General features: G+C 43.8%; 1 protein-coding gene across 1 annotated transcript; it reads left to right on the top strand.

Moving 5' to 3' along the window:
* Nucleotides 1–21,163: 21,163 nt before the first annotated feature.
* Nucleotides 21,164–45,099, top strand: LOC311229622 (calglandulin-like; the record flags this gene model as incomplete). Its single annotated transcript, XM_084315698.1, has 5 exons — nucleotides 21,164–21,364; nucleotides 35,372–35,546; nucleotides 38,280–38,424; nucleotides 38,541–38,641; nucleotides 44,989–45,099. 5 exons carry the CDS (start codon nucleotides 21,164–21,166, stop codon nucleotides 45,030–45,032), a joined length of 666 nt encoding a protein of 221 aa, XP_084171824.1. The 3' UTR covers nucleotides 45,033–45,099.
* Between the last annotated feature and the right edge of the window lie 26,990 nt (nucleotides 45,100–72,089).

The raw sequence follows: 72,089 nt of genomic DNA, 5'->3' as shown, positions 1-72,089 counted from the left end.
CACCACCCATACCCAACACCACCCCCCCTACCTCCACATGACATATTGCAGACAACTTACAATCAATTGATCAACTATTCAATACTATTAATACATTTTACAACAAAAGAACAAAAGGAAAGACACATAATATAACCCCTTTGTTATCTACTCCCAACTGCTATTACTCTGTTCAACAGAGTCTGTTGCATGCATCTTACTGGGACGAGGTATGTAGGGCTCCCCCTGGTGGCGTGTCCGCGTACATCCCTAACCCTGTTAAAATAACCACTGAGGTACTGAGGGACAGTATTCCGGAGTATCTTGTGTACCATGCAGAGTTTTATATGAGAGACCCTCTCCTCAACCCTGAGCCACTTGAGGCTGTTAAAATGTGTCTGTGAAAGGTAAGTCCTGGCTTGGAGTTTTAAAATCATTCTAACTAATTTGTTCTGAGCTGTCTGTAGCCTACCTTTCAGTGCTACTGTGATGCCAGTGTACCAGGAGGAGCATGCAGCATAGTCATAATCAGGGCCCCTGCCATGACAACATCCCCTCCAAATTCCTCAGAGACGCAGCAGCCGCCATCACCCCAGTCATCATCACTCACATAATAAACCTCTCTATAAAACAGGGACACGTCCCCAAGGACTTCAAAATTGCGAGAGTGACCCCTCTGCACAAAAAGGGCAGCAAATTAGACCCAGGCAACTACCGCCCTGTTTCTATTCTTACCTCCATCTCGAAAGTCATGGAGAAAATAGTCTTCGAACAGGTCGAAAAGTACCTGGCGGAAAAAAATCTAATCTACGAATTCCAATCTGGCTTCAGAACGTCCCACTCCACTGACACATGCCTCCTCTATTTGAACGACCACATCAAACAAGAGGTGGACGCGGGCAAATACTGCGGCATGGTCATGCTGGACCTACAAAAGGCCTTCGACACTGTCAATCACTCCATTCTGATTGACAAGCTAAAAGCAATTGGTTTTGATAGCTTATCAGTGAGCTGGATGCAATCCTACCTGGAGGGGAGAGAACAGATGGTAGAGGTAAACGGTACTCTATCCCCCCCCCTCCCAGTGAGCTGTGGTGTTCCACAAGGAAGCATACTAGGACCGTTACTGTTCCTAATTTATGCAAATTACATGTTGTCAGCTTGTGACTGCAACTTGTTCCTGTTCGCGGACGACTCAGCCCTGCTGGTCTCTGACAAGAACAAGTTGCAGGTTGAAAAAACCCTCAGCTCTGAACTCGGCAGAATCTACACCTGGCTTGCTGATAACAAACTATCATTACACCTGGGTAAAACAGAGTCCATTCTCTTCGGCTCAAATAACAAACTCCGCAAGACCGACGGCTTTCCTTGTGACAATATTGTCACAAGGAAAGATGAAATTACATACCTGGGTTCCATCCTAGAGGCAAATCTTTCCTGTGACAAAATGGCATCCAATGTAATCAAAAAAGTCAACCAACGAACTAGATTCTTGTAGCGGATCTCCTCTCTGGTAAACAAGAATAACCTGAAGACTCTGGCAGGAGCACTCATTCAAGGGTACTACGACTATGCTTGCACCTTGTGACGTACGTGGGTTGGTCATTACCATTATTACTGTATTTATGACACCATCTGAACATCAGGTTAGTATATGTAAATATGTTATGTTTTGGATGTGTGTGTGTGTGTGTGCATGATAGCTAATGCTGTCTCTTTTTCTCTATCAGGTGCCGCCCGTCCCTACACTGAAGAGTGCTGATTGCCTAATGGGTGACAGCTGATGGCAATCACCTCGAGAGGGACGGGTGGACAGATATACCAGACAGCACACACTCGTCCGAGCGCCTCATTCTGTCAATTGCCAGTGACCAGAGTGGAGTGGGGTTGCCATTGTTTGTGTGTTTGGATTGTGTGGATTGATCTTGTGTTGGCCTTTGTTTCCACTGTTGTGTGTGTAACTGAAGGGTACAATTCCCTGACTGTATTGATAAGTATGGTATTATTAAACCACTACCTCTTGTACTTTAACTTCTGGCCATCCAGTACATGATATAGATATGATGAACACTTTCCCACCTGATGAAACGAAGTCCACACAAATGTATAAATCGAATATTTTATATAGCAAAGGGTATATACAACGTTCACTTAATGACATTTATGATTTGAAATGCACTTGTATGGCAAATGAGTATTCGTAGGTAAATCAACATTGAATGTCCAATCTCTGGTTACGCAGGGAGCAAATATACAACCTGGTTCTTTAGGGAACTATAGCGATGGTACTTAAATGATTATAGCTGGATACACTAAGGGGGGGGGGGGTCCCGCTGGTTGTAAGACAGTAGGAGGGGGTTAGAAGAGCCGCTGGCGGTATCCCATCTGGCCGACGATTTCTTGGGAGAATTCAGAGTCCTGAACACGATGCCCACAGAACCTCGGTCCGCAGATGAATACAGCTGGACCCTCTGGTGGACGGTAGCGGCCGGTCCACAGATGAAGAGACGTGAGGCGACCTCACTCGGGGTAGAGCGCCGTCTCACCTGGACTCCTCTCCGGGGGGTAGTTCCAACACTCAGCAGTGTTGGCCGTTACCCATGGAATAATCAAAGCACCCAAAGCATGTAGATAATCCAAGCCGTGGAAGGCTCGCCGTCGTTCGGGTAAAGTAATCCAATGTACAGGTCCACTCGTCCTGGCCCGGAGCTCCTCGGATGCAAGCACCACACGTGGTCTGCCCAGCCTGGTTAAGACTCCAGATAACGTCAGGAACGATGGGGGTACTGATCACTTTATAACTCTAACCGAACGATGCACCATACATAATAGACTATTATTAGCTTAATAGAAATACGTCCAACTCGACGGTATAGTGCCAAACTATGACAATTCAACTATTAATCCACACGATATCTCAATGCCTATTCTGAGGCCAAGTAGGCCTTACTGCACCACACGTGCGTCGTGGGTGAGGCTTCGCGTCTGTTACTTAGTTGGAGGGTAAAGAACTAATGGACTAAAAGAAAGTTCTACTTTACTTGCGCCATATATATATGCGCTGTGAACAAATAGTACCATTCGTATTTCGCCAGACGTATTCCTACGCGGAACCGGGCTTGCCACGACATGTTGGTCGGCACGATTGAACTTGAACCTAGGGGCATGGCTGCTGGCGCCAGGTTCTCGTCCAATGGTAGAATGAAACTATTATGGGCTGTTAGTAGACTAAAGGGATATTCAGTGCATATTGTACAAGGAATATACAGGGGATATCAAACGATATACAAATACTATTAAATATATATCCATAAATAAATATATATATTCGGTTTAATCTGATCCATCACAACAGCCGCCCCCTAATTAGTCCCACCTAATTAGCTAAGCAGAGACAGATTAACCACACTGTCTACCACTCAAGGTCCGCTGTAAGGGTCAGTCAACTCACAAAGTCATGGGGTCATGGTCGTCATCGATAGTGTCTGGGAGTCGGGGCAGTTCTATTAGCCTCGCCACGGGTCGTGTGTAAGTTCGCCCTTGGACGAGCACTTCAGCTGCTCGGACCTTGCCATCGGCACCGGTGATCACTTTGCTTACGCGGCCAGCCGGCCACATAGCTCTGGGTAGTGACTGGTCGATAATCATGACGACTGTTCCTTCTGTCAAATTGTCTCTCTCTTTTACCCACTTCTGGCGGGTCTGTAGAGACGGTAGGTAGTGGAGTAGGAAGCTGCTCCAAAACTTGTCAGCTAGTACTTGACTGTACCTCCACATTCTTCGGCCGTTCGCTTCTTCAGGCCTGTACATTGTCTGGGGTAGCGCGGGGTCCAGCCGCCCCATTAAGAGTGTGTTGGGGGTGACTGGGTCGACATCTGCTACATCACTGGAGACGTAGCCGAGGGGCTTGGAGTTCAATACTCCCTCGATCTCCGTGAGGACTGTCATTAGGACTTCCTCCGCCACAGTCTGGGCCCCAAGCACGGCGTACAGGGCTGTCTTTATAGAACGTACTTCTCTTTCCCAGGTTCCACCGAAGTGGGGTGCGTTCGGGGGATTAAACTGGAAGTCAATCTGGGATGGAGCGAGGTGGGTCTTAAGTTCTGGGCCCATAGCTTGGAAGCTCTCTCTCAGCTCTCTTTCTCCGCCTTTGAAGTTTGTCCCGTGATCAGACAACAATGTAGACGGTTTTCCTTTCCGTGATGTGAATCTTCGGAAGGCCATAAGGAATGAGTCTGTGCTCATGGTCGGAAGGAGTTCGATATGGATCGCTCTGGTGGTCATGCATTTGAATACAATACCCCACCGCTTCTCGGTTCCTCTTCCTCTCTTTATATACAACGGGCCAAAACAGTCCATACCTGTGGAGTGGAATGGCTTGTCGCCGAGTCGGAGGCGACAGGGGGGTAGGTCAGCCATCCGTGGTATGCTGGGCTGCGCGCGCCACTTTCGGCAGTCTAGACAGGTTCGCTGGAAGCGTCGCACCGCTTCTCTTCCTTGAAGTATCCAATAGCGACGTCTGATCTCCGCGAAGACTCTCTCTGCTCCTGCGTGGTGTACATCCTCGTCGTATTTCTTTATGATCAGCTCTGTGACCTTGTGTCGGCTGTTCAAGACTATCGGGTACTTAATGTCATCCGGTAGATCGGGGGCTCTCCGCAGGCGACCACCCACTCTGATGAGATTATGGGCGTCACTCTCGGGTGCCAGGTGGAGCAGTCTGCTGTCTGATGGGACGGGCTTTCCTCCCTGTAGACAGTCTAGCTCATCGGGGAACGAGTCTCTCTGGGCTCGTTGTAGTAGAAGAAGTTCTGCTTCTTCGTAGTCAGCTGCTGAAATGTCAGTGGTGGACTGAATCTCTGGGTGGTGCCACAGGAATGTCTTTAGCTGCGCACTCTCTAGGGTAATGCAGTCATCTATGTTGGGGTCTGTGGAGGCGACTGTGCTCAGTCCACAGAACATAGGTTTCTTGTTCTCAGCCTCCTCTTTACTTGCTTCCCGTGGGGTGGGCGTAGGCCACTCTTCTTCCGGGAGCTTGAGGAATTCTGGTCCGTCACTGTAGATGTTGCGACGGGTGAGGTCATCCAGGGACATTCCCCGGGTGATGACGTCAGCTGGGTTGTGTTTGGTGTCCACATACCGCCAGCTCGCTGCTTCTGTTAACTCTTGAATCTCGGTGACTCTGACTCCCACGAAGACTTTGTATCTGCATGAATCAGACTTGATCCATGTGAGTACTGTCGTGGAATCTGACCACAAGATTGTTCTGTGCACCGGAATGGTGAGTTCACGTTGGATTAACGTGGCTAGATGCGCTCCTGCTAGGGCTGCGCAGAGCTCTAGGCGCGGGATAGATTGTTGCTTTCGTGGGGCTATTCTTGAGCGAGCCAGGATGAAAGCGGTGTGCATCTCTCCTCCCTTCTCTTGGGCACGCAAGTAGGCCACCGATCCATAGGCTACTTCGGAGGCGTCACTGAAGACGTGTAGATCCGTCTTGCCTGTCTCTGGCCTCACTGTGGATGGGAAGTAGCTGCGGCGTATATTGACGCCTGGGAGTGAGCGGAGCTCCGGCTCCCACTCTCTCCATGTGGAGGCAAGGTGTGCGGGTATTGGGTCGTCCCAGCCCTGGTCCTTGTCCCATAGTGCTCGTACAATCATCTTTGCCCTGGTGGTGTAAGGTAGAATACATCCCAACGGGTCATATTGTCTGGCGAGTGTTCTGTACACACTCCGTCTGGTGGGCGGTGTGGCAATGTATGACGCCGTGGATGGCTGATACATCGGCGAGCGTTGGGGGAGAGACCTCCTAGGCGAGTCTCCTCTTGCGCCTCTCTGTGGGCTGGTACCGGCAGGGTACCATGGCCCGCTGGTCCAGGTGCTATTCCTCGGGGCTGGTCGTGCGTCATGCTCACCCGTGAATAGAGTCGGGGGTCTGTAGCGCAGCGCCGCGGGGGTATAGCCTGGGCTGTACTGGACCTCCTGGTCCGGTGGAGTACTGTGCTGTCGTCGGGCTTGGTTCTCCTCCTCTCCCTCTTCTTCTTCCATCAGATCCTCTAGATCCTGTAATCGTTTATTTAGCTTCTCCGCAGTGTATGCCGCTCCTTCCTTGTAGCTGGGTCTCGCTTGGACCGGTCTGGGAAGGGGGTCTGCGGGGGGTATAGGCTTGGTCTGTTGGTCAAGTTCAGGGTTGCTTGCTCGGTTAGGAGACGCTGCCCTTGACTGTTGTCTCGACGAGTTCCTTGAACCCCTGGCGGAGGGAGAGGGTGTTGCCTTGAGGATCAGCTGCTCCATTAGTTGCGCTTGTAGCTTGTCGCGCTCGGCTTGTAGTCTGTCGCGCTCGGTTTCGCGCTGGATGAGAGCGAGGTCGCGCTGGTTGAGAGCGAGGTCGCGCTCTGCCTCTCTTTGGGCACCGTCAGCGGCGCGCTGGGTGTCGGCTCGGTCTCTTGCCATATTCTCTTCCGTCTGAAGGCGTCTCATCTCCAGGCGTATGCGCTCTTCTTCGCTCCGTTGCTGTGTCTGGAGTCGATCGCGTTCACCCTGAAGTCGATCGCGTTCACCCTGAAGTCGATCGCGTTCGGTAGAGGCTGTCAGGCTGACGAGGAACGCCTGTTGTAGCATCCTCTCCGCTTCGCTGGGGGAAGACGGTTGTGGAGGTGAGCCGCTCCTGGGTGAGCCGCTCCTGGGTGTACTCGTTGGGGAGTCCTGGAGCTCTATTTCCTCGGCGCTCTCCTCCTCTTCTTCCGTGCAGAGTTCTCTCTCTGTAGGGTTGTCTTCCTCCCGGGGCTGGTCGGGGACTACTTCTTCGGTATTGGCGGGGGGTAAAGGCATGTCAGCTCCCTCCTGGTCCCCACCATGAGCTTGGTCAGTTACATTAGAACCCACTAGGGCCTCTGTGGTCGGGGAAACCTGGTCGTTAAGGTCAGACATAATTTTACTTTCTACTTTTACCGCGTTTACCGTTTGTCGAAGGCTAGGTAGTTGACTGACAGCGTAATCCTCTAAGTACTGAGGTGGCTGTCGTCTGCGCTGCGGGCGTTCTACGTTAGGAGGACCGTTTCGTGGAGTGTTCATCATAGGCCATTTTAATATTAATAACACTATATTAATATTACACTAGTTACCCTCCGGCTCGAAGGACCAATTGTAACTGAGGGGTACAATTCCCTGACTGTATTGATAAGTATGGTATTATTAAACCACTACCTCTTGTACTTTAACTTCTGGCCATCCAGTACATGATATAGATATGATGAACACTTTCCCACCTGATGAAACGAAGTCCACACAAATGTATAAATCGAATATTTTATATAGCAAAGGGCAGGGGAGGAAATTAGGCCACTTTACTCGCCAATTGCGAGTATTTTTTACGTTTGGCGAGTAATTCATGAAGAGCACTCGCCAGTCTGGCGAGTACTAGTAATTACAAAACAAAACAAAAAAAATCATTCTGCAATCTGCTGATTCGCTCACTGACACAAACCGAACTCTGACTCCCCCCTTGATTCCTCCCATTTGCGCCACATAATAATCAGACCATAACCAATGAACATCATCGTTGTACAGATGCGCTCTAAGCTCCTCCAATGAACACTCGTTTTCTAGAAGATGCCGCCCATCTAGGGGAAGTGGACAGACCACTGACTGCGCGCAGACCTACAAACTCCTGCCACCGGCAGCCGGCTTGACAACGTAGACAAACTTACAAAAACACATGAGTGGATGAAAATAATTGCATGTAGAGTCGTCGCTTTCGGATATCGGTGCGGTCTGACATGGGGGCGAACAACAGCACGCGACGCGTCTCCTTCGAGTCGGATGAGAATGACAAGTCAACAACATTAGCCGGCTAGCTACCTAGCATGTAACAAGCTACCATAACGCGCATTCAACATAGTGGACTATACTGAGCGGCTTTGCTTAAATGCAGCCGAGTGACATTTTATTATTACCGGGTTTCCCAGCATATCACCACTCGCCCATATGCCCTTCACAACGGTGATGTTGTCATATTTGGCATTCAGAATACACCCGCTGAACCCCTAGCGTTGTCGATTCGGTTCCAATGTATTGTCATCTTACAGCACAAGTACAGTACAACCAGAATACATTTGGCATACAACCAGAGTGCAAATGTAACAAGTCAAGTTCAAGTTGTTTTATTTAGCTATTACATTACAGTGAAATGCTTGGTTCTTTCACTGCCCAACCCAGTATTGATTGAAAACTTTATTAACAGATTGCAGAATGGGTACAGTACAGCTCAATACACACAATTGTTAAGGGGATGCAGACCAGAGAAGGACTTTAGTCTTGTTTACATCAGGGTCCCCCATTTCAGTCCTGTTTGCTTAATGCCTTGTCCACTTCCTCCACACTCCAATATGTTATGATGAATTGAAAATGGGGGACCCTGATGTAAACAAGACGAAAGTCTTTCTCTGGTCTGCATCCCCTTAACAATTGTATGTATTGAACTGTACTGTACCCATTCTGCAATCTGTTAATACACTTTTCAATCAATCAATCCCTTCAACCCTGCTCCTGTCAAACCTGCTCTTTCCATTCCCTCCATCATGTCCCCCCTTTCTGATGAATATTTCCTGCACTTAAGAGTCAGACACACATTCCTAGTAGTTGAGCTGTGATGAATGAAAACTTTATTTAACAGATTGCAGAATGGGTACAGTACGGCTCAATACATGCAATTGTTAAGGGGATGCAGACCAGAGAAAGACTTTCGTCTTGTTTACATCAGGGTCCCCCATTTTCAATTCATCATTCAGTATAACCTAGACCAGCCCAACCCAGCATCTTTCACTGCCCAGTTCAGCCCAACCCAGTCCAGAATAGTTCCCTCTTTCATGTTAATATGTGATTTAATGATGTAATATTTTGAAGAGTAGAGACAGTGTGATTAATTTACTATGATTGAAAATCAATTTAGACGAAGACGTACAAAGAAGTAATTATCACAATTAGCGATTTTTTTTGTCTGGTAAAAAATCTATTTGGCTGGTAAAAAAAATCAGATACCCGCCAGTTGGCTGGTAAGCCAAAAAGTTAGTTTCCTCCCCTGGCAAAGGGTATATACAACGTTCACTTAATGACATTTATGATTTGAAATGCACTTGTATGGCAAATTAGTATTCGTAGGTAAATCAACATTGAATGTCCAATCTCTGGTTACGCAGGGAGCAAATATACAACCTGGTTATTTAGGGAACTATAGCGATGGTACTTAAATGATTATAGCTGGATACACTAAGGGGGGGGGGGTCCCGCTGGTTGTAAGACAGTAGGAGGGGGTTAGAAGAGCCGCTGGCGGTATCCCATCTGGCCGACGATTTCTTGGGAGAATTCAGAGTCCTGAACACGATGCCCACAGAACCTCGGTCCGCAGATGAATACAGCTGGACCCTCTGGTGGATGGTAGCGGCCGGTCCACAGATGAAGAGACGTGAGGCGACCTCACTCGGGGTAGAGCGCCGTCTCACCTGGACTCCTCTCCGGGGGGTAGTTCCAACACTCAGCAGTGTTGGCCGTTACCCATGGAATAATCAAAGCACCCAAAGCATGTAGATAATCCAAGCCGTGGAAGGCTCGCCGTCGTTCGGGTAAAGTAATCCAATGTACAGGTCCACTCGTCCTGGCCCGGAGCTCCTCGGATGCAAGCACCACACGTGGTCTGCCCAGCCTGGTTAAGACTCCAGATAACGTCAGGAACGATGGGGGTACTGATCACTTTATAACTCTAACCGAACGATGCACCATACATAATAGACTATTATTAGCTTAATAGAAATACGTCCAACTCGACGGTATAGTGCCAAACTATGACAATTCAACTATTAATCCACACGATATCTCAATGCCTATTCTGAGGCCAAGTAGGCCTTACTGCACCACACGTGCGTCGTGGGTGAGGCTTCGCGTCTGTTACTTAGTTGGAGGGTAAAGAACTAATGGACTAAAAGAAAGTTCTACTTTACTTGCGCCATATATATATGCGCTGTGAACAAATAGTACCATTCGTATTTCGCCAGACGTATTCCTACGCGGAACCGGGCTTGCCACGACATGTTGGTCGGCACGATTGAACTTGAACCTAGGGGCATGGCTGCTGGCGCCAGGTTCTCGTCCAATGGTAGAATGAAACTATTATGGGCTGTTAGTAGACTAAAGGGATATTCAGTGCATATTGTACAAGGAATATACAGGGGATATCAAACGATATACAAATACTATTAAATATATATCCATAAATAAATATATATATTCGGTTTAATCTGATCCTTCACAACAATGTGGATTGATCTCGTGTTGGCCTTATTGTCACTATTGTGTGTTCTCATGTTCACACTACTTACCTGGTAGGCATTGTGTCTGTGTTGGTGTTGCTGCCAGGTAAGTGTATATATATATATATATATATTGTGGCCTCTGTGCCACTTGCCACCTATGTGGAATTAGTTAATATTAGAGGTGGGCATAGATTAATCTTTTTAATCTAGATTAATCTATCTGCAATCCTGGATTTAATCTAGATTCATCTAGATTAAAATGGCTCAAAAAAAAAAAAAAAACTGCCGAAGGCATTCAAAATATGTGTGTTCTACCCAAATAATGACCAGAAGTAAGTACTTACTTTTTCTTTCCTCCTTATGTTTCTCAGGCCAGGTGGCCCATTACACCATGAGCCCATCTCCCGTTTCCAAAATGCATTACAGACTGTTTGAAAAAGCTGTTTTGCTATGATAATTGGTAATGAAATATCAAAATAATGTTCAATAAGATGTACTTGTGTTTAATAAGTTGTTTTATTCAGAAGTTAACACAAATAAATAATATTACCAGTACAGTACAGTATCTAGCACACTCTCAGGAGCAAAACAGAAAGAATCATTTCAAACTTGAACTATGTGACATGGCTTGAATCAACTGCTCCAGTGGAGTTGCTCAGTGGCCAATGGTGTCAACTGTGGTTGTACTGGGCAGCTCCCAGGTGTGAATGGAACTGTGTGAATGTGAAGCAGGGCGTTCCTGAAAAAGAGCATCTGTGCTCAGCGAACCTACCCTGGGTAAATAAAGGTAAACCATTTTTTTTTTTTTTTTTTTTTTTTAGATTAATGCGTTAATTATATTATCTCGCAATACTAGTATAGCGTTAACGCAGCACGTTAACGCCGTTAACGGCCCAGCTCTAGTTAATATATATATCTATGTATTGGGCCTTCTGCCTTTTTGCCTCCCTTGTGTGGAGCTATAGTGTACAGTACATATTTCCACTCTTGTGTGGGTTTGTATGTGTAGTTGGCCTCTGGGCCTATTTTCTTCCCTGTTAAGGGATTACTACACATACTGTTGGCTTTTAGGCAATTTTTGCGTACTCTAGTATACTACCTGTGTTGGCTCTTGTGCTCAACTTAATTATAATTATCTTGTGTGTTCTCCCCTTACCCTTCTCCCTGTTTGTTAATTGTTTGTGGGTTGTTTTTTCCCTTTGTTAATAATAATAATAATAATAATTCATTTAATTTATATATCGCTTCTCAATAACCCGAAGTCACTGACAGTAGTCGGGAGCAGGAGTACAAACAAAGAAACAAAAGCAAAGAAACAAAAACAAAAACAACAAAGAAACAAAAACAAAAGGATCATGAGACCATGGGGGGAACAGGGGAGACAGCCTGATAGCACAAAAAAAGACTGGAGACAAACATCAATCAGGTTGGAGGGGAGGGGGGGGTTAGGGGTGGGGGGGGTTGAAGGCAAGGGAGAACAGGTGGGTTTTGAGGCGAGCTTTGAAGGTGGAGAGTGTAGGGGAGTCTCTGATGGACTGGGGGAGGGAGTTCCAGAGTCGGGGTGCAGTGCGAGAGAAGGCCCGATCTCCGAAGTTTTTAAGCTTGGATGTCGGGACAGTGAGGGAGGCAGTGGAGGAGGACCGGAGGGAACGGGTGGGGCGGTAGGGGAGAAGGAGATCAGTCAGGTAGGGGGGGGGCAGGCTGTGGAGGGCTTTGAAGGTGAGGAGTAGTGTTTTAAAGTTAATGCTGTGTTTGATCGGGAGCCAGTGGAGGGAGTGGAGGACAGGAGTGATGTGTTCGCGGGACCGGGTGTTAGTGAGGTGGCGGGCGGCTGAATTTTGGACCATTTGCAGTTTATGGAGGGAGCGGGAGGTGATACCAGTGAGGAGGGAGTTGCAGTAGTCCAGGCGGGAGGAGATGAAGGCGTGAATGAGGGATTCAGCAGCGGGGGGGGAGAGGCAGTGACGGATTTTTTCGATGTTGCGGAGGTGAAAGTAGGATATTTTTACGATGGAGCGGACGTGGGGGTCAAATGAGAGGGTGGGGTCAAGGAGGACACCAAGGTTGCGGACTAGGGGGGAGGGGGTGATGGTGGAGTCGTTGATGGTGAGTGTGATGGGTCCGGATCTGGTGAGGGTGGTTTTGGTGCCAATGATGAGAAGTTCAGTCTTGTCACTGTTCAGTTTGAGGAAGTTGTGAGTCATCCAAGTTTGGAGTTCGGTGATGCAGGATTCGATGTGACTGAGGGGTGGGCTGTGGGGGGATTGTGTACTGATGTAGATTTGGGTGTCGTCAGCGTAACAGTGGAAGTTGAGGTGGTATTTACGGATGATGTGACCAAGGGGAGTTAAATACTCATATTACAGGTGGAGGTTTGAATTCCTGCCACAGATAATAAATATAATTTACCTTTTGAAAGCGCGTTTGTGTTGTTTTACTATCTGCCGGGACCTTGCTTTAAAAGCATCTACTGAGGGGGTTGTTTTTGTTCATGTGCAGCCTGCTTCAGTTTCTATTCTATGTGGTCATTAGACCTTGGTACATGACATGGGGGCTCTATGCCGGTCTTTCATGTCCTTGTGACATGGGAGCTTGCTAGTTTGCACAATTGTATAGTTCCTTCTTGGTACATGACATGGGTATGTGACATGTGGACTTGTCAATTGGAGCGTGTCAGGTAGGTTGCGTCTTTTCATTTGGTAAGTTGTATTATATATCCATATTTCCGTGCTGCACACTTGACTGTTGTAAACCGTTGTTGTGAGTTATGCTCTTAACCATTCTATTTTTTTTCCACATAGGTAAAGGGTGCTTTAACCTGCTTTGGTTAGGGGGAGGGGGGCATGCGTCGTCTATTCCGGTGGAGTGCGCAATGAAATCGGTAAGCGACTGAAGATATGTGTAGTCCTCATTCCGCTAGGGAAGTAGTTTAGACGGGGTAGTTAGTGTTACCCAGTGTGATCCTAGTTAGGTGTTTAGAACCAACATTTATTATTTTTATGAATGTTAGATGTGGACATTAAATCGAATTGGTCAGGTTGTCATACTGCATAATGTGGCTGTTGAGTGTTGCACAGGGACATTGTTGAGTACTATAGGTGAGTGGCTATTTTACAGGGCTTATTGAAGTCTGATTGGTGGGGTAGTATTGTGTGTTGCTACGGGAGTGTACTTTCTTTCATAACTGTATTCTGTGGTAGAGAGTAGAGCTATGGAGGTTTGTGATCAGGATATTGGTGTGTCGGATCTTGATGGTGTTGACTCTGCACTAGGTTCAGAACATACCAGTGTTACTTCTGCTGGTGACTTGAGCGCACTGAGCGCTGAGCTGTGTTTAGCCTGTCTAGAGGAGAGGGCGGTTTTGCGCAGGGAGGATAGAGAAGAGAGAAAGGAGGAGAGAGACTGGCAGGACAGAAAGGAGGAGAGAGACAGAGACAGAGAAGAGAGAAAGGAGGAGAGAGAATGGGAAGAGAGAAAGGAGGTGAGAGACAAGGAGGAGAGAGACAGAGAGAGGGACAAAGAGGAGAAGGCGGCTGATAGGGAATTTCAATTGGCGATGAGGAAACTAGAGTTGGAGTGTGGTGACGCTAGACGTAGCGCCACTTCCTCTCCAGTACTTTCCGACTCCCAGGCACCCTTTGATATTAGCCAGCATATGTCCTTGGTTCCCCTTTTTCAAGAGTCTGAAGTGGAGTTGTTTTTGACTGTGTTTGAACGCATCGCGCAGGCTCTGTGTTGGCCAGTGGGCATGTGGGCAATTATGTTGCAAGGCAGGCTCACAGGGAAGGCACAAAAAGCACATGCCGCGTTGTCGTTGGATGACAGCTTAAACTATGTGCGTGTGAAAAGCGCTGTCTTGCGTGTGTACGAACTGGTACCAGAACCATACAGGCAGCATTTTCGAAACCGCCGTAAATCTCCTTCCCAAACCCATGTTGATTTCTCCCAGGAGGAGAGACTTAATTTTGATCGGTGGTGTTCTGCGTGTGAGGTAAAAGACTTTGCATCATTGAGTGAATTGGTACTTGTGGAGCAGTTCAAAGCCACCCTGCCAGTCGAGGCTGTGCTCTATTTACATGGGCAGGGGGTGTCAACACTCCGACAGGCTGCGATTTCGGCAGATGAGTTTGAATGGTCACGCAAACGTGTTTCTGTACGTCCTAATGTATGTGGTGGAGGTGGCTCATTCATGAGTGAGTCAGCATTTCAGCCACGCTCACCGCCGTCTAAAAGACCGGTGGTGTGCAATTATTGTAAGAAACCTGGCCATATGGTAAAAGGATGTCATACGCTGAGGAAGCGACAGGAGAAAAAAGGGTCAGCTCAGAAACCAAAAGGTGTGGGGTTGATTGGTACAGTGTCATGTTCTGACCAGAATAGCTCTCTGGAAAAAGAAAGTGATGGCTGTTTTAAACCCTTTCTGTTTGATGGTTGTGTGTTACTGTCGGGTGACATCTGTGACCAACGGAAGGTGAGAATACTCCGTGATACAGGTGGTTCTCAGTCATTCATCCTGGCTGATGTCTTACCGCTGAATGACATCTCTTACTGTCAGTCTAGTGCGATGGTGAGAGGTATTGAAATGGGGTGTGTGCGCGCACCGTTGCATGAGGTGCATGTACAGTCAGATCTGATCACAGGTTGTTTTCCTGTCGCCGTTCGCCCATGTTTCCCTGTGGAGGGCGTTGAGTTTATCATGGGGAACGATATTGCTGGGGAGAGTGTGATCCCTGTGTTGGAGGTTGGAAACGCTCCATTGACTGACTTGTGTTGTGATGAATTGATTAATAATCACCCCAATGTTTTTTCTACCTGTGTTGTCACCAAGGCACAGGAGAGGAAGCAAACTCAAGCTTTGACGTTGAGTGACTCTGTCGGTGGCAAGGCTCTCGCTGAGGACAGGGGCCCATCTATTGGAAAGATGGAAGAGGTTGCTGTAAGTAGCGTTCAGGGGAAGCTGGTAATTCCCAAATTTGCTGACGAATCACTACCACTGACTCGTCAAGCATTGATCGCTGCTCAGCACAGTGATTCCTCCCTATCAAGTTGTTTTGCGGCAGTGGCCAGTGCTACTGCTAGTAGGAAACAGACTTTTGTGATAGAGGAGGGGGTGTTGCACACCTAGACCGGGTGTAGCAGACTTGGGGTGTGGAGAGGACTGGAATACAGAGCGTCAAATTGTGTTGCCAATGATATGTGGACATCACATGTAAATGTTGGCACATGACCATGTGTGGTCTGGCCATTTAGGTATTGCTGAAACTTGTAATAGTGGGGACGCCAAATCAGGGGGTGCATCCAGCTCCCCTGCGCTCCATTCCGGACATGGGGGAACCTTTTGAACATGTATCTGTCATCTGCCTAAAACGAGAGCAGAAAATCAATACATGTTGACAATTATGTGTGGTTCCACCCGTTTCCCGGAGGCGATACCTCTGAGGAAAATTACTGTTCCGGCCGTTACCAAGGTTCTAATTTGAGTGGCATCATTTTGGGTCCTGTTGATGTTATTTGACAGACGCCATTTTGGATCCTGACCATGTTATTTTTGTGACGCCTTTTTGAAAGGAGATGGGCGCTGTGATGGTGCCAGGGCAATGTGCTGATTTTTGTTTCCCTGTAGGCTGTCCTGCGCGATGAGATGATTTTTTGTGCTTTATTTGTTTTCCCAGGAAGTTTCCAGTTTGTTGTCTCCTGTTGACAGGACGGTATCGGTGGAGCGGCCTGTCAAAGTAGAGGTTGTTGTTTCTGTTTTCCCTGGTATGTGGTACTAATCGGATGTTGGGTAATAAGTAATAATGTTTTGCTAACCCTACAGGTTCGCTCTTATGGGGGGAGGTGTGACGTACCTGGGTACGTGGGTTGGTCATTACCATTATTACTGTATTTATGACACCATCTGAACATCAGGTTAGTATATTTAGTGTGTTGTTTTGTATGTGATGTGTGTGTGTGTGAACATGAGAGCTAATACTGTCTCTTTTCTCTCCCTGTCAGGTGCTGCCCGTCCCTACACTGAAGAGTGCTGATTGCCTAATGAATGACAGCTGATGGAAATCACCTCGAGAGGGATGGGTAGCCAAATACCTGACAGCACACACACGTCTGGGCGCCTCATTCTGTCAATTGCCAGTGACCAGAGGAGTGGGGTTGCCATTGTTTGCCACTGTGGTGGAATTGATACTGTGCTTGTCTGCTGCTTCGGGTGGACTAAAGTACTGGTGTATGTATGTAGATATTGTTGGCCTCTGTGCCACTCCTCCATTGGAGTAAGTATTCTCTTGTTGGCTTTGGGCCTAATTCCACTGAGTGTGGAATTGTACCTTTGGTACCTTTGCTGGGGGTTTTCCCAGTACCAACCTCTGGCTGGTTGGTGAGTGTCTGTGGGCGCTTATCTAGTTTACTTTGTATTATACTTACCTTGTGTGTTCTCCCTTTATCCCTCTCCCTGTTTGTTAATTGTTTGTGGGTTGTTTTTTCCCTTTGTTGCCTATTTAAATATCAGTGGAGGTTTAAATCCCTACCCGGCATAATAAATATAATTTACTATTTTTGGAACAACGTCTTGTGTCTATTATTACCTACCTGCCCGGGACTGTTTTGAAAGCATTTACTGAGAGAGGCTGCTTTTGCTCATGTGTAGCCAGCTCCAGTTATTATTCTGTGTGGTTCTTAGACCTTCGTACATGACACCACTCTTGTGTGGGTTTGTATGTGTAGTTGGCCTCTGGGCCTATTTTCTTCCCTGTTAAGGGATTACTACACATACTGTTGGCTTTTAGGCAATTTTTGCATACTCTAGTATACTACCTGTGTTGGCTCTTGTGCTCAACTTAATTATAATTATGAGTGTTCTCCCCTTACCATTCTCCCTGTTTGTTAATTGTTTCTGGGTTGTTTTTTCCCTTTGTTAAATACTCATATTACAGGTGGAGGTTTGAATTCCTGCCACAGATAATAAATATAATTTACCTTTTGAAAGCGCGTTTGTGTTGTTTTACTATCTGCCGGGACCTTGCTTTAAAAGCATCTACTAAGGGGGTTGTTTTTGTTCATGTGCAGCCTGCTTCAGTTTCTATTCTATGTGGTCATTAGACCTTGGTACATGACACACCTCATGGTAACAAAGCACCTCAAAGGCGCTAAAAACAAAATTACAAACATCACAAAACAAACTGGTCAGACTACTGCTTGACCTTACTCCTAGAACCCACCTCACCCCTGCCCACTTTGACAACCTAGGATGGCTTAGAGTAGACGACAGAGTACAGCAACTTGCAATGGGCCTGGTCTACAAGATACACTACACCACTCAGGTACCCATGTACATGTCAAAATACTTCCCAAAGGTCAGTGAATACCACGACCACAACACCAGAGGGAGCTCCACAAATCATGTCAAACCCAGATTCGGCTCAAAAAAGGGACTAAACACGTTTCACAATTATGCCACATCAATGTAGAACGCCCTACCCACAGCTGTAAAGGAATGCGAATCACTACCCACTTTCAAAATAGGCTGGTAAAGCTATGCCTCCTAAAGTGTGCAAACGGAAGTACAGGAAGTACCGGCTACAGGCTTTCCGGTTTCGACAAAACAATTATAGAAACATGTGAAGTGCACAATATTTCCTCGTTTAAGCCACTGCAACGGCTTTGCCTGAAGAATTTACTACATGACCGGGACGTTCTAGCTTGTTTGCCGACAGGATTCGGGAAAAGTTTGGTCCGTTCGGAGGCAGCTTCCAGGCGAAGTACATACACCGGAAATTCTACCCCATACACACTTTTGGCCGTAGTGCTTTATCAGCAGTCATCATGGCATCAGACTCCAGTCCGGCAACTCCACCCAGAAAGAGTAGGCGAACCGCAGTTCTCCCCTGCCTGTGCACCTCACTACCCCCCAACTGAGGATCACCTAAGTATAGCTGCAGAACTAACTCACCAGCTAGAAGATTTGAGTATCCACGAGCCAGAGTGAACACTTCCCCCACCTCTCAGCCGAGCCACTCACCCCCCCAAACATGCACTTGAATTACCCCACGGCCTTCAGGCTAGCAAGCAGGAGAACCAACACGACCAAGGCTCCCCTCTTCAGCCTAGCCATCCCAATAGGCAAACCCAGAACCTGCCGCAATCAGAGGGCCTGACAAGAAGCGGACCCTCATACCGGTCACCGACCTCCTACCGAACCCACGAAGCACATCCAATGTGGCTTCACCTAGCCGCAAGTACGAGCAAAGGAAGGAGCCTCAGCAGAGTTACTCGCCACCAACCTGGGTGACACCCATGCATCAGCACATGCCTCAGTCTGCGCACCAGTCAGCACATCAACCTCCGTATGTGCCCTACCCCGCCTACCAAGGGAACCCAGTCATAGCGAGACCATAACCCTCCACAGCATACCAGTATGCACCCCCCAATATAGAAGGTCCAACATTCCCGGACTTTAACAAGGAGGATAGAGCCCAATACGTGGAACTACGCCTTTCCCCCAGTACACTCCTCAACCCTTCTCATTCCGAGCATTACAAGTATGCCATTTTGCTGAAGCATATAAAAGTGCTGCGTGCCCATCGCCTGGTGCTGGCTTACGCAGAGTCAAGTATGCCCTACTCGGAAGCTCTGAGGGCACTGGACGAGCGATACGGATGCCCATACCAGTTTGCTCTGAAGGAGATAGAGGACATGGAACATCTACTACCCATTCGAGACAATAGAGCCCTCGACGAATTTGCCATCAGAGTGCAGTCGCTAGTCGGGATGCTGAAGTCTCTTCAAGGTGAAGGTCATGAGGAACTCCATTGTGGCTCAAACGTGAAGCGCCTCCTCAACAGGCTTCCCAAGCACCAGCAAGAGAGGTTCCGTCGTCAACAGTACAGGAAAAACCCAGACCAGACGAAGCTGTCGCTCACCGACTTCGCAGAGTGGCTGAGGGTAGAAGTCAGATGCCTGGACATTGAGCCCTCCCTTCATGCTCACAGTGATAACGACAAGAGAGACCCCAAGTATCAGCCCAAGATAAAGGTCACTATGGTGATGCATGGTACAGACAACCCCAAAGATCCTCCACCTGAAAGGCCCTCCAAAGTATATCATCCTGCCCAGACCCAAGGGAAGGGTAAAATATACTGCCCCTACTGTGAGTCAGAACACTACCTCAGCCAATGTGAACGCTTCACTAAGCTGACCAAAGAGGAGATAGTGGACTGGATAAAAGCCAAGAGAAGGTGTTGGAGATGCGGTCGTCCTCACCTAGCCTCTGCCTGTGACCTGAAGAAGCCGTGTCGACTCTGTAAGTCCAAACACCTCTCCGTCCTGCACGAGGTTAACCAGAGGAGTGGGAATGAGCCCACCATCACCTCAACAGCAGAGACTCACTACCTGGATCAGCCAAATGGATATAACCGAGTGCTTCTGAAGATCGTCAGAGTGAACCTGCACTACATGGACAGTGCCTATGCAGTGCTGGATGATGGCTCAGAGAGAACCATCCTACTCGCTTCAGCAGCACGCCACCTGGGAATACAGGGTCAAGCTGAAGACTTGACCCTTCGTACTATCCGCCAAGATATCAAGACCCTGTCAGGCTCATGTGTCTCCTTCGCTATCGCCCCAGCGTCCCAACCAAGGAAAAGGTTCCCTATTCAAGGTGCCTTCACCAGTGAACAGCTAGGTCTGTCTCAGTACAGCTACCCAGTCGCCCAGCTCCAGGAGAAGTATCGCCATCTGCGAGGCTTGGCGATCCCACCAATCGACGGAGCTCAGCCAACCCTCCTGATTGGATCTGATGGCCCTGCGGCAGTCAAGACTAACCACTGCTGGACACTCCAAGGTCCAGCAAAGTACATGCAGCAACAGCTTCAGACCACACAGTGCTTCTTCACTGCTGCTTCCTCCCCTTCTGCTGAGCTATTCAGTCAAGTTGAACTGCTGTGGCAGTTGGATACACTGCCTTTCAAGAGCGAGAGGTTAGTGAACAGATCCAAACAGGACAAGTACTCTGTGGAGCTGTTGGAGGCCGAGACCGCCCGTGTAGAGGTCAACGGAGTGCAGCGGTACGCTACTCCCCTCCTGCGAGTCCAAACCATGCCCAAGCTGCAAGTTTCAAGGGAAGTTGTGATGAAGAACCTGCGGAACACCGAGAAGAGACTAACCCAATACCCACAGCATGCATCTACCTATCAAGAGGAGATCAATAAGCTAGAGATAGCTGGGTACATCACCAAGATTAACCCTAGCCAGGCTGACACATCTGAAGAGTCATGGTTCCTGCCCCATCACATGGTCAGGCACAATGGCAAAGACCGGATCATCTTCAACTGCAGTTCCCAGTACAGCGGGCAGAACCTGAACAACTACCTCCGTCCAGGCCCAACACTAGGACCTTCACTCCTTGGAGTCCTCCTGCGTTTCAGAGAGCATCGAGTCGCCATAAGTGGGGACATAAAGGGAATGTTCCATCAGGTTCACCTGTTGGACAGAGACAAACCCCTACTGAGGTTCCTCTGGAGGAACCTGAAGACAGAGGAACCACCATCAGTGTACCAGTGGGAGGTCCTGCCCTTCGGGACAACATGCAGTCCCTGCTGTGCAACCTTTGCCCTCCAGAAACATGTCACTGAGTCTAGCCAACCAGTAGAGGATGTTCGCCACAGTGTAGAACAGTGCTTCTATGTGGATAACTGTCTGCAGAGTCTGCCCACCAAAGAAGAAGCAAGCAGCCTCGTGAACAAACTGAGAGCCCTCCTAGCCACAGGCGGCTTCGAGATCCGCCAGTGGGCCAGTAACCAGCCAGAGGTGATCGCAACCTGCCCAAGGAGGCCAAGGCAGATAGCAGTGAGAGATGGGTTTCCCAGACCCATGGGGAAGCTCAAGAAATGACGACTATGAGAAATATCTACAAGATACTAGCAAGCCAGTATGACCCCCTAGGTCGCATCCTGCCCTTCACCACAAGGGCCAAAGTTCTGGTCCAGAAACTGTGGGACACAGACCGCGACTGGGATGACCCACACTTACCTGCCGATCTCCTGCAACCCTGGACCACATGGGAAGAAGAGCTCCCACAGCTCCCAACAGTCAGCCTCTCACGGTGCTACTTCCTCATGGGGCGGCCCGACTCCTCACTCTTAGAAATTTTTGTCTATTTTTAGTTAACGGAAAAAAACTTGTCAGAAATAGTCAACATGGAACATTTTCTGATTTAAATTGCGTATTTATTTTTTAACCTAGGGGAATCTGAGTTGGTGGCACAAGTGATACACAGGAAGTATATATGTTGGTGTAGACATGGTCCAATGTATTGTTGCTCCTACAGTATGTTGGTGTAGACATGGTCCAATGTATTGTTGCTCCTACAGTATATGTTGGTGTAGACATGGTCCAATGTATTGTTGCTCCTACAGTATATGTTGGTGTAGACATGGTCCAATGTATGCATCAAAGAGAGCATTACGGATGTGGTGACGTTGTTTCTGACCAGAGAGACGACGCTGAACTCTGTCTGTCTTCTGTGTCTTTCCTTTCTCTCTGCCATGTCTGTCCTCTCTCTGCTGTGTCTGTCCTCTCTGTCATGTCTGTCCTCTCTCTCTCTGCTGTGTCTGGCAGCGGTTTATTCTATAACAGGATACTGTAAACTAAGTAAACAGAACACACAGTATTACTAGTAGTAGTACTGTACACACTGATTGCAATCTGCTTGCATAAAAACATTATATTAAAATCACATTCTGAGGTCAGTGTTAAAGTGCCACATGGAAGAGGTTAGTGGTTAGAGTTAGAGGTGGTCTAGGTCTGGTTAGGGTAACTTAGGGGTAGTTAAGCATTCATTATAATTTATTATTATTATTTAGATAGATGGATGTAAAGGGCTAGACCAACTCTTAACCCCTATCCGGACCTAGACCACCTCTAAGTCACAACCCTAACTTAGGGGTTAAAGTTAGAGGTGGTCTAGGTCTGGTTAGGGGTTAGAGTTAGAGGTGGTCTATGTCTGGTTATACTGATCCGATACCAGTGCATACATTAAAAAAAATTATAATTATATTATATAAATTATAAAACTTTTTTCTCTTTTCTTTTTTACAGCTACTGTTTTATATATACTGTTTTTTAGTAATAACTAGAAAGTAATGGTATTTATTCAACAACAGGTGATTGTATAGATTAGTATTAGTATCATTAATTGACAACTAAGCTCAATGAGTTCACCTACGGAATGGTTGTTGGTACATTGGTTCCGCACGGACATTATACGTTGTTGCGCACTTCCTATCCAGGCTGCTCCGTTTAGGTTTGCTACTGCAGAGGCACTGTTGTAATTTTTAATGCAAAATAAATATTCAACATTCTCTTTTGAGACTCCGCCTCAGACTCTTATCATTTGGCACTAAAAGCTAAACATTGTCACCGGTATGGCTGTCTGCATTATGTCATTAATTGTGTGCGAGAGGTCAATCAGTGACCACGTTAGCGTGAGAGCTAGCTTAGCCACTAGCTAACGCGAGCTAGATGGAAATACAAACATTGTAACGTTACTGGTGAATAAGTGATTTACCTTGGAATACTCCTTTGCCAACTTGCTGTACTTTGCTTGCAGGTCTGCAGCTGGATTATGAATAGTCCCAACTTTAGCCAAGGTAACGTTCAGCTAAAACTAGCTTTTCAAATAGCTCCAGCTAATGCTAATAACGGAGCTCCCGGTCACACTGCTCTAGTCTGGACGATGGCATTAAGAAAAGTTATAATTATTTTGTCTCGTCTTGTTTTAGTCAACAATATCAACATACATAAAGATAAATTTCGTCCTGGTTTTTGTAAATTACATTTTCGTGTCCTCAGTTGTGGTCAACGATATTTAATAAACAATTTAGTCTCGTTAGCGTGACATGGTCTTCAATAACGTGACGTCACGTCTCGTTATCGTCATGAAAAAAACCTTCGTTGACGAACATCTTTCATCATCAATTTAGTCAACAAAATTAACACTGGGTGCAGGTGGACGAGAGGACCTACACCAGACCAGTGGCCAAGCTTATCGAGTTACCAGCCATCCCAGAGGACGCCCTGACGACCACTCCGGGGGACAGTTGAGCCTTTCCAAGAACTAATCCACACCGTGTACAGGGTGCGAATCATGGGTAAGCTGGGTGAGCCATTGGCTCCCCTGAAAACATGATTTGTGAATTTTTGGGGGGTCTCTAAATTACTGAAAATAAATGCTACTTTTGCCATGCATTTCTAATTTTTCTGTAATTTTCTGTATCATCATTGTGTATAATAATAAACTTAGGCTATTTTGATGTATGATTAATGATTTGCGCACTAATTCACACACACCGTAATATGGCAACATGCATGCTATTCTTGCAATTACCATTCGGAGCGCGGCGGCGCTGCAGCCTGCAGGCACGCACGGCACAAATCAAACTTGACCCACTTTGTAACCTGTGACTTGACAGTGATAGTTTGACAGGTAAATAAGGTCACTCAGGAATGGATAATGTCGAAACGAAAAATGCAACAAGTAAGCCTTTTAACCAATTTTGGTTTCACGAAGAAGGTGAAGCAGCCAATCGACTTGACAGAGCAGCAGGAGGCGGGATCATCTACAGGCGACGCCGTTACACCTGCTGCTGGCGCTGCTGCGGTGGGGACTATTATGTCTCTTTGGGTAACAGATCTCCAATCTAACTAAATGGATACTTTTTTTTATCATGGAATGTGCTGTGCAAGCCCAGACCGTCCAGACGGCCGGACCACAACAACAACAACAAGTGAGTCTATTACAATATGTGTTCTGTAGACTGTAGTTACTGAAACTGATTGAATATATGACAAGATTCAAGAGGTTTATTTGTCACATACATACATACACAAGGCCTAAAAATACAAAAAAAAAATAATAATAATAATGAGCCCCCGGCTCACCCGAAGACCATGCTATGGTTCGCACACTGACCGTGTATTAGGGTGCGGCTGTGCAAAAGGCCCAAGAACTGGGTAGACATAAGACAGTGGGATGTAACTCGATGCTAGGCCACGCCCCCTTTGTAGAACATGCCCAGGCATGTCAGTTGTTGTCAGCTTAGACTATAGTGGGTTTTAGTTGATTCCCTCAGTTTGTGATCACAAGTAAGTGTTAAATATGTGTATAATGAGGACGCTTAGTTATTGTTGGTGATTTATATAGTTAAGGCTTATAGTAATGTTATAATTCTACCAGCTGTTTAGGAAGCAATCTACCAGTATGTTTATAGTGATAACCTAGCCTATTGAGTATAATCTACGTTGTTATAGTAACTAGTATGTAAAGCACTGTTTATCCCCATTGTTAGTTCCACTTGTGAGGTTTATGTTACTTGTAGCAACAGTAGACTGATTATTAAGTATTAGTAACATTGATATCTTTGTTTCCTCCCCATTTAGAACCACACACACTCACACACTCCCACCATGTTAAATGGGAAATATAATAGTAACAAGTGCCTGTGCATCTGTCTGATGATTGATAATAAAACTCCTCAAAGGACGTTCCTGCCTCCTGTGTCCACTAGACACCCCGTGTCGTTGACTACATTTCCCTTTTATTTTTTTTTTATATATTTTCCCCCCTCCTTTTTCCTCCGATTTTCTCCCATCCCAATGTTAGTCGTTATGCCAATTCCCAATCCCCTTCCTGGTCGCTGCGCACCTACCCCCCACAGTCGGTCTGGGAGAGTGGAGGCTATCACATGCTTCCTCCGACACACGTCTAGCCAATCAACCGCTTCTTTTCACCTGGCAGTGCGGACTCTCACTGAGAGGGTGTAACGTGTGGAAGGATCACACTACCCCCCTTAGATCCTATCCGCGCTGAGCAGGCGCCCCGACCGAACTGTAGGAGTCGCTGTTTACAACGACCCGGACCCACCCCTCCAGCTTTCCCACCCTCTAATACTGCCAATTGTGTTAGTGTGAACGGCCAGCCAAGCTGGTGACAACGCCGGGAGCTGGATTCGAACAGGCGAATCCAGCGTCTCTGGCGTTGGTGATGAACGCAATCTCCGCTACGCCACCTGACCGCCCTTCGTTGACTACATTTCCTAACCACCAAGAGCTTCAATACAAGTATGTTTCCCTTATTGTGTGTGTAATTCCCCCCAAGCACAGGCAGACACAAGTACTGGGTTTCTTGCTAGGTCTATTGAAACCTTGTTCCTCCAATCCACCGTGAAAACTTAAGAGAAACACAAGCCACGTAGTTCGACACAAAATAATAACATGCACAGCATGAAAAACAACACGTTAACAAAGCAAAATTCAAAAACGAAATACCTCGTTGGCTGCATGCTACAAAAGGGGGAAAATCTTCATTCTTCTGTTCTTGTTAACAGTCATATTCGTTAAAAGGATTAACTTGTACCGGAGGCGTGTAGTCTTTTACCAACAAACTTGCAGTTCCGTGTTTGGGTTCTGCGATCTGATTGGCCACTGACGTACGTTCTCTCTACGCCCAAACAGCGCGTTACGCTAGTTCTGCCTCTAACACCGCCGGGGCTGCGATGGGAACAGGAACAGCTAGGGTGGTCGTCAAGCTGGACCGCATACTCAAATGAGTACACTACCGTGAAAAGCTGCCCTTGAAACAGCAGCAATACAGCTCTTCCTTGAGCTGAAGTGATGACCTGAAAATTACTCAAGTCCAAATTGTCAACAGTTTGCTTTAAATTGTATAAGCATTCCGTGATGGTTGCATAGTTCAAGATATGGACGTTGAGAAGCTTGTTTTTAACGGTCGCCGTTTCCCTGCCGATGCAGTGACAATGAAAACATGCCTATCTGTGTCCTTCCCTGGGACAGGTAACATATCGACACCGCGTTTTTCCAAGGATTCGCTGCACGCTGTGCACGGGCCGTGAATCAGATCTAAAATCAAAACGCAAGCCATTCTGAAGAAGGTGTGTTCACACCGAAATTGTGTCAGTTCACACCGAAAATGATTTCAGGCTGCCAATAAATTTGGAAAAACCTGGAGTGCGTGCCTGGACATTGTTTCCCTATTTTTTATGTATGATATCAGAGGTTACAGCACCCAGTGTCAAGTTTAGTGAGGTGAGCGCGTTCTACAACTTTTTTCACTATTACAATGTATACAATAAGCAATGTCCAAGAATATAAATAGAAACAACAATAAATAATAAAACATTTATCTGATTTATTTATTTATTCAAAGTCATTTGCAGTGTTTGTGTAGTGCTATTATTTATTTTCGGACATCAAATGCGTCGTTCAGGCATGACTTTAAATATAAAACGTCATTTTTTATCGTACAAATATTGTCATATTTATTTAAATTCTGATTAATTAATTCCAAGGAGGCCTGTAGAGTTGATGTGAAGGAATCACTATGATTCCTCCCAAATAAAGCCCTTAAGAACACGGCGCACACCAGTCTGTCAATTTACGAATGCTATTCAGGGATCCTAAATCCTGCTAGTTAGGACTGAATCCAAGACAAGGGACGGTTGGTGAATCCCAAAATCGGCCCGAAAATGTCTTAAGTGGCGCTAAAACCAAGATTTGTCAGATCTTTTGTCCCAAGTCCATTGGTGAATGAGACCCATTGTCACTACTGTGTTGATGTTGCTGCTAAGCCGAGGAGCCAAGAAACAAGGTTTCCTTGTCACTATCTGCCCCTCAGTCCTTGTCACTATCTGCCCCTCAGTCCCTGTCACTATGTAAATGGCCTGCTCTGGGAGGAGCAGGAATCAAACCGGGAACCTCTGGATTACCAGACGACTGCTCTACCTCCCGAACCACTGTCGCCCCTCAGTCGCTGTCACTGTCTGCCCCTCAGTCCCTGTCACTATGTAAATGGCCTGCTCTGGGAATGGCTGCACACTGTCACTTTATTACTGTTGTCGGGTGGAAACCTTGTAAAAAAAAATTCAGGAATGACAGAAGAACCATAGATATATATTTTATTATGTTGTTGTATATTGTTTATATCTATGAGAAAAATAACCTTCATTTTGACACGTTAGATTTTGACTACATAAAACTTGCTCGCAACACTGAGAACCATGTACATGTTAAATTTGAGGGAAAACATAAAAATGACCAAAATAATCAGAGATACAAGGTTTTCACCTGACAACAGCGTTATGAAACCATGCACTGTAGCTTGAACTGGTACTGAGACGGACACATCCCATAGGCTTCTTTTAGCCCTTAGCCCTCCTTTAGCTAAACAGCACCGCAGACAGGGTTGGTGAGTAGCCTAATGGATTACAATAATCTGATTACAAAAACATTTACTTTAAGAAACCTGTGTTAGCTGATTAGAGATACAAAAAAAGGTGATTACTTGTTGGATTACACATAGATATATTCGAAGAGGGTGGGGAGGAGGGGGGGGGGGTGTGAATGAGTTATAGACACCAAAATAATTTTACACATCTCGACATGAACAGATTGTATGACACTGTTCCGCTTTGCAAACTGGAACAATGTTTGTTTAATTGCATGGATTTCAGAGGCAAATTAGTCCAAAGAGATCAGGTGATGGTGCTGGGTTTGAGTATTCCAATGGCTTACATTACTTATTGTAATTCTAAGCAAAATAATCAAAACCCTGACTGTATTCATGTTATTCTATCACAGACATATTCTTGGTTGGCAAATTACAGGTAATTGAAATCAGAAGGTGATTATCATTAAATTACTTTGCACCATATTGGCTGTCAAGGCAAGTCATGGAAATACAAGGTTACTGTATAGAACAGGGGTTCCCAAACTTGTCAGGCCGCGACCCCCGAAATAACAGTGTCAGAGAGCCGCGACCCCCACTATTATAGGAGGTAAAAAAAAAATAAATGTATACTTTTTCTTTTTTTTTTATAAATGGAAATGTATGGTTGAAACATGCAAACGTTCAAACGCACACACACTAATAAGCATTGGAGGCTTTTAACCGGGAACCTCTGGATTACCAGACAACTGCTCTACCTCCCAAACCACTGTCACCCCTCAGTCCCTGTCACTGTCTGCCCCTCAGTCCCTGTCACTATGTAAATGGCCTGCTCTGGGAGGAGCGGGAATCAAACCGGAAACCTCTGGATTACCAGACGACTGCTCTACCTCCCGAACCACTGTCGCCCCTCAGTCCCTGTCTGCCCCTCAGTCCCTCTCACTGTCTGTCCCTCAGTCCTCTCTTTCACCAGCCCCCACCCACTTCTCCCAGGCCATGTACTTTTCTTCCCCTCTGCCTAGTGTTTCTCTCTCTTGTGTCTACCTAGGGCCTCTAGTTCTATGTTTAGTATGTTCACTGTCTAGGTTTTCCAGTTCTATGTATCTCGTCGGTAATCACCTATCTCATGTATAGGTCAATGTTAATCAGCCCAGGTGTTGTCAGTGTTTGTCCTGCTGCTATTTGTTACCCGTTTTTTATTGTCTCTATGTGTTTGTACCCGTTTTTTTTGTACCAGTGTTTTCAGTTTGCAACTTGTTCTCCTGTTCTCCTTTTTGTTCCTTGCCTGCTGTCAACAAGAAATACACCCAGTTTTTAGGGTTCTACGCTTCACCTGCTCCCTGCCTGTTTGTCCTGCATTTGGATCCTACCTCTACATGTCAGTGATGTCACACAGCACCTCTTGACGGAGTGGTCTGTGTCACTTCCATTCACACTAGACATGGGTTACTGGGTTACATGCTGCTCGTACAACGTCCGGTCCATTTGATCCATCCCTCTCCAGTTCTTGTTGCAGTGATGATGAATCTTTTAATTTTTTACTGTATTTTCAGTTTGTTAAAATCTTTTCAAATTTGCTGTGAACATTCATGATCCCTAGAGGAAGACACCTTATTGATTTTGGTGACCCCACAACTTTTCCTCAAATGGCCATCAGGCCACACTTTCAATATTTAAATATCGTATCTTTAGTCAAGTTAGTTGTACATGATTTTTTTGTACAATATTTGTCTCTATCCTGATTCTCGTCGTCCTCCCTCCGAGAAGTGTGTCCTTGCACCTTCTTTCGTTCATGCGCACACTTTCCCAGGGTTAAGGCACTGAGATCCCACCCCCATTGCTACATGAACCTGGACACAGATTCACAGGGCAGTGAGATCCCACCACTGTCACCAATGTAACCGCATGGATTTGAACCTGGGACCATAGAATCCACAGGCGGCCGCACTAACCAGCAGATGCTAGTTGACTGCGACCAACTCGTTAGTAGTTTACAGAAATATATTACTCAAGTAGGAGAAGAAGTCCTACTGTTACTTCCATACAATTTTATAGGAGTAAGTAACTTTTCTAGAAAATAATTCAAGTAAAAGAGCACATACTCCAATATCGTCACCCCAAAAGGAGTACTCCTTTATACTTTATTCACCATGAGTCCAAGGTTTTAGGATAGTCCTTCATGCCAAAGCTTGTGTCAGTTATGTTCAAAATGCCTACTGTAGATCCCATTGTACTCTGTAGTGCTCTTATGACACTGTCACGGTTCCTACCTGGCTACTATCTCTGGTGTGCATGCCTCTGCAGGTGTGCCTCTGCCAGCGGAGCAGCTGATTGTCTGTGGGCCAATTACGTCAGTATTATAAGCCCGCCCCAGATGTCATGAGGCTGCCGGATCGTAACTTCGTATTAACGAAGTTAATCATGTTATTCTGCTCTCTCGTATTGTTATCCGGGGGCGACAGTGGCTCGGGAGGTAGAGCAGTCGTCTGGCAATCCGGCCCCGTGCATGCCCCTGGACTGTACGAGTGCTCCCCCCGTGTATCGACTCCTGGCTGAATACCTGACCATTCTATTTATTATTAAATATACCCAAACTGGGTTTGAAAAAGACATGTCTATCTTTGCTCTGTATCTGCATATTGGGTTAAATACCCCGAGACGTAATAGACACCAACAAAAAATGTATTCAAGTTAAAGAAAATACTTAAACATGTACTCAAATAGAAGTAAAACTTCTACTAAAGTAGTTTTATATTAAATATATATACTTACATCATTTCAGTAACTAGAGTAAATGTAATTTATTTTAGCTTACTTTCCACCTCTGCAAGAGAAGTATGAATGGATGAATGGATGAATGAATGAATGAATTTATTCACACATACACACACACACGATATATTACATAATACATATCTTCATGTGAAAACATCATCGTCGAGATTGTGGCGTGTGCCAGGTCTCCCAGGAAGCTATTTAAAGCTTTTGGAGGGAGCCAGGGCCCTATTCCCCGTACCTGGTTCAACTAAGTCGATCAAGAGTCCCATTATCCAGATTCAGTTAACCCGATGTTTGAAGCCGGGATTTTCCTGTTCCTCGAAGGTGGATTCAGTCTCGTTAACTCAAACCAGACTTGAGACCCAGGATAAGTGCGCGCGGCCGCTTCAGTTGAAAAGCCAGCACTTATCGATAGCAGAGATCCTGATTTTCTAACGGCATTGATTGATTAATTGATTTAAAACTTTATTATCAGATTGCAGTACGGCTCAATCGCCTCGCCGACAAGTTAAATGCGTTATCTATAGGCTAATTTTAAGTCCCTCATTACCTCAATCAATCAGATTATATTTCTTTAAACTTGCCTGCTGGCAGTAGGTTTATGGATTGAATAATCAAATGAGATCTTGCTAGCGAAAATAATTAGTTAAACTCTTATACAGAATAAGGATACGGCTCTCTTACCCATTGATTGATGTATGGTGGATCTTTTACTTATCTGCACTGTGGTGTAACGGTTTCTTCTTTTGACTTTCACGCAGACGACCGGGGTTCGAATCCTAGTCTTTTCCTTCTTTTTGCAATGTAGGAATAATTCAATTTGGTGCACGTTGAGAGCTATATAAAGAATGACATCCTCAATGCATGTAGATTTATAATATTTTAACTTAAAACTAGGCTACCTTTGCGTATAATCATTAATATTATATTCCAAAAAATTATATTGGAAACGCGGGGTTTCGAACACCGGTCGCCCGGTTGCCAGGATTGAGCACTACCGCTGTGCCACTGTGCCAGATGGGATAAATGCATTGTTTATACATTAATGAACGAGAGACCCGTGTTTATAATACTTTTTCTTTTGAATGAAGTTTTATCTCTTTATTCTCAAATGCATTAATGTGACGTCAACGGCTCATTCAATTTCTCAAATCCGTCAAACAGCGCATCTCATCAGACATTTTAATCCCAGTTACAATATCACAGAAAATCCACAATCCACGCATAGACACTTAAATTTTATGCTTGAATGAAACAAAATCCAGGCGCTCCTCTCCTTCCTCGCTCCTCATCCACAGCGGAGAATATGAAAGGAATCAGAGCCAAACGAGCGATAGGTTTCAATCATTAAGGATATCCCCGCGGGATTCACATTTGCAATGCTGCGCGTTGTTAAAATAACCACATAATGTGTACATCGCACCTAGCGAGCGCCACGGTATATATAACGTGCATTGTTTAGGACAAAGTGAATTTAGTATCAGCATTTTGGGTCTATTTTACATTTCAAAAGCCCCCTCTGGAAGAATGGAGCACAAAAACGTAATTCAGAATGATATAATGCAGATCCTAGACTGTGAGAATCATTTCAGGAAACGAGCTGTCACTTCTTTGCGGGGGCGTGGCCATGGTTCATCCGGCTAACTTGAACTTAACCCTGCTCTCGACCAGGCTCAAACTTTTTGATCTGTTGTCATGGTGATTTAGACAATCGCGCGTCGGGGAATGGGAAGGTCCGGCTTAAGTCAGGCTTGACCGAAAGTTATCCGGCTAACTCAGTTATCCAGGTACGGGGAACGGGGCCCTGATCAGTCACAAATATAAACAAACAAAAACATACAACGTGGGTAGGCTTACACACCTACCTACTAACATACATACAACCAGGGCCGCCTCAGGGGGTGTGCGAGCAGTGCGGTCGCACAGGGCCTCGCGGGAAGGGGGGCCTCGCAAAAAAAAAAAAAAAATCTTTTATTTATAATTTTTTTAATTTTTTTTATTATTTTTAATTTTTTTTGCGAGGCACCCCTTCCCGCGAGGCCCTTTTTCATCACAGACCTAAAATCTAGTTTTGCTTATATGCTTATATATTTCACATTAGACACGTTTGTAGAATGTGTCTGACTTGTTCCTGGGTCTGCAGATATACTCACTATTGGAGCTCAGCCTCTGGGGTTCTGCAGCAGACATACTATTGGTTTCAACGAAGGGAGTGGTTTTACTTACATCATGTGTAGTACACTACGCCGGCGTGAGTCAGCTGCGTTTGACTATTTCGCGCGTGCAGCTTTTGACTATTATGCTTAGTTATGCCAGCCAAGACGAAGAAAGAGGTCGGTCATTATCAGTCGGTCGGTCACCAAGGAATGATGAAAGGCGGGACAAATGGCCGGAGCCTTGTCATGATGCAGTCGGGATATAGCCATGATGATGTCGGCTAGTAGCTAGCTTAGCTAGAGGCTATCTAGCGTTAGCTAACCTAGAGACATGTAGCCAAGATGAAGAGGATGGTCGTTTGGCAGATGAACTTCGTCAACTCCACGCGGTTGTCTCCATCCTCTTGGACGTTTGGTGAGTTTTTAACCTATTCTATTAACTCTATTCTATTCCCGCCGTGGACATCGCTCTCTCTCTCTCTCTCTCTCTCTCTCTCTCTGGAGCTAAACTGGCCGACTAGCTGTTGTAGTACTACTAGTAGCTAACGGTGTGTGCCTGGTGTCAGCACCTGTATGTAGCCGCATAGCTTGCTTCTGCGTTAGCTAATGGTTAGCGATAGCCTGGTTGAGCTAACTGTTAGCCAGTTAGCTGTTTAGCTTCGACGTTAGCTGCCGGCTGCGCTCGGCTGGGAACGTTCGTTTGATGCTATCAGTTAGCCTTGAGTTAGCTGTTAGCTTGTGCTACGACCATTGACATTAGCCGTGAGAATAGCAGGGGGTTCTGGCACTCTGACTACGACATCATCTTTGACAGAAGATGTAGTCGGGCCTGCACCATGACAAGGCTCTGGCCATAGCTTATTTGTCCCGACAGCGAGAGGCCTTTCGTCAACGTGGAGACCTGTGTTGCGGCCTTTCGCCCTGCGTTCCTTGGTGCAGGTAAGATTAATGAAAATGTCATGACATTACCCCACTCTTCCTTCCTTCCCCTCCCGAATGTTTTGTTAATAACTAATAGGCTGTGCTCGCTGAGTCTGTACATAGTCAAGGATCTTCAGTCACAGTGCTCAGGTATTCTGCCACTGTGTACTCTCTGTTTAGGGCCAAATAGCATTTCAATTTCTTTCCAATGTGTCTCTCTCTCTCTCTCTCTCTCTCTCTCTCTCTCTTGGATTTAAGTGTTGATCTTTGTCCTTTTGGATCTCTCATACATGCTCTCTCTCTAACACACACACACATGACAAACACACATGTTCTCTCTCTCTCTCTCTCTCTTTCTAACACACACAGTCTGCCTATGGCGGCCTTTCTCGATGGCTAGGCTGTGCTCGCTGAGTCTGTACATAGTCAAGGATCTTCAGTCACAGTGCTCAGGTATTCTGCCACTGTGTACTCTCTGTTTAGGGCCAAATAGCATTTCAATTTCTTTCCAATGTGTCTCTCTCTCTCTCTCTCTGTACACTGTATATTGACTGTAGAACGGGAGCTCTCTCTCGCTCTCTCTTTTGCTATATGTTGACTGTATCATGCCCCGCCTCGGGCAGCGCTATTATTTAAGAATATGTTAACTGTATGAAAAAAAAAATATATATATATATATATATATATATATAATTTTTTTTATTTTATTTTTTTAACCTTTTGGGGGGGGGGGGGGGGGGGGGCTCGCGTTAAATCTCGCACAGGGCCTCGCATTTCTCCCAGGCGGCCCTGCATACAACATAGATACATAAAGACAATTAATATACCTAAGTATGGATTCTATTTAGAGATATGATTTAAGCAGTTCCTCTTTCAGTAATTTTTGAAGGTTGTGATGGATTTTGAGTTTTCTCCTCTTGCCAAAGATAATGACTGAGGGCTTCATGCTCCCCATGCTTGCTCCCTACGCTCTGTTGGAAATAACCTGCAACTATTAAGAGCCTCCTTATTTGGTTGGATGCTTTCATGAGATTCACCGGGGACAGCACAGCACCTGCTGAAAATAATCGTTCACTCCCATAGTCCCATAGGTGCAGAGCATGTGAGGCTGAGGTCACACCAAATGTATCTGAAACATATTTCAGTATCTTGCTTTTAGAATCACATCCTAGGTTACTTTGAGAATAGCGTGTTACATTTTCAACACATGACAAAATAACTTGACAAAACCCCACATTTGCAGATATTATTCTCCAATCATAATCCTTGATGACATTTGTTGGTTCAGATGAGTATCTAAAGATTCCTCATGGGTAAGCAACAAGGCCTATCCTCTGAATACCATAGAAGGTCTTGGTGTAGTCTTTAGTGAACTCTGGGGAAAGACCAAGCAGAGGTCCTTGAGTAACAAGGATACCATGTAGCAACCCTCTGAAGTCACAATTGTCTGCACACAGATATAGTGCTCAACAGTCTCCTTACTCACCAAGAGAAATGGTGAGTAACTTACTCTTTTGACTTATCAACTAGCTTCTAAATTCAATACTATTAAAAAAGCTAACAGTTAATGTTCACATTCAAACTACAACTCTGTACATACATACATCTGATGAGTACTAGTACTATTAGTATACTAAACTCAGTAGTATGCATTTATATATTTTATACCCAGTTTAATCACCTGCACATTGTATATTACTACTGCACTTTACTGTTACATTTGCACTCTGGTTGGATGCCAAACTTCTTTACGTTGTACTGTACTTGTGCTATATAATGACAATACATTTGAATCTAATCTAATCTACTTATTATTTCTACAAAATGTTTCTCTCACAGCTTACTTATTATGGATGTAGCTATTGTTAAATTGAACATTTAGTCATTTCAGGCGCATTACTGCCCTCCGTCAATATTCCTCCTGCATGTTACTTTCTTCGCGTTGAGGTCAAATGAACGATTTGCATTCTACTTGTGTGACCCCTGTACCCCTTTCAAAGGCGAGCAAACTGACACAAGAGCAGATCACGGAATATAAAGGAGTTTTTGAGATGTTTGACGAGGAGGGAAATGGAGCTGTGAAGACGCTGGAGCTGGAGAGACTGATGAGTTTAATGGCTATCAATCCCACCAAGCGAGAAGTCAGCCAGATGGCCAAAGATGTGGACAAAGATGGTGAATATATAATAGCCTACTACGAATGGCTGCACACTGTCACTTTACTGCTGTTGTCGGGTGGAAACCTTGTAAAAAAAATAAATAAAAGAAAGGGTCAACCTTTCAGGATTGACAGAAGAACCATAGATATATATTTTATTATGTTGTTGTATATTGTTTATATATCTATGAGAAAAATAACCTTCATTTTGACACTTGTTAGATTTTGACTAGGTACATAAAAATTGCTCACAACACTGAGAACCATGTACATGTTAAATTTGAGGGAAAACATGAAAATGACCAAAATAATTCAGAGATACAAGGTTTTCACCTGACAACAGTGTTATGAAACCATGTACTATAGCTTGAACTGGTACTGAGGCGGACACATCCCCAGCATTTGAGTCTGCTTGACTCTCTGAATATATATGAACCCTTTTAGCCCTGAGCCCTCCTTTAGCTAAACAGCACCGCAGACAGGGTTGGTGAGTAGCCTAATGGATTACAATAATCTGATTACAAAAACATTTACTTTAAAAAAACCTGTGTTAGCTGATTAGAGATACAAAAAAAGGTGATTACTTGTTGGATTACACATACATATATTCGAAGAGGGGGGGGGGGGGGTGAATGAGTTATAGACACCAAAATAATTGTACACATCTCGACATGAACAAGATTGTATGACACTGTTCCGCTTTGCAAACTGGAACAATGTTGGTTTAATTGCATGGATTTCAGAGGCAAATTAGTCCAAAGAGATCAGGTGATGGTGCTGGGTTTGAGTATTCCAATGGCTTACATTACTTATTGTAATTCTAAGCAAACTAATCAAAACCCTGACTGTATTCATGTTATTCTATCACAGACTTATTCTTGGTTGGCAAATTACAGGTAATTGAAATCAGAAGGTGATTATCATTAAATTACTTTGCACCATATTGGCTGTCAAGGCAAGTCATGGAAATACTAGGAGTAATACAAGGTTACTGTATAGTAGAACACTACTTATTGCAGGAACCGGTTGTCACCTCTAGATGTCAGTGTTTCACTATATCTAATACTTCTCTTTGTGCTAAACACTTTTCATTTTGACCTGAATGAATGAATGAATGAATGAATGAATTAATGAATGAATGAATGAATGAATGAATGAATGAATGAATGAATGAATGAATGAATGAATGAAAACTTTATTTAACAGATTGCAGAATGGGTACAATACAGTACGGCTCAATACACACAATTGTTAAGGGGATGCAGACCTGAGAAAGACGTTTGTTTTGTTTACATCAGGGTCCCCCATTTTCAATTCATATAGACATTTATGACATACACAACATACATGACATTTATGGCATAGGGACATACCTATGGAAGTACCTGTGGTAGCTAGGCTACATCCCAAGAGTCCAACATCATTAATTTCCTTCACGACGTCCTCCTTCTGTCCTCAAATATATTTATCTTCATTAGTACTGCTGTTCTAATCAGGGAGAAGACAAGAGAAGCTTCATATCTGTCAAAGTCTCCTGCATCCTGAAAAAGCTCAGCCCTCTCCTGAGAGAGAGAGAGAGAGAGAGAGAGAGAGAGAGAGAGAGAGAGAGAGAGAGAGAGAGAGAGAGAGAGAGAGAGAGAGAGAGAGAGAGAGAGAGAGAGAGAGAGAGAGAGAGAGTAATAATGACATATAGGCAGGCCATCAGATATGAGATCACTGAAACACAACTTTTAGAATATTGATAATAAGATACTGAAGCAGATTCCTTTAGGTTCAAATGACAAAACATATTTCAATACTCAGTGACAAAATGTGTTGGCATTAGGTCAGCATCAATGATGCATAAGATAGTGAAAATGTTCCAAATAACATACACATCTAAGCGTTAAAGCTACAGTAGGCAACCTCGGAGAAATTTTGTGAGTTTACCTTCCCAGCATAAATGGAGCAAGCTCTGCATCACTTTTCGAGCCCATGCACGTGCAACTAAAGTTTTCCAAAGACTCCGAGAAGCTTTCAGTTTTAAGATGAATTCAAAATAAATTAATTAATTAAATTAAATTAAATAAAAAATAAAAACATGTTTCCCAGCCTCTGATCAGCAGATGGTTGACAAGGAACGTGGTTTTAGTTCCCTGGGAACACCATTTGGCAGGCCAAAAAATCTGATTGGTTGTTCAATTCTGCTGGCCAGGTAAACTCACTCTTGCTAATTTCTCTGAAGTTGCCTACTGCAGTTTTAATATTGTCAATGGGAAGAGAAGGCATGCCAGATACCTTTGCATGCTAAATGAAGCACAATAAAGCAAACAAAGAAATGTTGTGTACAAGTACAAGATAAACCAGGTTACCAAACTATGATGTCTCATCACTCTACAAAGTTGAATTAATTTAAGTGAGTCAGCGATAAGCATTTATTTACATACACATTCCAATACAGTGCTTTGGGGGAAAGTAAACATATTAGTAATTGCAGAATAACAAATAGGGTACACACTGTACAAAAATACAGCTCAGAAAACCTCTAATGATTTTATGGAAAAAAGATATATAATTGTTCTATATCTCTATATCATTATCCTACATCTGAAATATATAGAATAATAATTGTTTTTAGTAGAATAATACGAGTATGACGTATTGTACTTTTAATTTCAAAGGAGATTGCACTACACATGTCTGTTTTCTACTTAAAACTGGCTAATGCTATCATGGGTCTACATTTTACTGTGTTTTTTGTGACATCTCAGGGCAAGGGACATTCAACTGTGACAGCTTCCTGGGTCTGATGGCGCTGTACCTTGAAAGCACCAAAAACCAAGACGCCGAACTCCGAGCTGCTTTTAAAGTGTTTGACAAAGAGGCCAAGGGATATATTGAGTGGAACACTCTGAAGTAAGATTTATATTTGTTAACCTAGCATGGGCACAGCATGAGAAACGATTTCTCCTCCATACAAGACCACCTGGTCCATTTATTCCTCTTCATCATTTACACTCCAACTCTTCCAGATATGTGCTGATGAATGCCGGAGAACCCCTGAACGAGACTGAGGCAGAGCAGATGATGAAGGAGGCAGATAAGGATGGAGATGGAACGATCGACTATGAAGGTACAATAGAAGAAGAAAGTTCAATTCATGTTCTTATTAATAAAGAGATAACTGCACACTAAAAACACCCTCAGCGGATTTTATGTTACTGGGAAAGATGGTCATGTCAAAATGTTGCCATTACTGTGTATATAACTGAGAAAAGATATACGTTTATTGATCCCCTTGGGGAAATTCATGTGTCATATAGCAGCGCGGGGGAGAGGTGAGGTACAGGTATGGGCAGGCAGGGTAATAGGAAGACAATAAATATAAGTAATACAAATGTTTAAATGAATATAAAAATATGAATAAAAGTACATGTTAGACAAAATATGCAGATTTATCACAATTCTCAAGTTCTGGCCCCGTTAGTTATCCAGCTGCTGGCAGCAGTCCATGTCCCCGGTTGAGGAGCCTGATGGCCACTGGCATGAAGGACTGGCAGAGGCTAGTGGTGTGTTGAGGGGGTATGAGTCTGTGGCTGAACGTGCTCCTCATCTTGGCTAGCTCCTCATAGAGGGGGTAGGAGGGGTTCTCCAGAGCCTTTGTTCAGAGAGTTGTCATTATCAACCTACATTACCTATAGGCTCTGTGATTTACCTACTTGAGTCTTTCTAACGCCCAACCGCTCTTTCATGCCAACTGCCAAATCGTATGCAATGTTGCAACTTTCAAAGTAAAAAAAGATGAGAACTGAGAACGGCTCTTCAGTGTAGCTCTTTATACTTCTGTTCTTTGTTGTAATATGTCCCTAGGGATATACAAATATACACTTGAAGGGCTGGGATTTCAAATGTGAATGTATCTAATCATAACTCCCAATAATAGGCTCATTTAATAATTATTATCACAATAATAATTGAACCCAATATTTAAAACTAATAGAAAATGGAAACCAGTTTACAGCTTCAAAGGTTTGACCGAATACGATTTTGATCACCATTGCTCTTGTTTAGGCTACAACATGCATTTCTTCTTCTGCATTTCCTAGTATTCTTGACTCTTCTTAGTTATAGGAAGGGTTCACTTCAGTCATATCAAGAAACCAGCTATGAAATTTTATTTGCTATCCACTGTCATCATCACTGATGTGATAAAAAAGAAGCCATATCCCACATCAATGACACAGGCAAACAGACACCCCAGGCACCTGCACTGCCACGTAAGAATGTGAGGTAGCACTTTATAATAACACCCTGTTATAATACATTTATAAGGTATTTGTAGATAATGAACTAATCATGAACAAACCATTTATATACATTCATAAATGATTATTAAATCATTTATAACTATATTTGTATACCATTTACAAAGTATTTATAACGCATTAGTGGATAATGAACTAATCATGAACAAACCATTTATATACATTCATAAATGATTATTAAATCATTTATAACTATATTTGTATAACATTTACAGATTAGTTCTACATTATTTATAACTCATTATCAACATTGTTTGTACTTGATTTGTTCATAATTAAATAATGTTGTTTAATGTGTAGTAACATATTTGTAGATGCTTTGAAAAATGGATATGAAAAAACGACTATAGTGTATCTCCATTTATTTTTCATGTTCAACAAATGATTTGTTAAGACATTCATAAAACATTTATAAATCATTTGCAGATGCTATCGTGGGGGCCAATCTAAAGTGAAGCCTATTCATCATTAACAAGTGTCTAATACAGTTAATTATTTGTTTACTTTTTCATCACATGTTACAAATGTTGTAGGCAGCTTTCGGATACACCCTTCTTTGTGACATCAAACAGTGACAGAATTAGGACTAAAGATAAATGCAATTTTATTAACATATAAAATACATGTGCATGACATATAGTGTAACATCGGGGGGCACTAGGACCCAGGAGTACCCTGGCCAGGTATTGAAGAGTATCTAGAGAGGAAGTCTCACGCAAGCGAGACTTGACGTCACGTGTGTTGCCGTCTGTTTGAATGGAAGCACAAGTTATCCGTGCTGCGTCTATACTTTCGCTTTTAATAAGGTATGAGCAGGTTAAACACCTTTTTTTGTTGGTAAATCTATTCCATCATTTCCGACCTACAAACAACTCTTATATGTTGTGTAGACGTTCGTGTAGATGTGGTGGCCGCTAACGTTACATTTGTTCCTAATGTGTGCTCAGTGCTCAGTATGTATGTGATGACGACACGACACACAAGAGTAATAATTATTTGTGTCGTGTCATCATCACTGAGCACACTGAGCACACATTAGGAACAAATGTAACGTTAGCGGCCACCACATCTACACGAACGTCTACACAACATATAAGAGTTGTTTGTAGGTCGGAAATGATGGAATAGATTTACCAACAAAAAAAGGTGTTTAACCTGCTCATACCTTATTAAAAGCGAAAGTATAGACGCAGCACGGATAACTTGTGCTTCCATTCAAACAGACGGCAACACACGTGACGTCAAGTCTCGCTTGCGTGAGACTTCCTCTCTAGATACTCTTCAATACCTGGCCAGGGTACTCCTGGGTCCTAGTGCCCCCCGATGTTACACTATATGTCATGCACATGTATTTTATATGTTAATAAAATTGCATTTATCTTTAGTCCTAATTCTGTCACTGTTTGATGTCACAAAGAAGGGTGTATCCGAAAGCTGCCTACAACATTTGTAACATGTGATGAAAAAGTAAACAAATAATTAACTGTATTAGACACTTGTTAATGATGAATAGGCTTCACTTTAGATTGGCCCCCACGATAGCATCTGCAAATGATTTATAAATGTTTTATGAATGTCTTAACAAATCATTTGTTGAACATGAAAAATAAATGGAGATACACTATAGTCGTTTTTTCATATCCATTTTTCAAAGCATCTACAAATATGTTACTACACATTAAACAACATTATTTAATTATGAACAAATCAAGTACAAACAATGTTGATAATGAGTTATAAATAATGTAGAACTAATCTGTAAATGTTATACAAATATAGTTATAAATGATTTAATAATCATTTATGAATGTATATAAATGGTTTGTTCATGATTAGTTCATTATCCACTAATGCGTTATAAATACTTTGTAAATGGTATACAAATATAGTTATAAATGATTTAATAATCATTTATGAATGTATATAAATGGTTTGTTCATGATTAGTTCATTATCTACAAATACCTTATAAATGTATTATAACAGGGTGTTATTATAAAGTGCTACCGAATGTGATTTGTTATATCACTATAATATCAACTCTGCTGGCGCCCATTTTCAATAATTATATTTCTCCCACTTGGATTTCATTCGGACTTACGTCAAAGTTAAGAAGTCAACTACTGTATTGTCACTCAAGAGCTTTGTAAATTAGGAATAGGGGGGTTGGGTAGTGTCCATGTTTTTGTTTTCTGTGATGAGGCTACCCTTTTGGGTGTCTTCACACTAGGATAAACGATAAGCCCTGGAATACAAAATATGGTACTAATTTGGTACTATTTTCTGTTCTTACTTAAAGGAACACGCCAACATTATGGGAAATGTGCTTACCATCTTCTCCAGACAAGTCAGACAAGAAGATAGATAGAAAGATATCCGGCTGCAAGCTAGTCTATCTTAGTACAAATTAATGAAAGATAAGATAATATATTCCTTTATTTATCCCCTTGGGGAAATTTGGGTCTCATAGCAGTATGGGGGAGAGGAGGTACAGGTATGAGCATGGTAATAGTAGAAGACATAAATATAGGCAATAAAACTATAGTAAAGATAAAAAAAATAAGCAGTGTAAACAATATAATTAACTCTGAATATAAGAATATAAGCAATTAAACAGTGTAATCAAAGGTGCAGATGAGGGTCTGTATATAAGTGATATTATACGTTACAATAAATATGGGCAATAAAACACTCAGAATCTGAATATATGCTAAGTAAACAGTATACACAGGTGCAGTATACATAAGATACCCTAACTGGCATGATATACTGTACGTCATACGTTATACCTTGTAGTCATGCAGGTTAGGTGGTAAGAGTCAGACACATTTAGTCACATTTATAGTCATGAGGTTGAAAAAGCCCTCAGCTCAGAACTCAGTGCAGAATCTGCACCTGGCTTGCTGATAACAAACTATCATTACACCTGGGTAAAACAGAGTCCATTCTCTTCGGATAACAAACTCAGCAAGACCGACGGCTTCTCAGTTACAGTGGGTGACAATATTGTCACAAGGAAAGATGAAATTACATACCTGGGTTCCATCCTAGAGGCAAATCTTTCCTGTGACAAAATGGCAACCAATGTAATAAAAAAAGTCAACCAACAAACAAGATTCTTGTACCGGATCTCCTCTCTGGTAAACAAGAATACCCTGAAGACTCTTAACAAGAGCACTCATTCAAGGGTACTACGACTATGCCTGCACCTCATGGTACCAAAGCACCTCAAAGGCACTACAAACAAGATTACAAACAGCTCAAAACAAACTGGTCAGACTACTGCTTGACCTTACTCCTAGAACCCACCTCACCCCTGCCCATTTTGACAACCTAGGATGGCTTAGATTAGACGACAGAGTACAGCAACTTGCAATGGGCCTGGTCTATAAGATACACTACACCACTAAGGTACCCATGTACATGTCGAAAAACGTCCCAAAGGTCAGTGAATACCACGACCACAACACCAGAGGGAGTTCCACAAATCATGTTCAATCCAGATTCGGCTCAAACAAGGGACTAAACACGTTTTGCAATTATGCCACATCAATGTGGAACGCCCTACCCACAGCCGTAAAATAATGTGAATCCCTACCCACCCTCAAAACCGCTCTCAAAGAGCACCTACGGGAGGCTGCAAACTGGCCCATGTAAATATCCAACCCCCCCACCCAACCCCCTCCAATGTACAGTTTCTTCCCCCTCAAATGTATATACTCTCTTTTAGACACTCTGTCTCTTAAACAGTACTGTATATTTGTATATCTTGTATGTCATAAATGTCTGGATGTAACAGTATTGTTTATCTGTATGTTGTGTATGTCATAAATGTTACGATGTATTGAAAATGGGGGACCGTGATGTAAACAAGACGAAAGTCTTTCTCTGGTCTGCATCCCCTTAACACTTTGAGCGCCAGCCGTGTTTCCTTTTTACCCCCTTGAATGCCACCCTCCACGGCCAATGTTAACGTTAATATCGCCTAATCTATGTTTTAAATTATGGCTATGTGTCTAATCTGCCCATCGCTTATCAAATAATCATTTTCCAGTCAACATTGTCAAGGCAGATTGTATTTTTATCGCTTCATTTCCGTTTGATAGCATTTTGAAAATCACCCGTTTTCGGGGAAAAAACAACCCATGCCTATGATAATCGCCTTTTACTGGAATATTCCAGAACGTTGTCATTTGTCGGCCGATTTATGAATCACTTTCAAATAAACGCTAGATGATCGATATGTGTGCGCACGCACGCACGCTCGTGTCGTGCGCTGATAATCGCTGCTCTTATTTCCTCATGGCTTTTACAGTCAAAACAGCCATATCACATAAACGCTTATATATCCGTGAAAACGAGTCTGATTATCCTAACACTGATAACATAGATTCCTTACCTGAGGTCAGATGGTATCCAAATGGTTTATTCCAATTTCCAATCGCCATTCAAAAAAATCGATAAATGTATTGATCCATCGTGTGTACAGTATAACCCATATTCGCCGTGGCTCAGAGGCTCCAGAATGAACTCTGGTAGACCCCGGCTATCAGTGAGAAGTCAAATGTGGAGTCAGAAATCCGTTCTCCCATTCACTTTCATTGAGTCCATTCCAAAAGGGTGATTTACCATCTGGGAGGACGATAGGGGGCGCTTTTTTCACATCTGAGCGCCGGCGGTCCCTGGATCTCCAACGGTAGGCTCGCGTGATGCAATATGATTTCAGATCGCTAATAAAAAATAAATAAAAAAAAACGAGAATACTCGTGACGTGGCATTCAACGGTCGGGGCGTAAACCCGAGAAAAGCCGTGAGTGGCATACAAAGTGTTAACAATTGTGTGTATTGAGCCGTACTGTATTGTACCCATTCTGCAATCTGTTAATAAAGTTTTCAATCAATCAATCAAGTCATTAGACATAAAGTGGATATGGACACCTTGCCTAGCTTAAAACTCCGGGGGAGGTGTTTTTGGCCAACAGCTAGGCTAGCGGGTCCCTATCCACTTCCATTCATTTGTGCTAAGCTAGGCTATCTTCTTGTCTGATGCATTTCCCGTAATATTGGCATGCTCCTTTAAATGTTAAAGTATGAGATGGCAACAAGAGGAACAAAAGACACCAATAAAAACCCTTTTCAACATTCTATTCCTTCAGAGTTTGTGGCCATGATGACGGGAGACTCCTTCAGGATGAGCTGATGACTCAGTGACAGGAACTGCCTTCCCTTTGCACTCCAGTTGAACATTCGGCTGCTGTTCTCAATATGTGGCACAATGTTCAGTTTGATCTTATAATAAAACAAGTCAACTGTTAATCTAGATTTATTTTTAATTCATATGTTCATTTCTATTTCACTAATGGAAAGAAATATATCTCTGCTTGAATAATCAGGAATTGTACTAATCGTTTCATGCTTGAGTGGTGTGTGATCCATAAGACATTCTACTGAAGAAAAAAAGCAAAGAAAAAGAAAAGTGTTTCTCCTGTCATAAATACTGGTCATCTGAAAAACATCAATACAAAAACATCTGATTGGTTATTGATGCAGGGAGCTGTTGTTTTTGGTCAATCAGATGTTTTTGGCCTGCCAAGTGGTGTTCCCGGGTTGCATCGGAAAGGATACTCGTCAAAAAGGACACACATTGTGCAAAACCAACTGCCGATCAGAGGCTGGGAAATAATTGTTATTATTATAAAAAAATATATATATTCTGCTTAAACCTTAACTCAATCAGCGCTGGAGGCCTAGAGCATCTTAGTTCCTACTGCGCCACCACTCTAAGAGATAGGGCTGGGTGGCGGTGTTTGCAGCGCTATATTCTATATTATAGCTATGGATACAATACTATGGCTCATTTGACATCAACTATCCATCTTTCAATATGTGAAAACGTTTTTTTTTCCATGTATACCGTATGTAACGGAGGTGCCGCAAGTATATCCACAGTCACGATGGACTTCATGTGTTGTGAAGTGACTGTGGCACGTAGCGGTACTGCAAGTAAACTCACTCCCCTTAACACATTCCCCGCCAATAACGTCATACGATGGGTTTCAAGTTCATGCGAATTCTGCCAATAACGGCGTACGACGTTATTGGTCTGTTTAATTTTTTTTTCTATTTTCCCAGTCTAAACATGACCGCGGAGCTTTCTGACATGTGTTTGAGCCTCAGGCTGCATTTCCTTACACTAGGTGGCAGTATCCCCCTATGTTCTAACACTGTATCATAAGCTGAATGTTTATTGAATCTCGGGGACACCCTATAATGAATCTGATCTGTGATTTGTCAGTGCACCTGGCCGCAGGTATATAAAGCTCACGCCCTCCCATAATCGATGAGTTTTTGCGAGTTGTTGGAGAGAGATAGAGAGATAGAGAGATAGAGAGAGAGATATATTTACATTTACAGTGATTCATGAGAGCAGAGTATAGTCTTGTAGTAGTATTAGTCATAGTTCAGGTAGTATTAGTAGCAGTATTAGAATTAATTGTAAGTTATCATCTGTGCTTTAGAAGTGCCTAGTTGTGCTATCTAGTAGTACTTTGTGAGTATAGTGGTAGTCGTAGGTAGTATATCGTAGTAGTAGTTATAATAGTAGTTTGATTATTTAGTTGTTATATTAGTTATTAGTTATTTAGGATGAAGAAGCGTAGTGTAGGGAAGAAGCTTGCGAAGGGGCAGACGATCGGTTTGTGCAAACAAAGTTGCCTTTCGGACCTGTGGCAGCTCCAACAACCGGGCCGGTGGTAGCTCCAACGACCGGGCCGGGCCGTGAGACCGTCGCTGGGCCCAGCGACGTCTCTCGCCCCAGGAGCTTACGAGGAAGAGGAAGGAGACTGTCCGAGCTAGGCAATACATATCTTCAGATAGTGATTCCACTGCTCATGGATCGGACTGCAGCGGCACCGATTGGAAACCACCAGGTGAGGTCGTTTGGCTGCCTATCATAAAATTGTGTGCGCAACAATGTGTATTGAGATCATGCTTTACCTAACGCTAATGTATTCATTGTATACTGTACTGTCCATGTGCATATGTATACGTTAGTTCGCCAACCAACGTCATTATTATTTATTTATTATATACGCGCCTTCATCTGATGATGATATGGGTCTTGGACCACGATATCACGGTACGTGCAGCTCATTTTGAGTCATGTATCTCTTGAACTGTGCTCATATTTATTTACATAGCGTGTCTAATGTATATAATATACATATACAGGTTCAGATCGATGAATTAGTCGTGGAAATGTTATTTTTTATTCAACTCAAAAAGCTAAAGTCTTGGAGATTATAGATTCAGTCTAATTCCAAGTTATTTTGTGTGTCCATGAACTACCGTAATTCCTCTAATAGTGACCCGGGCTTGTATTTGCTTAAACTGTAGCGGATACCAGGCTTTTATTAGGAGGAGGCATGTATAAGAGAGAGGCCTATATTTCAAATTTTCAAACAGATCATAATGAATAAATCAACATTTTGTGTCAGTTTGAACCCAGTAAAATGTACTGGGTTCATTTATTGAAACCAAGTACTGTATGAAATAGTAAACAGTGCAATTACAGGTGGTCACTGGTCATTTCAACGTTTTCAAAGTGAAATCAAGTAACTTTACCTTAGCAGCTCAGTATGCAGCTCAGTATATTAGTAACCCGGCTTGTATTAGGAGGTCGGCTTATAATTGCTTAGCTCAAGAGCGCACCCAACCATTAACACTTTCAGTGCCACCAGGTGGCGCCAGAGTTAGCGCTTGAATGCCACCATCGGCGCCAATGTTAACCTTAATATCGCCTAATCTATGTTTTAAATTATGGCTATGTGTCTAATCTGCCCGTCGCTTATCAAAGAATCCTTTTCCAGTCAGTGCTGTCAAGGCAGATTGGTTTTTTATCGCTTCATTTCCGTTTGAGAGCATTTTGAAAAGCACCCGTTTTGAGGTAAAAAAACAGCCCATTCTGGGCCATTCTGTAATAATCGTCTTTTACTGGAATATTCCAGAACGTTGATATTTGTCTGCCTATTTATGAATCGTTTTCAAATAAACGCTAGATGATCAATATTATACGTACACGCACGCACATTCGAGCCGCGCGCTGATAATAGCCTTGTTCATTTCCTCATGGATTTTTACAGTCAAACGACCGATAGAGGACATTTCACAAAACAGCTTATATCTTCATCAAATTGAGTCTGATTATCCTAACACTGATAACATAGATTCCTTACCTGACATCAGATGGTATCGAACTGGTATATTCCAATTCCTGATCACCATTCGAAAAAATCGATAAGTGTATAGATCTAACGTGTGTACAGTAGAACACATGATTCCGCGGGGCTCAGAGGAGTACAGGATTTTTTCCCCCATCTATTTTCATTGAGTCCATTCCAAAATCCCTTATGTCATCTGGGAGACGATAGGGGGCGCTTTTTTCCACATCTGATCGCCGGCGGCTCTCGGGTAGACTAGGGTAGGCTCGCGTGATGCAATATGATTTCAGATCGCAAAAAAAGAAGAAAAAAAATTCAGAGAAATCTCGTGAGTGGCTTTCAACGTAATATTAATAATTCCGAGAAAACTCGTGAGTGGCATAGAAAGTGTTAATAGAGACCCGGTTTGTTATTGAATACCGGTCACTATTAGAGGAATTACGGTAAGTGTGTATTTTTCTTTTTTATATAGAAATGTATCTTTCTTCACTCAGTACTGTCTTTTTGGGTCATCAATACAGCTAAATATGTGTACATATGTGTACATTTCCATATTCTAATGGAATTTTTTCAAAAAATCACTAGGCATATATCTATTGAGCCATGCTTTCTTTGTGTGTGACATGTGCTTGCTACCAGGTGTTAGACAGAGAGGGGGAGGTCATGAAATCACTTTGATATAACTCCCCCTGTGTGGCATCAAAGTGATTTCATGACCTTGATGTAAGGAAGGGCTAGACTGCCGTGATTGATGTCTGATGTCCTGTGTGTGTGTGTGTGTGTGTGTGTGTGTGTGTGTGTGTGTGTGTGTGTGTGTGTGTGTGTGTGTGTGTGTGTGTGTGTGTGTGTGTGTGTGTGTGTGTGTGTGTGTCATACAGCTAAACATTCTAATTTATTGAATGTGTGTCTCTCAGTGTTGGGCAAGTTACTTTAAAAAAGTAACTAGTTACAGTTACTAGTTACTTCTTCCAAAAAGTAACTAAATTACTTACTCAGTTACAAATTATAAAAGTAACTAGTTACTTCAGAAAGTAACTATTGCGTTACTTTCAAGATTTTTTTTTACATAAACAACATACACAAATCTAAACTATTTTAATGTTGCTGTGGGACAAAGTGAGACTAGCCTCCAATCAAATGCCATGTATGTAGATATTATAATTACTATGTTTATATAGTGGATCATACAAATACAAACAGAATAGATGTTTTGGAACTTTTGATATGTATTGCCCCTCAACAGGCCACAACTGGGCAACATTAAATTATGCTTGTTAAGCACTACACCAAAAATAAATAACAAATATATACTGATTGATTGAACATTTTAATTAACAGATTGCAGAATGGGTACAATACAGTACGGCTCAATACACACAATTGTTAAGGGGATGCAGACCAGAGAAAGAGTTTCGTCTTGTTTACATCAGGGTCCCCCATTTTCAATTCATGACATTTATGACGAAAGTTTTTCTCTGGTCTGCATCCCCTTAACAATTGTATGTATTGAGCTGTACTGTACTGTACCCATTCTGCAATCTGTTAATAAACTTTCAATCAATCAATCAATGACATACACAACATACAGATATAAGAATCTAATCGAATCATCTAAACTAATCTAATCATGACATTTAAGACATGCATGACATACAGCGATATATATATCTCTGAGTACCTGAAGCCTGTGCTATTAAACCAGGAAGTGCAGCACTGTTGATAAGGCTGTCAGCACTGCAGTAGAGCCACTCAGTGCCCTGCGCTGCAAAGAGTGAACACAAAACACTCATGGACCCGCGGTCTCATGTTGACTGAGTCGCTTGTGTTGTTCGTTGGATTAATTTTTGGGCTCAAAACATACACTACATGGACCGCGGTCTCATGCTGACTGATCAGTGATCGCTTGTCTTGTCGCGTTGTGTGTCAAGTTCAAGTTCTTTAATAGTTGTCATACAGAAGTACAGAATACTTTCATACAAAATGCTTCTTACTGTTACGCTCCAGAGACTGTGCTAGACAAGATAGTATCAAATAACATAATAACATAATATAGCATGAATTTAGAAGAAGAAAATGAGGTCACAGTGTTCGGTATAGACATATGTACAATGTTCTGAGTTACCATATAATATACAATACACAATACTATGCAGTGTACTAATGTACAGTACTATCTAGTGCAAAGCAGAAATGGGATGAGGTACAATTTTAGTTACAATTTACAGTAAGGTGTACGAGTTGTAGTGCAATCCTTCATCCATAAATATAAAGTGTGGGGAGTGGGTGCTACAGTGTGTTTGTTTAAAGTGGGTGTGTGCTATAAAGTGTGTGGAGTGGGTGCTACAGTGTTTGTTTAAAGTGAGTGTGTGCGTGTGGATGTGTGTGCTATGTGCGTTTGGTGGTTGTTGTTGTGTAGTGTTCATTCATTGTTCGTTTAGCAGCCTGATGGCCTGGGGATACTCTGGATGCTTTAGACACCCGCCCACCTCCACCTCTGATTGGCTTACCATGACATTTTATTCAACCTCAGCCAATCGTCAGCATGTATGCTTGGCTCGCACACTGCCCACTAAACAAGGAAGAACATATTATTGCCTCTCGGCGCAGAGATCTGTCTGATGAAAGAAACAGGTTCATTCATAGTAACGCGCCGCATTTTTTTGCAGTAACGGTAACGGCGTTATTAAGATTGGAAGAGTAATCCGTTAGATTACTCGTTACTGAAAAAACGAACGCTGTTAGTAACGAAGTTACTTATAGCGCCGTTATTCCCATCACTGGTGTCTCTCCACGCACACTAATTCAGGTCATGAAATCACTTTGATGCCCCACATTCTAATTGTAGTATGTATGTATTGTATGTATTTATCACTAGACTCTCTCTCTCCCTATCTGTTTCTCTGTATATATATATATATATTTTTTTATATACACAGTGGGAAGTGTGAAATGCAATTATCTGTGTATTTGGAAGACACAGCTGACCATGACATGATGTATTATAGGTTCCGACACCGATTCCGTATCCGGTGGCAAGGGAGCCGGCACACCGCCATGTTTAGGTACGGACTAATACTATATAACATACTGCATTCATGTGTGTGTTTACTGTATGTGTAGATATGTGTGTAAATTGTGCAGACAATAAAACTGACTGAATTCGATATCCCAGATTCTGGAGCAGAGAACGATGATGCCCCGCTCGACCGAGCATGCCGCAAGAGCGTGTCACCTACTCCTACAGGTGAGTGTCTACATAATAATACATAATGCTATATATATATCATGTAAATAAAAGGACAATACATCTAATATAATGTATTGTAATGTGTTACATTCCTGTGATTCCAGAACCAGAGGGGAGTCAGGGGACGGATGTTCCAGAACCCGGTTCAGGGAGAAAACACACATCTAAGAGGGGTACGTTGGCCTCACTCTGCACACCACTTCCAGCTCTGACCTCTGACCCCCACACCACGTCCAGCTCTGACCTCTGACCTCCACACCACGTCCAGCTCTGACCTCTGAACCCCACACACACTCACTCATTCACTCACACACAGTTTGTAACTACGTGTTATATGAATGTTTGTCTACAGTAGGGGTGTTATGATAATTGTATATTTGTATAATTGACAGGTCGCGGGGTGCGACGAGGAGCGAGGAGCAGGTCGGTGGCGAGCCGTAAGAGCCAGGAGGATGCCTGGTCTCGTGAGGGCTGGGTGCCTCGTAGGCTGCCCTTCACAGCCCAACCAGGACTGCTCCAGGACGCCGCGGCACTGGAGTCTGCCCGGCCTGCAGCCTGGCTAAATTTGTTCCTCACTGATGACTTCCTCAACATGATCGTTGCCCAGACCAACCTGTACGCGGAGCAGTCCATTGCCCTGCTGGATCCCACACTAACTAGTAGCAGGGCACTGGTTTGGAAGCCCCTCTCACTGAAGAAGCTCAAGGAGTTCCTTGGCCTGTTATTTTAACCGGTGTAAACCGGAAGCCTCGCTTGGATATGTTTTGGTCCACAGACGAAACGATCATCACACCGTTCTTCTCTGCCACCATGCCAAGGAACCGTTTTGAACTGATATGGCGCTTCCTCCACTTCGCCGATAATACAGCCCTAGATGTGAGAGACAAACTTTGCAAGGTACGCCCTGTAGTCGATCATGTGAGTGCGCGGTGTAAGGAGCTTTACCAGCCCAGCCGCGACATCTCCATCGATGAGGGGATGCTGGCATAGCGAGGATGGCTGGCATTCAGGGTCTACAACCCAAACAAGCCAACCCGATATGGCATCAAGTCATATTTCCTGTGCGAATCAACCACAGGATATTGTTTCGCCTTGCAGCCGTATTGTCGTGAGGGGGGGGAACCTGGGGGACACAGTCGTCGGTCTGCTTGGACGTTTGGCCGGCCTAGGCTATACCCTATACATGGACAATCTCTATAACTCGGTGACCCTGTGCGCCAGGCTCCGACAGTTGAGGGCCGACGTCTGTGGTACCCTCAGGAAGCACCGGGGGGAGCCAGCCATCATAAAAAACCTGACCAATGCTGACATCAGTGTGGGTCAGATCATTGCCGTGAACAACCAGCAGGTCATGATCGTGGCATGGCGGGACAAGAGGATCGTGAAGATGATCACCAGCTTCCATGAGGACAAAATGGAAGTGGCACATGTTTGGCAGAAAGGTTGTCCAGTGAGGGTGGAGATGCTAAAGCCGTCATCTATTATATCTTATAATAAATGCATGAAAGGAGTTGACCAACTGGATCAAAACCTATCGTACTATCTGTGTACACGTAAGACTGGAAAGTGGACCAAAAAGTTTGTGATGTATCTGATCCAAATATGTTTGTACAACTCGTTTGTCTTGTACAGAGCCAGGCACCCCAGAGGGTATTATAATAACCTCCTCCGGTACACCATGGCTGTGGGACGGACCTACATAGGGGCTAAGGAGTTGAAAATTCCAGGGGTGGCAGGGGGTGAGGAGGAGGGAGGTGGGGGTGAGGAGGAGGCAGGGGCTGAGCAGGTGGGGCGTGGCAGGCAGCGCGACCCTAGGGCCCCACCGGGGGACCCGCAGAGCAAATTAATGGGTGGCTTTGGGGCACATGTTATGGTGGCCTACACAACCAACGCGAAGAAAAAGCTACCCTGTAGGGTATGTCGGGTCTGCAGTAGGCATGGCCTCAGGAGTGAGACAAGATACTTTTGCACATCGTGCAATGTCCCCCTGCATCGTGAGAAATGCTTCACTCTGTACCACACAAAGAAGGATTATTCTAAATAGTTTCTTTATTAGTTGACATACAGAAGTACAGAATACTTCTAAATAATCCGTCATACAGAAGTACAGAATACATCATTGTGTGATACAGAGAGAAACATGTGGATGCGTACTTCACCATACCATGTGTACCACTCCGGTAGATAGTATAGCTAGCTGAGTGAGTATAGTATAGTATATTATAGTATAGTATAGTATAGTATAGTATAGTATAGTATAGTATAGTATAGTATAGCATATAGCATAGTGGGTAGTTGTACTGTTTTCTGTACAAGACAAATGCGTTGTACAGATGGACCACTTGCAGATGAGACGTTATGTTAGTGATCTAGCTTTGTCAACTCCATTCATCATTTACCCTGTGGAGGCTGGTGATCATTGTGTGTGTATATAGTTTATTGCAGTTATTTGGCCTCTTTATTTTTTTATTATTTTTTTTATTATCTTTTCCCCCCTCCTTTTTACCGTTTGCACAGAACCAATGGTTGCTGGCAGTCACCCAGTTTATACTTTTATAAAGTATATACTGTTGGTAAAGTACCACATACTTTTCTAATGCAGTCCATTGGCCTCTTATTTATAACCGGTGTACTTTGGAAGCCTGTCTTGGATATGTTTTTTTTTTTTTTTTTTTTATTATCTTTTCCCCCCCTCCTTTTTACCGTTTGCACAGAACCAATGGTTGCTGGCAGTCACCCAGTTTATACTTTTATAAAGTATATACTGTTGGTAAAGTACCACATACTTTTCTAATGCAGTCCATTGGCCTCTTATTTATAACCGGTGTACTTTGGAAGCCTGTCTTGGATATCTGGCGCTTCATCCATTTCTCAGACAATGCAGCCATCGATGCGAGAGACAAACTGTATAAGATATGCCCTGTAGTTGATCATGTGACGTGCCTGTACTGTGAATGTTACCAGCATACTGTACTTCTAATGCACAGAAACAATGGTTGGTTCTGATGACAGTCACCCAGTGTATACTTTTATAAAGTATTGTGTTGGTAAATTACCATAATTTTATACTGTGAATGTTACCAGCATATTTATCTAATGCACAGAAACAATGGTTGGTTCTGATGACAGTCACCCAGTTTATTGTACATATTCTGAAGTAAAAAAAATTTCACTTCATCAAAGTTTCAAGTTTTCTGCATTATAAAGTATTCTGTATTTTATAATAATGTTTTCTGGACCTACACCAGTAGTTATAACTTACTTGTTCGTTAGCGCCAGGCCCCATGGTGGTTGATAATATATCAATTAGTTTCACCTGATCAATACAAGATATTATTACTTTATGAATGTGTTTATATCATGTATGGACGAATCCATTATTGGAAAACAGGTAGGTACAGAGCAACACAGTGTCTACAACACAGGAGCAGAGTATACACTGTACAGGAATAAGAACAGTCTAAATGGGTTTTAACATTTTAGTTTATTTCATGCACATATGATCTGTAATACCTGATCGGTACCATATCTACTAACCTGATCAATACAAGATATTCCTACCTGATCGATATAATAGTATTACTGCATTTAATTATTTTTTTCTAATAACATACAAACTCATAATGCAATGTTTTCCCTGTGATTCGAAAAAGTACCAGTCTAAATTGCTTTATAACACGTTCGGTAACTTCGCGCACCCCCCCCCTCCCCTATCATGTTGATAACGGAACAAGATGGTCATGTCACCTATGATCTGTAAATACTAAATAACTGATCGGTACAATATCTACTAACCTGATCAATACAATATATTCCTACCTGATTGATATAATAGTATTACTGCATTTCAAGTTTGATTATTTCTAATAGTAACATGCATACTCATAATGCAATGTTTTCCCTGTGATTAAAAAAAATACCAGTCTAAATTGCTTTATAACACGTTCGGTAACGTCGCGCAACCCCCCCCCCCCCCCCCATGTTGGTTTTGATAAATGAAGTCTTGTCTTGTCTTGTCATGACGTGGACATACTGTTTCAGGCAGCAGAGAACAGGAATTGCGCAGCGCGCAGAAAAAGGCTCATAACTTCTTTCCTAGAAAATCCGGCTGGATTTTGCGCTTTGTTTACCTTTTTTAACTTGGAATTGTGAACGAACGAAGGCATGCAGAAACAAACGTTTTTTTTCATAGTGTACATCAACTCGTCTTTGTCAAATGAGCCAAACGATTTCCCCATTGTTATAATATAAAATATGCAGACCAGAGAAAGACTTGAATTTTCAATTCATCAGGACATATATGACATACATACATATGACATACAGTCCAGATACTGCTACATCTTTTTTTTTTTATTATATATTTTTGCTGTAGATATTTCTAGATAAATCACATCGAGATATGTAAGAATCCAAACCTTCCTACAAACTTTTTCCGGTTGAAACCATCGTGATGCTATCAGCTTTTTAGCCGCTGTGATACCTGATAAAACTAATCTCTTTAGCTGTATAGGGACTGCAAACTCAAAGACATCATTCAACAGCAATACAGAGGGGTGTACAGGTATATCCAGAATTTAAAAAATTGATAATTGCTGGGACACTTCTTTCCAGAATATCTTAACTGGTGGGCAATCCCAGTACATGTGCATAAATGTACCCACATCCCCATTTGTACACAAGGTGCATCTGGAGTATTGTTTAAGTCCCATTCTGTTCAATCTTATAGGAGTCAGGTATGTCCTATGAATGTAGTTAAGATTTATTTGTTGATGCCGGGTTACGTGACGCAAGTCGAACGTTTGCCCAGGCATCTTGCCAATCAAAATGTATTTCCAGGTCTGGTATATCCCTCCTCCAGACTGAGTCTAGGGGGAGGATTTCATACGAGGACGTTAGTAATTGATGATAAAAATCTGATACAAAACCTCTCGATGTCTCTCTTTCATAGAAGAATTTGTGGTATCTGTGGTGTTCAATTGGTAGCCTTAATGGGACTCCATGAGCCTTCAAACATACCAATAACTGTGCGTAAAAATAATATGTGGATCTGGTGAGATAACATTTTTTATGAATTTCTTCATATCTACAGAAACCCTGTTTGTTGAAAACATCTCCTAATGTGTGTATGCCCTGCTTTTCCCATTTAGGGTATCTTATAGGTCGTTTTCCAATCAGAAGTGCATTGTTATTGAATATGGGAGTATGACTATGCCATTTATGTGGGTTAGAATATTTTTTTTGTGTTTCACGCCATATCCGGATCGCATGAGTAATAATGGGGCCAAATTTCAATTCGCATTGCTTAATTGATAATTTGGTGTATACTATGTCCTGCAGTCTATGTGGAGCTACTATATTTACTTCTAAATTTCTCCAGGATACTGATGCTTGGGAATCAAACCAGGTTGTCAGTGGTCTTAAAGTGTACGCCTTAAAATAGTGGTAAAAATCGGCTTTGTTTCTCTGTGCGGTGGATCTTTTTATATGTGGTGGTTTGTTATTCCAAATAAATGTGTATGCGGTAGAGTGTATTTTTTTCCAGTAACCATCTGGAGGGGGTAACGGTAGCATTGAGCTAATGAAGTTGATTCTAGGTAGGACATCCATCTTAACTATTGATACCCGTGCCTGAACTGAGTTTTTAAGTTTTGACCACCTATTTTGGATTTTTATGTAATTGTACTTCACCGTTTGGCTTATAGTAGGGAATACTTCAACTCCCAAACATCTAAAGTGTTTAACCATTGGTATTTCTTCTGGAAGGAGTATATTTTTTGCAGGGACATTAAGTGGAAGGAAAGCCGACTTTAGCCAATTTATCCTAAATCCCGATAGACTGCCAAATTCATCAATCAACTTGAGAAGATGAGGCATTGCGGTGTTAGGGTTTTGCATGAACAGTATTACGTCGTCCGCATATAAACTAATTTTATGTTGTGTGCCCTTGATTGCGATTGGTTCTATGAATTGGGATTGTCTTATGTATTGTGCTGAAGGCTCTAATGATAAACTGTCTAGAAGAGCGTGATACCGGAAAGATTTCGGAGGTGATTATACCTGTTGTAATCATGGCCGATGGGTCTTTGTATAATACTTTAATCATATCAATGAATCCTTTTCCTAACCCCATCCTTTCTAATACTGCCCATAGATAAGACCATTCCAACCTATCAAAAGCTTTCATCGCATCCAGGGACAGCATCGCCTTAGGTGTGGTGTCATCCTTGCTGGCATCTAGTACGTGTAGTAATCGTCTTATATTATCCGTGATCAATCGGCCTCTTATGAAGCCAGTCTGGTCCGGATGAAGTAAAGACGTCATATGCTTTTGGAGTCTGATGGCTAATACCTTAGAATACAGCTTGATATCGGTTCCGAGGAGGCTTAAGGGTCTGTAACTACCGCAATCGGTGGGGTCTTTGTCTTTTTTAAGGAGGACTGTTATGAGTGCAGTATTGTCGATCTTATGGAAGTTCCCCTCCTTGATTGAATATAAAATCATATTAAGTAATAGGGGTCCAATTACATCCCAACATGAGAGGTACATTTCTGGTGGGATACCGTCCCTTCTAGGAGCCCTACCACTTTGCATTTCAGATATGGCCTCCCTAAGTTCATCTAGTGTGATGGGTGTTTCTAACTGTTTTGCGTCATCCTCTGATAGTTTAGGAAGGTGAAGTATCTTTCTTAGCTTCATTTATCTCTATTTGTGATCGTATAGTTTTCTATTACCCTTTTCTTCTGCATTGGTTTAGGTATTTTAGATGTTCGGTTCAAGTGAGGGGAGACGGACAACGTGGTCAAAATACAACTGCGGTGTTTTATTAATACCACAGCTTAGGAATCAACAAGTACATCGTCTCTTTTGTTCAATCTAATTGTCTTTTTCATGTGGCTGTTGTTTCATGTGGCAGTTTTCTTCTTCCGGTGCTGTTCGCTGGTTGTTGTCTTGGTTTCCAGGCCAACACGCGTTATCTCTCGTGGTTCGCTGGTCTGGTTGTCAACGGCAACCTTGCTTTCGGATCCTGGGAGGTTTGGGAGCGCTTGGTTTTCATCTACCCTCGGTGGAGTCTGCTATGAGCCTCGGCTCGGTCATCTGGTCTCAATTGGCTCTCTGTGTCATCGGCTCTTCAGTAGCCTGAGTGGCGAGTCTCCCTCTGTCGGTGGAGGTTTTCAGCGCTCCAGCTGCGATGCGATCTCTGTCATCGTCTGTCCCCATGGCTCTGTGTCTTCAGGTCCTTTCTGGTGTGTCAGCGCTTCTCCAGGTCCCTTCTGGGTGTGAGTCTCAGGCTCGGCTCTCCAGGGATCCTCTCTTGTCTCCTCGCTCCCGTCACCGGGTGTGTGTGTCCCTGTCCGTCGCCATCAGCCCTTTTTATCAGAGAGAGAGAGAGAGAGAGAGAGGGAGGGGGAGAGAGAGAGCGAGAGGGAGGGGGAGACCCTGCCTGCCTATTCACGTCCATGATCTGCCTTATTTTGGTCACATTCCAGCAGAAACTTGTCTGCGGGTCTGGTGACAACATGTTTCGCTGACACAACCGTTTGGGTCTTCTGACAACGGTTTTCACAGTTTGAATCTGCTGACACTTTACTTGAAGAGGGGATCCGTTTCACTGAATAATACATCCTCATGCTTGTGACAAAATGTTTACATAGTGTAACTAGGAACCAGACTACTTTCAGACAGCCCAGACAACAAACCCTATATATCCGTCCTTTAATAGAACACTTTATTTACTGATTAAATAATGTGACCAATATTTGTATAGTTTTACCTTCTAGTATTTAAGAGTTTTTATTCTTTATTGTGACTAAGTTATTCTAGTAGTTATAAGAGTTATGCCTACATATAACCTATGAAATTGCCTTATTAAATGTTTCCATCCTGCTGATGGTTTGTCTGTTCTCTTAGTAGTAACCTTTTCTTTAACCTTATTTACTACCTCTGTCTTACTCCTGGTTAACTTGTTACTTAGTCTATAGTTAATGGGTGACTGGTGTCCTTTTCTACTGTGTAAGGGGAGATTTCCAAATAGTCTGTGTCACCTTTCTGACCTCTGGGTCTTTGTCAGCAGCTGCCGTGTTGTAACCTGAAATTCCTTCCTTAGGGTAAATATGACCTTTTTTTATCTCACCGGTTATTCTGAGTTTGGTTCCTGTTTCAACGATAATGATTTCCTCTCTTGTCAGTTGGAGGTGGCCTAAACCACAGCTGCTAACCAACCAGTGGAATGTGCATTAACATCATAAACAGTCTTTTGCCCTCCAGCTTGTCCTCCATTTGGCTGAGTGCGGGGTGATCTCCCTCTCAAGCCTAGGGTCACAAAAATAACTCACATGGGGATATCTAAATGGCCCTTCTATCAATCAGCATTTTGTCTTTCTAATCATTACCTTGTACATTTCACTTGCATTTATTCATGTTTTCATTTAGAAATATACGACAATCCACCCTTAGGGGGTTTAATAACCCACTATACAACATTAATTTTCTAAATTAAACATGTTAAAAATCATAATCATAATTTTTGCTAATATTTTCTAAAATTTTCAAAAAAAATCCAAAATTGACCCAAATCGAACTACAACCCCTTTCCATCTGTACAGTTACAAAATCATCATTTCACCTACCTTTTCCTCCTTTCACAGTTTATACACATTATCAGTTATTATTATGACATCCAGTCTAAGAAAGCTGTTCCTGTTTTTACAAGAAACACTCTTTCAATAATAGCTTTTTTGTTTAGACTATTTTATCCATGTAATTAGCTTAAATGTCTATTTTGTGTAATGGACTCTGCAAGAAAAGATTAATACATCACACCACTAAAAGATTAACTCTCTAAACATTTGAGGGAAATTCAAACAAGCAAACATAAATCATCTCTTCTCCTTGAAAAGACCACTGAGGCCTCAATTATTCTTCGCTTTCATCCCTGTCAGTTATCCCTGTTTAAACCTCCTGAGGCCTTTACTGCTAACTCGTTTTTGACCGTTTTCTTCTTGTTGTATCTTGTGCTAATCACCGCCTCTTCTTCGTTGTATGCAGGTCTCTGGTACTGCTCCGATTTTCCACAGAAGGAAACGATTTTTCCTCTGTCCTTTTTGCATTTTGGATTATTATTTACAAAACACACAATAGATTGGAAACTTTTATTTTCGCAGATACATCTTTACTGTTCTGCATTTTGACAATACATTTTTCTCCAATTAATTATCTATGTATTTCACAGCTTCTTACGTTAGCATTCAATCAAATCATCTTTGTCTCATTTCTTTTTGTGCTGTACTGTTTTACTAGATTCAATATCTCAAGATCAACACAACTACCTCCACCCTTGACAGTGGAATATCCATTATTTCACTATCAAATACCTCGTTTCCCGACAGCTCCTCGGTCCGGACAGTCAGCTCTAGACGAGGCCAATCACCAACAGAACCTATGTGCATGGTCAACAAACCACAGTCCCTTTAAACACACATCACACACTCTCTGCCAGCTTTCAACAAGCCGGTGCAGAGTCTTCCATAAGTCATTCACATGTCTGCACTCTACATGAACACTGTCTGGCCAATTTGCGACCAAAAACCTACAGAGCTTTCTATAGACAGAGAAATATGTTTCCCCAACACTTATCATAACCCAAAAAGTGACACAACCCTCCAGATTCTACATCTGGAGCCTTAATGAGCGGAAAACAAACCATGAACCAGCTCCCGTCCATTCCCAGTTCCCAGCTCATTATATCAGACTTCCTACCAGTCCCGCTGTGTCACCACCACCTGCTATCCCTGACCGGCGAGAGAACTCCCCCAGCCAGCCAGTTCCTATAACTATTAGAGTACCAAACAAAAACAAACAAATTAACAAACAAAAAATTGTGAGCGCCTACATGCTACACACCCATCAACCAGAACTTAACTATCATCTAGAGGCATAAATACCCCCGCAAAACTAAGACAGCAAAATTAGAAATCCAAAAAGAAATAAAATAAGTAATGAAATAATAATTGTGGTTTTTTATATATATATATATATATATATTTTTTTTTTTTAAATTCCTTAATTCAACTTTGACCACCCTTTGATCAAGTATTGTAATCACTACTATAAATAGTCCTTTGTTTCTAACTCTGTCTAATATTATATGTTCCATTGTTCCTGTCTAAAACCATACATTTTGTTAGTTTAGATTAATCCATGCAATTTTCCCAGTTACTTCATCCCATCAACAGCCCCAACTTACCCTGGTTAGTCTTCCAAACCATTTTAGTAACTTGCACACCTAATCAAACCTTATCTATGTATCTGCGTCTCTATCTTTATTCTAATCAGTCTCAATATCCATTTTAATTTATCAATAACTCTATTTACTCGAGCACCCAATAGGCCTTGTTTGTGCATTTCCGCTTTGCTCTTAATTAACCTATGACCTATGCAGACACCCCCTCTGAAAATGTCCCAACTCTCCACATTCCCAGCAACCCTGTTTGGACTCTCGCTTCTTACTGGACGTTCGCTGAGTCCGCCACCCTTTGTAACACGACCGAGCGAAATGGCCAACCTCCCCACAATTCCAGCACACAGCCGACGCCGGCCATCCCAGGGGTTCCAGTTTACCACGACTCCCGCAGTCCCTCGTCTGGCATCCCACAGTCCTCGCCAGGTCAACCCCTCTCCCGTCCTCTGGGCGCATGTCCTGTTGCCTGGAGGAGAGAGGGGCATACCTGTCCTTTTCTGCTGCCTCTCCTCGGGCCTTCTCTTGTTGGGAGGGGCCTGGAAACTCACCCCTCCTGCGGTTCTGTTCACCCTGTCGCGGCCCAGTTCCCTGTCTGGGCAACGGAGCACAGGGCATTCTTTGATCACAGCGGCCTAGGTCAGACGCCCGAAGCATGATCTCAACAGCTGTCGCTTCTAGCAGCGCAGCCTTTCTTGCCAGTTCTCGTTCCAATCTCTGAGTCTCGTGTGCGGCTTGACCGATCTCCAGCTGTGTCTTCATCAGATCTCGATGAACTGCCTCGTGTTGTTCGAACGCTGTCACAAACGCTCTCTGTTGTCTATAGTATGCTGCCTCTTCCCCCATCTCAGCACTGGCGGTTTGACGTCCCATCGTTGGGCTCCGCCTCTCATCTTGGCTTTGGTGCTGAGGGCAGGGTGGACATGGGAAACGGGTGGGCTGTAGAAACTGTTCGTGTATTCCATACCTGCTGTTGGCCTCAGTTCCAGCCCTCCGGCCAGAGTGGACTTCGTGGGACGGCTGTAACCTCAGTCTCTTTTTCTGCCCCTTGGTTAAACCGCAGTCGCCTGCAATGGACACTCCAGCTTGAATCGGTTCTGGTTGGAGTAACACCGTTGTCACTGGTTCACTCCCCTGTATCGGAACCAAAGTCAACATTTCAAGTCCTTCTGTCGTACTGGTCACATGAGAGAAGTCCCAACCAATCAGATCATCACTGGTAAAGTCTATCTGGGAAATGTCTGCAGAGGCTCTCGGCCTACTCCCCCCAATGGCCCGATCACTAAGGCCCTTTTCCATATTGTTGTCACTGTTATTCTATTGTTTTTGCATCTAACGCTTCAGTCGTTCCTATTAATGTTCCACTAAGGTGAACTTCCTATGTTACTGTCATTCACTTCACTCTTTCAAACACTCCTGTAACACTGTTTGAAAAAACAAGTTCCTCTGTCTTTCACTATTACCACTTACTTGAGTTAAAACACCCACACTGTCAAATTTTTACTGTGCAGACAAGGATTGATAACTGGCTTATCATTCATACTTATACCAAGGCTAAACACAGCCGTTTCCCTAGTTGGCTATGGAAATCGTTAGAGCTCCTGTCCGGCCGAGCACCTGTACAGAAAGAAAGCAGAAACATCCAGACTTAATACAGTGGCATTTCCCTTATTATTTCCACTCTTCGTTATGTATTGGAAATGTCGGGCAACACTATACTAAAATATTTAGAGAGACACAGTGTGATTTGTTTGAAAAAATAACGATACAGCTTATCTTGTTTTTTGTCCGTTCCTTCAACAGGAACACTGGAGGTTTCCAATCCCCTGTGTGCTCTCTCCACCTGATTTCCTGGGAAATATAATCATTAATCCCCTTCCTATCCATTGTCTAATAATCCTTTGTAAACCTGGTCCTTCATCTGATTCTAATCTCTCTTTGCTTGATGAATCTGTTCATCCTAACCTTATTTCCTACTTTAAATGCCCGATTAGCGTATCGACTAAATGTATTATTCGCTTTTGCTTCACACACTCCTCATACCACATCAATTTCATTCATCCTTACACACAACCATATCAAATCAAATCAAATCAAATCAAATTTATTTATAGGGCCCGACAACACACGTTAATGTCCCCATGGGCCGTACAGGTCTTCTTTAAACAAGTCAAGAAGACAACATAACAATAAGTCAAGAACAGAACAAGAACACCATAGGGTCCAAACATTTTTTAGATGAATGCAAATAAATGAAAGAATGCAAGCACTCCCAGACATACCCCACGCGAAGGTAAGGAAAAACTCACTAAAACCTAACAATAGGGAAAAAAGCTCCACAGGCAATGTGGAGGAGAGAAACCTTAGAAGGGCCGTTCAAGGGGGGATCTCCCTTCTTAGATGTCGGTGATAGTAGTGTTGCAGACGGACAGTTGGTAAGCATGCACTCATGTGTGTAGTGAAACACAGATGAGTGCATGCAATAGCAACTGTACATTTTGAAAAATTAAAGATAGAGTTGATAGCGGATCTATTTGAAGCACAGGGGCGGCGCAAGAGGGTCACGTCCTCCCCGTCTTAGTCACGGGACATTCAGCACTCCGGTCGTTGCTCAGGGACAGCCGGAGACAGGGGGAAGGGGGGGTGGCACAGAGAGGGTCGCGAACTCCCGGCATCATCGCGGGACATCCGGCACTCCGGTCACCACTACGAAACCTCCGAAGACAGGGGGGCACGCAGAGGGGGTCGCAGTCTCCCGGCCTTCGTCACGGGACGTCCAACACTCCGGTCAACACTCCAGGACAGCAAGTCATAGGAAGACAGGGAGACGGGACAGGCGTTAGACAGCTCATGAGATTGTAGTAGGCGGACATAGCAATAGATACAAGTGGTAGGCATATATGTGAATGGAGTAGATATATGAAGTAAGCGTATTATGTGAATAGAATAGAAGTACTTAACCCAGCAATGAAACCGCGTTGACTGTTAATCTGTTAACAGTCTGTTAATCAGTTGACAGGACCACGGACAGACGGCGGTGAATAACTGATCCAATGCCTCGGAGGTGCATGTAGAGCAGTCACTACAAGCTTGGCCAAGACCCCGAGGCATCCATCACCTTGGTCAGCGCCAGGAGACGGGTACTCAGAGAGAAGGGGGAGGGAGAGGGGGGGGGGGGGAGAGGGGGGGGGGGGGAAGAGTTAGAGAGTTCCCATGTTTGTGGTGCTGCAAAGGAGCAGACATGTAGTACCCTGTAGTGCCATGTAGTACCCCGTAGTGCCATGTAGTACCCTATAGTACCCCATAGTGCCATGTAGTACCCCGTAGTATCCTGTAGTACCCTGTAGTGCCATGTAGTACCCTGTGGTGCCATGTAGTACCCTGTAGTGCCATGTAGAGCTGTGTAAGCCATGTAGTACCCTGTAATGCCATGCAGTACCAAGTAGTACTCTGTGGTACCATGTAGTACCCTGTACCCTAACTAAACTACCCTATAGTAAACTACCCAGTGGTACCATGTAGTACCCTGTACCATAACTAAACTACACAGATTAATCTAAAGGTCAGTCCCCGACCAGGTGAGATCAAGGTAGGTTGAAGGAGAGAGAGAAAAGATGAGTCTTAAGCAGGGATTTAAAAGCTTCGACAGAGCAGGCGCCCCTGATGACGGCAGGTAATTTGTTCCACAGGTAGGGAGCGCGGTAGACAAAGGCTCTGTGGCCGGCGGATTTCTTTTTAACCCTAGGGGTCGATAGAAGCCCCGCATTTTGTGAGCGCAGAGCACGAGCGGGCGAGTATCGGGAGATGAGATCAGATAGATAGAGCGGTGCAAGCCCATTTAAAATTTTGTAGGTGAGGAGTAGCACTTTAAAGTCAGAGCGGGCTTGGATAGGAAGCCAATGTAGGGCGGACAAAACTGGTGTGATGTGATCAAATTTTCTAGTTCTAGTTAGTATCCGTGCAGCCGCATTTTGCACGAGTTGAAGATTTTTGATGCTTGAATTAGGTAAGCCTGAAAAAAGTGCATTACAGTAGTCCAGACGTGATGAGACAAAAGCATGAATCAGGGTTTCAGCATCAGCCAGAGTTAAAATGGGGCGTATTTTTGCGATATTACGAAGATGGAAGAATGCAATTTTGGTGACGTTTTTTATATGTGCATTAAATGAGAGGGAGGAATCAAAAATGACTCCGAGGTTTTTTATGGTGGAGCTCTGGGATACATGACAGGTATCAAAGTTGAGGGAGATGTCCTGAAACAGGCCTCTGTGGTTTGGGGGGCCAACAATTAACATCTCAGTTTTATCTGCATTAAGGAGTAGAAAGTTTTGCGACATCCATTTTTTGACGGCAAGCAAGCAGGCCTCAAGGTTTTGTAGTTGGGAGGAATCATTTGGCTTAATAGGTATATATAATTGGGTGTCATCAGCGTAAAAATGAAAGTTTATGCCAAATTTGCGTATGATATCGCCGAGGGGTAGCATGTAAATCGAAAATAGCAAAGGGCCCAGGACAGAGCCTTGTGGGACACCACATTGCACTGGGAGGGTCTCAGATGTTAAATCATTATAGACCACGCAGTGTGTTCTATCAGTTAAATAGGATTTAAACCAAGCTAGTGCGAGACCCCGAATGCCAACATGGTTCTCAAGCCGACCTAGAAGAATCGAGTGATCGATAGTGTCAAAGGCTGCACTGAGATCAAGTAATAAGAGCACAGAGGTGAGGTTTGAGTCAAGAGAGAGCAGTAAGTCATTTGTGACTTTGGTAACCGCCGTTTCGGTGGAGTGTAAGGCTCTAAAGCCAGATTGAAATGATTCATTAAGATTATTGTTTGATAAATGGTCAGTAAGTTGCGTTGCGACGATCCGTTCTAACACTTTGGATAGGAATGGGAGATTGGAGATAGGTCTGTAATTTTTCAAGATTAGAGGGTCGAGGTTCGGTTTTTTAAGTAATGGTTTAATGACGGCTGATTTAAAGGCCAGGGGCACCACGCCAGTAGACAAAGAGGTGTTGAAGATATTGAGTAGGGCAGGGCCTAGAGTTGGGAAGAGTTTTTTGATGAGAGTTGCTGGGAGAGGGTCAAACAGACAGGTTGAAGGTTTAGCCGCGCCAACCAGTTTAGAGAGGGCACTAAGTGAGACGTTTTCAAGGCAGCATAGCGTATGACTGGAATCAAAGTCAGGGGGAATGCCCGTCAAAGGTTGGGAGGGACTCTGATTGTTGAGTAAAGCAACAATTTCATCTCTAATGAGGTCAATTTTCTTGGTAAAAAATGTCATGAATTCGTTAGCCGAGAACGCATGGTTTAGGGCACTTGGTTGTTTCTGCGTAAGTTTTGCAACTGTGTCAAACAGAAACTTTGAGTTGTTTTTGTTTTCATTTATGAGCCTGGAAAAATAAGAGGTTTTGGCAAGTGAGAGTGCCTTTTTGTAGTTACGTAAACTATCATTCCAGGCGAGGCGGAATACTTCGAGTTTGGTCGAACGCCATTTATGTTCAAGTTTGCGACAAGCCTTTTTAAAGGAGCGCGTTTCCTCCGTAAACCAGGGAGTTAGTTTTTGCGGAGCACGTTTAATTTTAGGTTTAAGGGGAGCGACAATGTCGAGGGTGCTACGAAGGGCGGCATTAAGTTTGTCTGTAAAGAGATCAAGGGGGCCAGAGTAAGAGAGGAAGGGAGAGAGGGTGTCTGGTAGGCAGTTAACTAGAATTGGGACAGTTGAGGCGTTAATACGACGGCTCATGTAGGATTCTACACTGTCTGGGCGAGAAACCGTCAGATCAATTTGAAATTTGATGAGGTAGTGGTCTGAGAGAGCAGGAACATAGGGGGAGACGGTCAAATTTGACACAGTGAGACCGCGGGCTAGGACTAGGTCAAGGGTGTTCCCACCACTGTGAGTGGGTTGGTCAACGATTTGAATGAGACCGACAGAGTCAATGATGTCGGTAAAAGCCTTATTTAGGGGATCTAGAGTTTTATTGGAATGAATGTTAAAATCACCAACAATTAAAATGTTATCTGAGCGCATAACAAGCTCAGAGATGAAAGTTGAAAATTCATCTAGGAAGAGGGTGTAAGGGCCTGGGGGGCGGTATAGGACAGCCATTACAAAGGATGCAGTGGAGGTAGGAATCAGACCGCCACACTTTCTGTTGGGTGGAGAGGGATGCAACAGGAGCACCTCAAACGAGGAAAACTTACAGTTTGCGTCGGATGTAAAGTTGTGCTTAGAGTCATAAATTAGAGCAACTCCGCCTCCTTTCTTGGAGGTGCGTGCGATGTGGGAGCTACTAAAATTAGGGGGTGAGGCCTCGTTTAAGGGCAGAAAATCATTAGGTTTAAGCCATGTCTCAGTGAGGCCAAATAGGTCGAGACTATGGTCTGTTATCAGTTCATTTACCAAAAGAGCTTTGGTTGGCAGAGAGCGGATGTTGATAAGGCCAACCTTCACACTCTCTGTATACTTAGCAGCGCGGTTTTCAGCCATGCGGGTAGGTTTAATCGCAATTAAGTTGGCATGGTTTATCGCACAAGGACGAGCTGGGTAAAGCGGAGCGTAACGGGATATTCTAGTTTTGATTGGGTATACAGGTTTAGGGGTAGAGATAGAAAGAGAGGAGTGGGGAGCCTGGTGGAGGAGGGACCGAGCAAGAAAGGTATAAGGATTGGCAGGGTCCATCAGTTTAGCATGACTAGCAGGCTCGCTAAGAGCCTGCACCCTGGCATGCTTGTGGGGTGGCTGTCAGCCCGAAGCTATAATCTTGTCTATATTGCGAGATAAGAGAGAGGCGCCTTGCATGTTAGGATGCACGCCGTCCTTTCTCAGCAAGCCAGGGTGCCCCCAGAAAGAGGACCAATTATCCACGAACCCTAAGCCCTGTTCTTTACAGTATTTTTCCAGCCATCGGTGTAGAGAAGCTGTCCTACTCACGAACTCATCATCATGCCGGTTTACAGGCAGGGGGCCAGAGAAGATTACTCGATGCCGACTCATCTTTCTGGCGAGGTCAGAAAGCCTAACTATGTTGATCTTTGTGACCTCAGAGACTTTCATCCTACAGTCATTATTTCCGACGTGTATAACAATATGGTCGAATTTATCTTCAGTGGGTGCGATACGTGGGTTACCTTTTGCCTTGACTATGCTATTCGCCAGAAATCTCAGGTTGGCTTCAATGTCGGTAGCTCTGGCTCCCCCATAACATTTGATCTCGGCTGGCTTGTCTAGCAAAATATGCCGGGTGATGGAGTCGCCAATCACAAGGACGGAACGACGGGGTTGCAGTGGAACCGGCTGCGTACTGGGACCGGAACCCGCAACACGTGTAAAATCATGTTGCGGAGCAGGTGCTGTTGAGGCCGAGGCCGGGCGGTTACACTGCCGCTTCGTAGTGGGCGCAAAGGCCTTGTCCTGAGCACTATGTCTGGGACTCTCCAGACGAGAAGACCCCGCTAGAGGCTCCTCAGAAAAGCCTATAGTGTCCAAGACGTCTAAAGCTGACTGTTTTCCTGACTCAAGTTCAAGGACACGACTCTCTAACAGAGTTAACCTTTCTAGGAGAGAGGGACAGACAGGACAGACAGAACACATAGCCATGCTTACACCAGGTAGAGCAGGAACATATAAAGATACGAAGTACTATGGATCAACTGCTAAAGGCTATGTGTATGAAGCCGATTGAAGGTTTAGCTAATGAGCTAAAACCAGTGGGTCGAGTAAGTTGACAAGCTAACAAGGCAAGACCAGAAAATGCAGGTACAAAGGAGTGGCCTGCTAGAGGAGGGCAGGTGAGGGGCAGTAGATACTCTAGTGCACTCGGTTGCCTCCTCGGATAACTCCAGCAGGAAAACTCCAAGTCTTTGTCTGTCTTAGTCGGTCGCCGGCGCTCTGCTGGCGCTTCGATAGACTACACTTAAATCCCTATTGGCTGATTGGACTAATTACCACAGGCTGCTCAAGTCAAACCCAATGGGGTTGCACAGAGCCTGATTGATTAACAACAAACAATTATCAAAATATACAATGGATTGACTACTAACTTACATTACTCAGCAAGAACACAGTGAAGTCAGCTCAGGTTTTAGAGAAATGTGTGCACAGGCAAATGTATTTAAACAAGCTTTGCCTCTGACTGATTGGACTAATTACCACAGGCTGCTCAAGTCAAACCCAATGGGGTTGCACAGAGCCTGATTGATTAACAACAAACCATACCCCCTCACAACACTTATTAAAAATCAATCAGTGTTGTTACTGCTACCAACCACCAATCAGGGAAAACAATAAACTTTTAGCAACTTAGATCACTAAAACCCTGACCGACACATAGTACAGCTGGCCACGTTAATAAATTCACGGACACCCGCACCATGCCACCGCAATAACCTTCAGATCCTTGAATACACAAAGAACCGTCCGTCTTCAGCCCAAAGCGTTTTCCTCCAGTCGCGAATCCGAACGAAAACACCCCAAGCTTCCCACCAAGGAATATCACAAATCATCCTACCACCACCAGCACCTAGACAGGCCAGCGCCCATCCGGTACCTACTTCACATACACAATAACAACGTAGTTCAAATAAACCTACAACCAAATGCCCACAACACACGCCACAAACCTAGGGATGGCGAAATACAAGGATAGACAGAGGGGGGGCGAAGGGAAAAGAAAAAAGGAGGGAGGGATACAGGGATACAGGGACTAAGGGGAGGAAAGGGGGGGGGGGGGGGCACACAATGCAACATTAACTATTACCAAAACCGTCTACACTCAATCAGCAGATTACCCCGTATCACCCGGTCCAGCCAAACCCACAGGACTTCAAACACTATCACCATCATCTGCTGCCAACTTTAACTTAAATCAACCTTAACTTCAATCAGGCTAAAAGAGTCCGCATGGAGAGACATAGAGGGAGGGGGGGAGGGCTCCAAAATAACCATGAATATCCTATTTACCCTTACGCAATAATTTAGCAAGTAACACTATTCTAATATAACCAATATAACCAACTTTAATATAACCAATACTCCACGCCCATGATGAATTGAAAATGGGGGACCCTGATGTAAACAAGACGAAAGTCTTTCTCTGGTCTGCATCCCCTTAACAATTGTGTGTATTGAGCTGTACCGTATTGTACCCATTCTACAATCCGTTAATAAAAATTTTCAATCAATCAATCAATCAGGCAATCTATCCTAAACAAAACTCCCTTTGTGCACCCGCCATCTCACAAAGTTAAGCTGGGAGACAGGGATGGAGCGGAGGGGGGCGGGGGTGGAGGAGGGAGGGAGGGAGGGAGGGAAGGAGGGAGAGAGGGAGGGAGGGAGGGAGGGAGGGAGGGAGGGAGGGACAGGGAGGGAGGGAGGGAAGGAGGAAGGGGAGAGTGTGAACGAGGGAGGAAGAGACAGAGGAAAAAAGGGGGGGGGGGGGGGGTTTCACGCAACCAAAGTCACAAACAAACTCACACATCTATCCCATACTATCCCACCAGCGCCATTACCCCTGGCCCATAACAAATACAGACCTATAATCAAACCAGTATACACACCCATCATCAACAACAGAAAAAACCGATAAAAAGAACTCACAAATTCCCACAGATTGCCGCGCTTCAAAACCTATAATAATCACAACTGTTCTCTATTGTTTACTGCACCTCGTTCCACCTGTAAAGGTGAAACTATAAAAGAGGCAACAGCGCCCTCCGCTGGAACGTCTTGTCCATCACCACCAACACACCACAACACTCACCACTTCCTGTAGGAGGCGCCCACGCCTCCCCCGCAAGTGCGTCATTACGTAACGGTAACACCACACCCAGACGGGAACTCGACGTTCCACCTCAACCACAAAACAACAACTCCCAGAATCCCCTACACCGGAAGTCCCTGTCCACCGCCTCTCTAAGATCCCGCCCAGCAAAGAGTAGCAACACGCGAGATTCCCCGAGAGTTCAATCATGCTATATTGTTAGCACAGGTAGCTTAGCATCTTAGCTTCGTTAGCTCAGTGCAGCTAGCTCCTATTAGCTTAGCTTAGTACCCAACATCACTCCTCCTAAATGGCCCATTCACCTGTTGATCCGAGCGGCACAACACATCGCAACGTTTACACAACCCCTGCTTTCCCCCGCAACATAACTTTAATCCTATTTAGCCCCCGTTCACAGAACATATATCATTATCCTTATTCTAGCATGCTCGCCCGATTGGCCCCGCCTGACCGAAATACACAGTATATCAAACGCACCCCAAGCTCCGACGCTTCCAGTGACGTCATTAGCTCCAAAATCTTTTTTTCTTTGATCGTTACTACATTAATTTTAGACCCCCACAGCCCCGATTTGAAAAATTTCAACGCACACTTCACCGCTTTGACCCTTTTAACCTCCTTCCAGTTAAGAGTACCCTCCTCCTGTTCGGATGCACTCCTTCCCCTACTTAGATGCACCTCTCCCCGTAAGGTTTAGGCAGTCCGCTACGACGCAACAACCAGCTCTTAGGACTGCCTTGTCCGACGTCGGCCCCTCTCCCCCAACA

Source organism: Notolepis coatsorum (genome assembly GCF_963971535.1).
Source record: "Notolepis coatsorum genome assembly, chromosome: 6".
Classification (NCBI taxonomy): domain Eukaryota; kingdom Metazoa; phylum Chordata; class Actinopteri; order Aulopiformes; family Paralepididae; genus Notolepis; species Notolepis coatsorum.
The sequence above is the reverse complement of the archived record's forward strand: the minus strand, read 5'-3'. Positions and strand labels throughout refer to the sequence as shown.